This window comes from Nannobrachium achirus, assembly GCF_963921795.1.
Source record: "Nannobrachium achirus genome assembly, chromosome: 11".
Classification (NCBI taxonomy): domain Eukaryota; kingdom Metazoa; phylum Chordata; class Actinopteri; order Myctophiformes; family Myctophidae; genus Nannobrachium; species Nannobrachium achirus.
The window spans coordinates 44953085-45014032 of record NC_137820.1 but is presented as its reverse complement, the minus strand read 5'-3'; the positions used below and the strand labels follow the sequence as shown (position 1 = coordinate 45014032).

At 42.3% G+C, this 60948-nt stretch overlaps 4 protein-coding genes across 5 annotated transcripts; 2 read left to right on the top strand and 2 right to left on the bottom strand.

The window, feature by feature from the left end:
- Window positions 1-708: 708 nt before the first annotated feature.
- Window positions 709-7744, bottom strand: rxylt1 (ribitol xylosyltransferase 1). The gene is made up of 6 exons (XM_080737335.1): window positions 7579-7744; window positions 6951-7142; window positions 4663-4765; window positions 3371-3685; window positions 2995-3165; window positions 709-2598 (listed from the first exon to the last, which is right to left on the bottom strand). Exons 1-6 carry the CDS (start codon window positions 7730-7732, stop codon window positions 2196-2198), a joined length of 1338 nt encoding a protein of 445 aa, XP_080593461.1. The 5' UTR covers window positions 7733-7744; the 3' UTR covers window positions 709-2195.
- A 1631-nt stretch (window positions 7745-9375) lies between these two features.
- LOC308294366 (cytochrome b-c1 complex subunit Rieske, mitochondrial-like) lies at window positions 9376-11016 on the top strand (the record flags this gene model as incomplete). The annotated part of the gene is made up of 2 exons (XM_080737098.1): window positions 9376-9484; window positions 10406-11016. The coding sequence occupies 2 exons, from the start codon at window positions 9376-9378 to the stop codon at window positions 11014-11016; spliced, it is 720 nt and encodes a 239-aa protein (XP_080593224.1).
- Window positions 11017-11853: 837 nt separating this feature from the next.
- On the bottom strand, window positions 11854-17424 carry LOC308293864 (protein C19orf12 homolog). Its single transcript, XM_080736507.1, has 3 exons — window positions 17369-17424; window positions 16000-16160; window positions 11854-14226 (listed from the first exon to the last, which is right to left on the bottom strand). Exons 2-3 carry the CDS (start codon window positions 16157-16159, stop codon window positions 13961-13963), a joined length of 426 nt encoding a protein of 141 aa, XP_080592633.1. The 5' UTR covers window position 16160; window positions 17369-17424; the 3' UTR covers window positions 11854-13960.
- Window positions 17425-18322: 898 nt separating this feature from the next.
- uri1 (URI1 prefoldin like chaperone) lies at window positions 18323-32189 on the top strand. Of its 2 annotated transcripts, XM_080737711.1 has the most exons (11): window positions 18323-18846; window positions 19934-19968; window positions 20175-20253; window positions 22835-22970; window positions 25179-25270; window positions 26828-26879; window positions 27367-27598; window positions 27897-28146; window positions 28560-28702; window positions 29579-29813; window positions 30427-32189. In XM_080737711.1, the coding sequence occupies exons 1-11, from the start codon at window positions 18739-18741 to the stop codon at window positions 30613-30615; spliced, it is 1551 nt and encodes a 516-aa protein (XP_080593837.1). In that variant the 5' UTR covers window positions 18323-18738; the 3' UTR covers window positions 30616-32189. The 2 variants fall into 2 exon arrangements, with proteins under 2 accessions (XP_080593837.1, XP_080593838.1); XM_080737712.1 differs by lacking the exon at window positions 19934-19968.
- Window positions 32190-60948: the final 28759 nt, after the last annotated feature.

Sequence of the window (60948 nt, the reverse complement as noted above, 5' to 3'; positions counted from 1 at the left end):
ACAACTTGGACACAGAATATCACCAAGGGCACTACACCAATATAGCATTGTCCACAGATCACTTCTCCACACATGTAAGCATCCTTTCTGGGAAGGTCAAAATATTTTTTTTTTTACTTTTTATATTTATTTTAGAGCACCCAAATATAATTACCCCTTTGTCTCCCCAATGTAGTCATTATGTCAATGAATTCCTCCCCACACACATTTCCGTGTTGTCGCTGTATCCTTCTGGCTCACCTGCCAGTGAGGAGCCCCCATCGGGAGGATGCAGTGCATCTGACCCACTCCTCTCGCCTCAACACTCCTTCTTGACTTGTCCCACCCCAGCACGTAGGAGTATGTGCTGTGATAAATATGAATACAAGAACGCTTGCCCCAAAACACTCTTGCCCTGGGTCAAATCCGGTGACGTCTAAATGGTCACCACCAGGTATTCCTAAACCTAACCTTATTCCTTAACGTAACCTCAGTAAAACGTTGCCGAAACCTAACCTTATTCTCAATTGTAACCTCAGTAAAACTTTGCATAAACCTAATCTTATTAATATAACATTAACCTCAGTGTAATCAGTGTGATTGGTAATGGATGCATGAAACAGCACCTCCCCTTCAGCTCACCATATTAGGGACTTGGGCAGGCATAGAGTGAACATGAGTGAACACGTGTCTTTGCGTTTGTGCAGTTAGCATTAAGGAGCTCCGAACCAGAGTACAGAGCCGTGCTAGTTGTGTGCGTGTGTTTGCACACAGGCTTCAGTGAAACAAACAGAGACGATGTCCATGAATGCTTCCGAGTGCTAAACTAGAAGCCAGCAGTGTGTGTGACACACACTTCTCGAACACAGCTGCGTGTGGGGAGTAGTGCACTGACTCAGTGAAACCACGCGTTTCAAAGCAACCAGAGCCTGTTGTTAACTTATGATGAAAGGACCAACATCACAGGGTCCCCACGGAGACCAACCCCCCTCTTTTCCGCCCTCGGCCAAGGGTCCCAGCCCCATGGTCGAGCAGGACCTCACTGCCCGGATGGAAAATCTGGAGGCCAGTCTGGGCGGGGCAACTATAACCCGATGGCTGAAGAGTCGGACACCGTGGCAGTAATACACGAGAAGGACGACGGAGAGGAAGACAGCGCAGAGCCTGCAGAGGTTGTAACCATATCTGACAAAGAAGAGGAGGTCGACGCAGAGGAGGACGGCGCAGCCTGCAGAGGTTGTAACCATATCTGATGAAGAGGAACTGTCTGCTCCTTAATGCTAACAGCACAAACACAAAGACGCGACCTGCCGCCACACAACCGAGATGCCACTGAGACGCAACCGAGCGAGTAAGCACCCTGGGCAAACACCTGTTCACTCTATGCCTGCCCAAGTCCCCAATATGGTGAGCTGAAGGGGAGGTGCTGTTTCATGCACCCATTACCAATCACACTGATTACATCAGTAAAACAAATAAAATAATCCAAGAACCGATGAAGGAGAGCAGTCGGTGAAAAAGAAAATGGGGGGTGAGTGTGCATTGGGGCGAGCCTTCCGGTTACCATAAACATCACCCATCATCCGTAAGACAAATTACATCTTTTTGGGTGATTTGAGATCACATAACTTAAAGCAGCACCATGTAACTTTGTTTATGAATAAAATATAATTTTATCCAATCTGTATGGTAGAGTATGTTAATACAATATACTTTATACAATTGTTGTGGTTTTGTCTCCTTGCTCTTCTATTGAGACATTTAGATCGTCGCAAAGGTCATGTCTCACCTTGACACAGGACCTGACACAAATTTTGACCTGATAGTCATAGTCAAGATTCAATTTATTCCTTGAGCAAGCAGGGGACAAATCAATGGTAAAAATGTCATCACTTGCGCAGGAAACCAGTTAAAATCTGCAGTAGAATACAAAAGTTACATAATGCAGCTTTAATTCAACAACATAAGCCCTATTCAAAGATTTTCAAAATTAGCTGATCTCCAAGCTCACAACACTTGGACGCAACTCATAGATCAGCTTTTTGGAGAATCTTGGAAAACATTTAACCCCATAATGACATACCCACAATAAGGACACCAGGTTAAAAATCAGGATACATTGGCAGCATAATTGCCAATACCGATGTCATAATAAAAGTCAAATAATGGTCGATAAATCGGCCAAACCGATATTGGTTGGGCTCTGGATACATCTATCAGCCACTATTAAAGAATGTCTCCTCTATGACTTCCGTGAACCTCTCCTTCATCTGCTGACGGAAGCTGGCGTACCACTCCAGCAGCCGCCGCCTCCTGTCAATCTTCTGCTCTTGGCTAAGCCCTCTCTCCTTCTCCAAGATGGCGGGCAACTCCTTCCAATCTTTGACAAAGATGAAGGGCGCTCCGGCGGCCTTGAGCAGACGCAGTGGGGAGCTGGCGCCGGTCGTGCACGCACCGGGCGTCTGCACGTCCTCCACCACGGGGACGGAGCCGAGAGCACAGGCCTCGTAGATGCGGTAGCACTCTGCGTTGACCCCTACCGGGCAGAGCGTCAGCTCGCTCTGGGCCAGAGCCGTCTGGTAGTGCTTCAGGCTCTCTGGCGTCTCCTGGGGAAGCCACCTGAGACAAGTACACAGTGTTGTGTTTACATGCAAGACATGTCAAAATATTATTCCAAATAATAGTAATGCTCTCCGAGGGTAGGGCTGATTCTAGTTCTGGATTCTAACTACCACAGACTGATGCTTTTTGCACAGAACAACACGGGGGGGGGGGGGGGGGGGGGTTGCATTGGCTTGGCAATGGCATTCTGGCATAATTCATAGATCCTGGAATTGTTAATTATGAGGGCAAAGTTCAAGGTGCTAGAAAAGTCCTTTGTGGCTTTTTATGGGTGAAAATGTGCGTGAATATTTTTGGGCATGGGCATTATTGATCAAACATTTATATTTCTGTTCTGACCAAGTTTGGAGGAGTGCACTGGAACTTTAAACCAGCAACTGTGTAATAACTTACTTCTCCCTGGCAGTGGTGATGCACTCTTTCTCCAGGTCAGCTCGTTTCAGCACCTGCATGAGCGTTTCTCTGGATGAGTTTTTGTAAACAGTTCCTAGGAAATTGCAGAGGTATGGCCTTATGGAGGAGACCATCAGGGGATTAGGCCTGACCAGGGGGAACTGCCGATACCTGTGCACAGACAAGCATGAAAACACTATTAAGATGTGCTATTCATCAAAACGTCTCAGTATTATATTATTGTATCTTGTATGTTAATACAATATAACTAACACAACAGCCTTCCCACATGATGACACTTTTTGACACAGTTTTAATGGGGTGTACAACATGGCAAAAGATACATTATATAAAATACAATTTGTATACTACATACGTGGCAACCCCAAGAGGCCACTGAAAGATGTCCTTGTCATTGACCCAGGGGCTGTCATACACCAGGAACAGCAGGTCCACAAAGCCTCCGTTCCTCTTCAGGTAGGGTCCGATCCAGTCGTTTGTGCAGTGCTCATTGCCTAGCAGCACCACAGCCACGTGGGACACCGTGCGGGCCTGGACCAACGCTTGGACGTGTTCCAGCCAGCGTGTGGAGTAAGAGATCTTCTGCTGCTCACGGCCGTTCAGAACTACAACCAGGCTGTTCATGTCAGTAGGGACGTGGCCCTGGACCACCGCGGGACCCGTGTAGAAACTAGAGATAGTGTCAAGAAGGGAGAGGAACAGAGAGAGAGAGAGAATAACAATCAGTGTAGTAGTTTGGTCTGACCTAGTCTCACGTAGCCAGTCAAACTCTACCGGTAAGTTTGGTGACATCTAAATTCTATGAATGTGCTAAAACTGTGTGGAAACAAACATAAAAGGTAACCATTCTGTGAAAATAGCAAGTCTACAAGCTCACAACGCATCACAATGCGACACGTTGTGAACTTGTAAATAGGCAAATCATTTGGTTGACAGGGGAAACATTTATGGGACCAACTATAGACCAGTGGGGGGCCCTAGTAAACAAAATAAACTCAGCACAAAAAGAAAGGAAACTTGACTTCGGTCCATTATATCTCCCCTTTAATTATGCCAAATGGTATTGTTTTTGATATCATTGTTATTGTTGAATTGTCACCTTTACAACAAGGTACAGACTGTAAGGATCTGGCATTCATGGAATGAGCATCACAGCCAAAACTTGTGGGTAGCGCCCCTCCAAAAATTGTCAAAATGGCCTGGCAGGCCTGCAATACTGTTCTTTTGGTGTTCACCTTTGTTGCTTGGTTCATTGAATGATTGCACTCTCCCACAGTAATAAGGAAAAGAAGAAACTTCACATATTGGCCATTTTTACACTTTGTTAATTTTAAGCTCAGTGTCAGGGAAGCCCAAAACGAGAGTAAATGCCAGCAGAACAGAACAGTATATTGCAAGCCATTTTGGCAAGATTTTGGTCAGTGCTACCCACACATTTGGCTGTGCAGCTCATGCCTCGAATGCCCGATGCTTACAAGCTGTACCTCGTTGTAAAGGTGACGAATCACCTATGAAAATGATATAAAACACAATACAATTTGGTATTATTAAAGGGTATATATAATGGACCAAATTCAAGTTTCCTTTCTTTTTGTGCTGAGTATATATAGTGTTTAGGTGGTTAAAAGTAACTCTTTGGCATCCTACCTGAAATCAATCTTCCCTGATTGAAGCTCCCCCTCTCTCCATTGCGCCACTTTGTCTGTAGGGTTGAGGGGTCCTTCTAGAACATGTTCCCACAGGTAAAGCCCTAAAGAGAATAGGCCAAATTATAATGAAAGGTTTGGTGTTAACATAATGTGTAGAGCTGAGTCGTATAGTCAAAACAAAGTATTATTATTACACAACAGCTTCAGACGACGTACAACGAATGCATCTGTTCCTGTATGAATGCATCCACAGCAATAGAAAAAGCTCTGTACAAGTAATAAGCCCTAACGGTGAGAAGCAACCATCAGGTCGCAAACAACAGAGCTTATAAATACGGACACACACACACACACACACACACACACACACACACACACACACACACACACACACACACACACACACACACACACACACACACACACACACACACACACACACACACACACACACACACACACACAGCCGCAAATTGCAACACTAGATGTTTTATTTTTATGTTTTATCTGACGAATCTAGGGTTGCAATACCTCCCAATATTGCGGCTCTATAGAAAGCATTATCCTCTTTCTATCTGCAAAGTGTTTGTTTCAGAGAAATCCACCGTAGACATGTTATGAGCTACTTACTGTCAAGAAATATTCAGTTCAGGTGATTATTCTTTCTAAGTATTATAGTTTGGAAACTCTCGTGGGAAATCACTCAACGGTCCTGTACAGGCTACCACCTGGTTCTAAATGTCACATATTAGGCCTGGGGCCAATTCTGATATCTTCACAAATTGGTACCACCCAAGGTGACCGTACATTTTTTACATTTTTGACTTCCTACATGTCTCTAGTTTACATTTTGGTATGATAACCCTTTCTGCGACCCAGCTTAATTGATGTTATCACCCGCTAGAGTCGGTCTCCCATCGACTTTCTATACAGGAGGAAAATACCCAGAAAAATATTTTTTTTCTGGGTATCTGAGGGGTCTAACTAGGGGTTTGTCATGATGCTGAATCCATTGCAGGCATTTGTTTTGCACAAAAAACATTCCGTGGGCTAGAAATGGCCTCAGAAAACAATACACGTATGGGTGAGTATTCATGTTAGTCGGAGGCCTTAGGGTTTTTTTTCTCGTGCTAATCAGTCTAAAAGTGCAAAATTTTGCACAGATGTAGCTCAGGGCATGCACTAATGATTTAGCTAGGGCGCCCGAGTCGGCGACCTTCGGGGTCACCACAGCACCCACAAAACTCTGAAAAGTGATGACTCATCACTTTTCATCACTAAAGTCGATGGGAGCCCAACTTGATTTGGCCGCTGTGGCGACCCTGAATGTCGCAGACTCGGGCGCCCTAGCTAAATCATTAGAGCATGCCCTGAGCTACATCTGTGCAAAATTTTGCACTTTTAGACTGATTAGCACGAGAAAAAAAACCCTAAGGCCTCCGACTAACATGAATACTCACCCATACGTGTATTGTTTTCTGAGGCCATTTCTAGCCCACGGAATGTTTTTTGTGCAAAACAAATGCCTGCAATGGATTCAGCATCATGACAAACCCCTAGTTAGACCCCTCAGATCCTCCTTAAATACCCAGAAAAAAAAATCTTTTCTGGGTATTTTCCTCCTGTATAGAAAGTCGATGGGAGACCGACTCTAGCGGGTGATAACATCAATTAAGCTGGGTCGCAGAAAGGGTTATCATACCAAAATGTAAACTAGAGACATGTAGGAAGTCAAAAATGTAAAAAATGTACGGTCACCTTGGGTGGTACCAATTTGTGAAGATATCAGAATTGGCCCCAGGCCTATAATGCAGGAGGCAGCAGGACGTTGCGGTATAGACCATATTCACACCGTGGCCATCTTGGAACACATGACTTCCTGGGATAGCAGCCTGCATTACAAACCATTGTGAACAATGGAGCGATGGTCCCAAAATATGAGTTCTATTCAACCAATTTATTTTTACCAAATTGACAAATGGGCAGATGAACATCCCCAAAAGGATTAAATAGAAGGGTATATCCACAATATTCAAGGTAAGTTAGGTTGCACCCTTATTGTGTACAAAGACTTCTATCTGTGCTGGTTACATTCTCTGTGAATGAAACAAGTGTTGAGATTGGTCAAAAAAGATTGTTTCCGGGGGAAATACATACGGCTCTTCTTAGCCCAATCTGTGACCACACAACATCACTGTAGTTCCATCCCACAGCGATGGGTGAGGTCGCCCACAGGTGGGGCTAGTGACATGACATATTATGTATGTATCCATGTATTTGTCTTACCTATGGCAGCTTTACCCCAGATTTGGACTTTGTGTCTTTTGGGTTTATTCTTGTCCATTTGGGCCAGATACTGTCTGTACGCCTCTCTCTTCTTGTGCAGCGCTGAGTTGTATTCCACCTCCTCATCTTCCCATGGGTTCCACACTTCATCTTCTACGAAAGGTGCAATAGCACCTCCATCTTTGACACCACCTGCAAACACACAGGAGAAGAAGATATGGAAGTTATGTGAAGATATTCAGCCATATATGACTCTTATGGTTGTTATATCTGCTACTTTTAATTGCACAATTTTATTGATTCGTCCTTAAACCAAGCACCTTATGTAGAGCTCTGTAATTACAACTGCTATGTTTACTGCTTCATCAGTCATCACACTGCTATTAACCACACACCTTATGTATAGATACAGTATGTCACACTGCCATGTTGATATCTGACCTGCTTTTCAATTTCTTTCTCAATCTCATTTCCAGAAAATACAATGATGGATGGAGCTTCGTGCAACAATGTCACCCACTTTTGTTCTACATCTGTCGTATGACATAAAGATGGGTTAAGCTATAATAGTAATCATAGTAGTAGTGGTGGTACTGTAGTATAGTAGCAACAGTAGTAATTGAATTACCTGCGGGTGCACCGCCACCGTTCTCTTTCTTCACTACTCTGTGCACACGGGAAACCACTTTGGCACTAAAGAAAACATTATAAGCCGCATACAGTGAAAATGCCACGTATGCAAAAACTATCAAAAGGAATAGTTTTCTTTTAGGTATTTTCATTTTGTATTAATATTCATGTACTCTTTCACTCTGAAATGTATGTAATGCTGCTAGTTAAGAACACACACACTGAATGTTTGTATTGTTTATTATTTACAGTTTTTCACCGTCATGTCATTGAAGAAGTGCCAAAGTAAATGGTCATATCTTACACGGACTCTGTCTTCATTGGCTGTGGTTTAACTTGGTGTTAAGTGACAGTTCCCTACACTGCATGAGAACACTACAGTGTTTGTTCAGTAACAAGGGTCTCTCTGGTTCTTTAATAAACTGAAAATACATTTTCTGGTGGGTTGCCAGTTTTGGGCAATCAGAAGAGAATACCCATTTATCAGCTTCAATTTTATAGTGTTCACTCCCACATAATAGAGTATTTAAATTAGCAATGTTCAAAGAATTATTTTACAGTTTCATGTATCCAAACAAAATGTATAGGCTATCTAGTGGACTAAACAATTTGAATATTGACACACATTCTGATAGGGATTGATTGATTAAAATAAGGTACAGTTTCTTAACGGACTTATTTGGGGTGTTGCTTTGTGTCTAATAAAATATTCAATCATTCAAAAAAGTACAGTTCACTAGTCAACTAAAAAAGATACGCTCAGGAAAGCCAAGGCTTATTTACATTCAGATCCTTTTTTTTTTTTTAAATATAGCATTGAATGACATACAGATAGAACACAGTACTATGCAGAAAAAAAGAAGAAGAAAAAATGATGCAAAAATAAAGGTATTTACAATATAAGGGTCAGGGCAGGGGAAGGGAGGTAGGCCTAAGGTAAGTTTACAACAATTTGGCAGCATAGAGTATATATAAAAGTTTGGCAGGGGTGAATTTGAGGAGCGTTCCGGTATTCACCGGGGGAACACTGCACATGTATGTAGACATACATAACTCCTGTAGAGTACATTTATTTTGAAGACGTTCTATCTACAAGAGTTATAACGGCGAGCGGGGACGATGGCAGAGACTTTCCGTCCATTTTCTGCTCCAAACATGTACAAATGCAATATATAAGGTGCTCACCGCATTATTGAAACTGTTTTCTACCGACCCGCTAACTCTTCGCCATGTGTTCGTCCATATGTTTCCAATAAATTAATGTTTACTCAAACTTGCCTCGGAATCTCATTGGCTTTCCTTGTTGCCGCACATATCACGTGACGTTGATCCCCCTCGTTTTGTAGGCGGACGAGGAAACGCAAGACTCCCAGACAAGTTTGAGAAAACATTAATTTATTGGAAACATATGGACGAACACATGGCGAAGAGTTGGCGCGTCGGTAGAAAACAGTTTCAACAATGCGGTGAGCACCTTATATATTGCATTTGTACATGTTTGGAGCAGAAAATGGACGGAAGGGCTCTGCCAGCAAGGGCGACCCCGCTCGCCGTTATAACTCTTGTAGAGAGAAAACATCTTCAAAATAAAAGTACTCTACATGAGTTATAATGTATGGCTACACATGTGATGTATGTACAGTACACACGACTACGCGGAACGTTGGAGGCTGCGCAGGTTTCCAGTACGGCAGAGAGAGCACATAGGCGGGTTTATCCTCTATAAGAAAGGTCGGTGTGTCCCGAACTCCAGCAGATTGAAGCCGCAGAACAGAACCACACATCTGGGTTCAACATGATGTCTATAGCCGTCCGTCGTGGCGGGGCTCTGGCCACTAACACGCCGAAGAGTCTGATGTCAGGGGTGATCGTAAAGGGAACGGTGCCTCTGCCAGCTGCTTTGGGTAAGGTGGTTCTATGGTATGGCCGTCGCCATATGCATTCTATAGGACAACATGTCCGACTACTACGTAACAGACAGTACAGTAGGACATGTTGTCCTATGTCTTTTCTCTGTTGTCATTTGATTATGTAGCATGTATATGTCATTAATGTTCTGTTATTTGTCAGGTTACAGGCATGGTGGAAGAAGTAGTTGTATTATATAAGTAAAACATAACAATATTAAATAACAATACCACAGTGAAGTAAAAGTATTTCACAATCATATTATTGCGTTGTAAATGCATTAATGTGCTCATCACTTTTAATTAACTCAATTAAGTAGAGTACATATAGGCCTACATACAAATTAGTTACTTTGGTTACAGGTGTCAATTTGGACAGAATTTCTGTCCAAATTGACATTTCTGTCACAGAAATGTTGACATGCAGGGTTTGTGTCTGTCGAATTGCACCATGTTCTTGATTGTAGATAAAGGTCCTTTGTAAAACGTGTGTTTGGAGGATTTTAGACAAAACGTGTTAGGATGTTGTGGGTATTATGTAATGTGATGAATTGCAAATTATGATGATAAGTTAGACATTACAGATGCATTTGCAGACATTCCCTGAAGTTTGAGATACAGACAGTATGGGCAAGTTCTATACAGCTGCAACTTTCAATTAGTTGCTTACTTTTTCAATTAGCCTAATCAAATAATCGAGAAGCACAATTATATTTTAGTTTTTTATATATTTCTTTACTTATATTATATTACTTTATATTTTCACCAGATAACTACCAAAATCTAGTTGGAAGCTGTTAACTGAAAAACATTTAAAATGATAACATTGTAAGTTCGATTCACTGTTGTAACCCTAGTTATATATATTTTAGCATCTTATAATTCCCATTGACTGACAGCGCCCTGTCTCATTTGCAGCTCCAAGTGGAACCCGCCTCGCCCACACCGACATCAAGATTCCTGACTTCTCAGACTACCGTCGTCCGGAGGTCCTTGACCCGAAAAAGTCCTCTCAGGACAGCGCGGAGGAGAGAAAGGCCTTCTCCTACCTCATTACCGGGGCCACCACTGTGGTGGGCGTCTATGCGGCCAAGACGGTGGTCACACAGTTTATCACTTCCATGAGTGCTTCCGCGGACGTCCTGGCCTTGTCCAAGATCGAGATCAAGCTTGGGGACATCCCCGAAGGCAAGAACATGACCTTCAAGTGGCGAGGCAAGCCTCTGTTTGTCCGCCACCGCACGGAGAAGGAAATCGCCGCGGAGGCTGCGGTGGACGTTGGCGAATTGCGTGACCCCCAGCATGACAAGGACCGTGTGCTCAACCCCGAATGGGTCATTGTCCTTGGCGTATGCACACATCTGGGCTGTGTGCCCATCGCCAACGCTGGAGAATATGGCGGCTACTACTGCCCATGCCACGGCTCCCACTACGACGCTTCAGGGAGAATTAGAAAGGGACCCGCTCCTCTCAACCTGGAGGTTCCCTTTTACGAATTCCCAGATGACGACTCAGTCATAGTGGGATAGACACTAGAAGCTCTACCTCTGTGTGAGAAGCTCGAAGCTCTACCTCTGTGTGAAGAAGCTCGATTCATACTTTTTCCCCAAGACGGTGTCACACGTCAAAAATAGCTCACCTACAAGCTCACAATGCGTTACACACGCGACACATTGTCACATTGTGAGCTTGTAGGTCAGATATTTTTGGCGGGCGAGGAAATCTTGCAATGGAGCATATATTATGTTATAGGTTAGATCAGTCATTTTAACGAATTAATTATTTCTGTGTGGTGAGATGCAAACATCTCTTAATAAATACATATTTTAAGTTACTTTTGTCCCTGTCTTTTCATTTTTCAAGGGTAGAGTGTAGGGTTGGGTCATGAGACTTGTATTCAATATCAAGATTATTTCACACTTTTGCCTCCATTACGATTAATACATTATTGTTTAAAAATATTCAAAATAACCGATGTAAGATTGACTATTCACTGTTTGAGTGTGTATAATACAGGGTTAAGTGGTTAATCTTACTAATCGCTTTTGTCGATTATAAACAATATATATATTATTTAATAAAGATTTGATATATAAAAGATATAAATTAATTCACCTAGATAAGTCGGTTATTGCTTCTAAATATCAGTACTGTATATTGTTGGTTAATTACCCAGCCATAGTAGATTGTTAAATAAGTAAACAGTGTCCAGTTCTGGATTACATCATGAATTAACATTCAATATTGTACACTGTCACCATTTACAGCTGGGTGAGATACTATTTTTAATTTATAAACAAAGTGTACTCTATACAACAGTAACATTTGTTGTTTATTACCGATCATCCACAACCACAGTGAGAAAAAGGATTCTCCAAAGGCCAAAGAGTATAATATATCATTGCTGACTGTTGGGCAAAAACCTTGCATCGCATTATTTCAACTTTTTGTTTCTTCTTAAAATAATGCCCTACAATGGTAAGTATTAACAAGAGCTTGTGAAGAAAGTACATCGGATCACTTTTTTTTTCATTTCCTGAAAAGTAACAGTTTTGGACATAAGATTTCCAACCAACAACAACAATAACAAAAAGGAAAGGTGGGAAAGCCACTTGAATGCACAATCAATTAAAGATAGTTTAATCTTAAAGTTTTATGTCTGTCTGTTTCTGCCTGACAAAGACGTAATTGCAATGATGTTCAAACTACAATGTTCAATGAAGATGCCGGTGTATCTAGTGTCCAACCTAATGCAACATCTGTTTATAATAAGGTTATTGATAACCAGTAGGTGTCCAACCTTACACCAGGGTATACTGTAAATGTCTCAATGGCAGAGTAGGGTGACCACCTCCAACCACTGCTACTGTCGTTATTAACATACTCTACCATGCAGATTGGTTCAAATGTTTAATTCACAAAAATACAATTAAAATGGGTTGCAGCCTTAAGAGACAACTCTAGTGCTAACAGTAGGAACAATATAGTAGTATTACTGGATTCCTGGATTGTAGCACTAATTGTTCATTAAAATGACTGCCCCACTTTACCAAGAAGTAAGAATTTCAGGTAAAAGGTTTATGGATGTCAAATAATGTCAACTTATATACAGATGGTGGCAAACATTTCTGCCAGTCTGATCAACAGTGTGGAGTCACATTTAGACAAACCAATAGAACAGATTCCTTCAGTTTAATACTTGGCACCATAAATAAATGCCCGGCAAAACATTATGGTATGCTGTACAGTGTACACAATGCTACTACACTGTAGGGTCTGTAGCCTTGCTAACAAATATGCAATTTTGGCATTTAGTTCCTTACGCAAAGTGACTTGATGTGTGGTCTGAGTAAGCGTCAAACCATCACAACCTTTATAGCTTTACATGTGATTATCAGCAATTGATATAAATAAATAAATAGATAATGCACTGCTGGTCACATGGTGACTTTAGGCTAATCCAGTTAAACAAGCGCAGCAGGTCTAACATTTAAGACTGTACACCACTAAGACACGTATCTTAGATACCCATGTACTTGAAAAAGTACTTCCAAAATGTCAAGGATGTACACAATTCCAACACCAGAGGCAGCTCCACAAATAACGTCCAAACCAGATTTGGCTCAAGTTAAATTAGTTCTCTTGCTATGCCGCAAAAATGTTGAATGCCCTACCGTTGGCCTTTAAGGAGTATAAATCCCTACCCTCCTTTAAAACCGCTCTGAAAAGTCACTTACAGGTGGCTGCAACTCGAAACTGGTAAAAAGAGAAGAAGACTATCCTATTCAAACTTTTAACAAAGTATTCAATCAATCAATCCATAGATACGGCTCTTCAAATAGTAAAATCAACATGTTTGTATGAAATTAGAAGAAGAATAGTGGGACACTCAGGTGGCACACTGCTAAGGTGCATGCACCGCGGAGGTTGTGGATTCGAATCCACCGTGGTGCATCCAGCTTTGTCGAGTGTCTAAATACTAACACAATTGGGCGGGCAGGGTGATAATTGCCACTGCACGTAATCCTACAGGCTGCGGCGGCACCTGTCAGCAGGCAGTGTTGGGTGGGAGGGGTAGCATGAAGGCTCTACAGTACGTCCTGCCAGTGGGGGCTCCTCACTGGCAGGTGAGTCAGTAAGATACAACAGCAGTGACAACACAGCAAGTGTGTGGGGACTGGGGAAGAATCATTTAGCACATCAGACTTCTGTTTTTTACCCTCCTGAGAAAAAGGGTTAGGGTTAGGGTGTACAAAAAAGGGGTACAAAAAAAAAATGAGGAGACTATTTTGGAATACCGTATCAATTTCTAATCAACTGAGCAGCCAGTGAAGATGTTTCACCAATATTTGGAATTACATGATGATACAAACCAAACCTTTAAAAAAAAATTGCATCAGCAAAAACAACCATGATGTTCAGTCAGTTAAGACACCTCACTTTAAGGGACCAGTTCTACATCCAGACATAAGTTTAGTCCACATAATGCACCTCTGCCTGCAGTTCTCTTGTTATATATCCAAGGAGGGCACCAGTGACCTGCTGTTTCATGGTGCTGTTGCCCATTACCAAGGCAGTCAGCTGGGCTACATCTGTCCATTGGATGTCCCCCAGAATGGCCATGACGTCCCCATAAAGCTTCTGTTGCTGCAGGGGAGAGAGCTCCATGATGATCTGAGGTAGAGGTTTGAACTGTCCACTGGTTAGCCAGCACCCCAGAAGACCACCAACAGCGCCCCCTGTTGGAGGGAAAGGGAGGTTACTTTTAGAGCATATGGTAGTAGTGATATGGCACCTAACAGTAGAAGTAGAATCCTGTGTTTGAGTATTATAACTATAGACCATATTCACACCGCGGCCATCTTGGATCACATGACTTCCTGGGGTAGCAGCCTGCACAAGCCTGCATTACAAACCATTGTGAACAATGGAGCGATGGTCCCAAAATATGAGTTCTGTTCAACCAATTTATTTTTACAAAATTGATAAATGGGCAGATGACAAGATCATCATCCCCAAAATGATTAAATAGAAGGGTATTATCCACAATATTCATGGTAGTTAGGCTGCAACCTTACTGTGTACAAAGACTTGCTATCTGTGCAGTGCTTGCTCCACTATCATATTAAAGGAGGTATAGTCAACTTTTTCTTGAAAAAAGGATGCTAGTCTAAAAGACTAGAATGTAAACAAAGTGTCGGTCCGATAACGGCCAAAATAATTATTTTATAATTATTTTACGCTTTTTGTGGTCATTTTTGAATAGAAACACATGTATGAAGCTTATTTTTTTATAAAATATTTTCGAAACATTATTTTTATTTTAGCATCCGTTTTTCAAGAAAAAGTTGTAATATTAACAATATGAAGGCAGAGCAAGCACTAGTCTGCATACTGTAGCAAGTCTTTGTACAGAGTAACACTGCAGCCTAACTACCATGAATATTGTGGATAATACCCTTCTATTTAATCATTTTGGGGATGTTGATGTTATCATCTGCCCATTTGTCAATTTGGTAAAAATAAATTGGTTGAATAGAAGTCATATTTTGGGACCACCGCTCCATTGTTCACAATGGTTTGTAATGCAGGCTTGTGCAGGCTGCTACCCCAGGAAGTCATGTGATCCAAGATGGCCACGGTGTGAATATGGTCTACAGTTACAGCCCTAAGCCCAACCCCTAAACAAAAATGTAATGTGTGATGATGAACGTTATCGCTATTTAATAATTCACGAGGTCAGAATGACTGACAGGTGCCTGTGTCAATCAACGTCATCTACTTCAACTTCAGCTACTCCCCGTTGGTTCGTGTGGTACCCCCCTTCCCCCGCCTCCCTGTTCGCCCTCCCCGCACGGCCGAGCCAGTGTGTTGCGCTGGCCTGCCTCCGGTTCAGCCAATCACAAGCTGCAGCTGACATCACACCGATATGTCCTATGAACACAAATGTGTTTCCGTAGCCGCTGCCTTGTCAGTCTATAGCGCTCGTCAGCCCGCCCCGTCTTTACATATTAATGTCTTCAATGAGTTGTGGTCTGCCAACTTTTTGACCGTCAAATCATATTCCCTCCAGCGCAATGTTCCTACTTTCTGGACCGTTTCACTAGGAACTGCGTCACTATAAGGAAGTGGAGCAAGTAGATAACTTCTGTTGCAGTCCATTAACAACTTCTTAAACCCTATATACTTTGATTGAGGTCCCCCAGGGACCTATACTTGGCCGGCACCCTCCTTTTTTACCTCTACACCAAATATCTTTGCTGGAAATATCTGCAAGCTCACGAGCCCCAACCAACGTGACGCGTTGTATGCTTGTAAATCCGCTGTATTTGTGGAATGTGTACCTATGACATGCCCAGAGTATAGGGACCATAGGATTAACGTGGTAAAGGATGTGTGTGTCAAAGATATTGAAAAACAAGAGGATGAGAATCAGTGCCATGACAACAGTGTGTTCATTATGACCTGAAGCTAATCAAGATAAGATGACTGGGCTGTGATAAGTTACTTACCCAATGCAATACCCAGAGGTCCTCCCATCAACCCTCCTGCAAAGGCCAGAGTCCCAGCTGCTGCTGCACCCTTCCCTGAGCCCTGTACCGCTGTCTTTATCTGCTGATTGGCTGACAACTCACAACAGAGGTGCATGATATCATTAAGTCGATGCGACATTCTGTGAAACCAAGCAAGAGGAATTTAGATGTTATAGTTGAACAACTATCATCATAATAATAATATGATACCCAAAGATGCTTTAAATGGGGGGTATGAGAGAACAACAAAGAAAAACAACTTTATTAGGGGGAAAAACACTAAGAAAAGGCTAAGACTAAGGAATAAAATAAAAACTGTGGAATGAAGAGAGGGGGTTTTGGAGGGTGCATGGGGGCGTCTCTGAGAGTATTAGTTCAAGTACTGGGGAGTGCATTCCACAGGGTTGGATTTAATTAGAGCCATGGCAAGTTTATTTGTACAGCCCATGTCACACTCATAATGTGTACAAGGGCCATTAACAAAACAAATACAAATTAAGCCATAAAAGAATAAAGGTTAAGTTATCAGTGTGCAATCAACTATTCATATTATATTGTGTAAGAGCATGTATCCGTCTGTTTTGCCACCAACATGTGGAACTTGTTCTATGGAATCATTCGTCCAGGGGCCCCTCACCCTGGGACAATTTGAGGGGTCCACATGGCCTAATATGTATCAGTTTGAGTGTCCCTGATATGAACATTTTTAGAACCACACACTGTAGTGTAGTACATTACTATTACTAATATGTGTCCCAGAGCATGGGGATTTTTTCCACAATATTTATCTTTGGAACCAAGTCAAACTATATGCCTACAATTATTTTACAAAAGTCAAACTTCATCTGTTACAGCATTGTGCAGCATTGTTCAGCAGGCCTTGTTCAACAGTCAATACAACAATGGTTGTGTGGAGTCATGTGATGTGATGTGATGTGATGCATTATTGTGTGGTATGTTGTCTTGTTGCATTTTATCTGACTGCCATGAATCAAAGTTTCCAAAGTTTCCTAAGTAAATAATCTGACATCAATTTTGCTTCAGTGATTAAAAATATATATATTTAAACCAAGCTTAAGTCAAAATAACAATAACATGAGAAGTGAATAACACAAAATAAATGAAGGTAATAACAGCCTAATAATAACAACAACAGTCAGTGCCTTTGGGGAATGTTAGATCATATTTCAGCCAGGGACTTGCTTTTTCCAAAATAGCGGTAGGAAGCTGGGTCTGACTGAATGACTAGACTAGACAATCGTGTTACTATTATTAGCTACCCAAATGTGCCTTTATTAGCCTTGCTTAAAATAAAATGTAGGCCTAAATGTAAAACGAATTGACTCACCTGTTTTAGTTGTTGTGTGTATGGGTGATTTCCAGATCTGTGTGGCATGGCATGGGACAACATTACAGTAAGATCATGATCGCATCGCAATGCCTGATGGGGGACTAACAATGCCAGTACGGCGGTTTCGCGCACCAATAGTCGATCTACAAGCTCACAACGCATCGTGGACGCGACACGTAGTGAGCTTGTAGATCGGCTACTGTCGGTGCCCGACTTTGATTCGCCACTACGTGAGCCAATGAGCTGCAGAAGAATAAATAAAATAAAAATAATAAATAATAGAAACGCTAAACATCTGCTATAGCATTATATGGCTGATTAAAACAAACGAATCAAAACGTCATTGTGCGGTGCATGGTGTGGAAATAAATAATTGAACCAGTGATGATCAAAGGCCATTGACCTACTTGTCCTATCATAAACAAATAATTACGTAACAATGTCACGTGAGGGTGGGGGAAAACACACCTACTTATTTAAACTTTTTGATAAAGACGGCATCATCGTCAGCCACCACAGATAATTATGTTTAATATTTGTTTGCCACGTTGACGCCACACTGGTCGCATCTTGAGTGGTTGTTCATGTTGATTCAATCAGTATGGTCGATTGTTTACATTTCGCATTGATTACTGATCCACATTTAGTCACAGCTAGTGCTTTATTTACCATTCAGAGCTCAGATCCGGTCTAGAGCCCGCCTACCGTGTTGGGTAACGTCCACACACACATAGATTGATACACAAACCAGTTTCCGTATCCGCTTTGGACAGGATATGCAACTTGCAACGTGAATCGACCTTAGTCACGACCAGGGGGGCAGGGCAGACGGCATTCTCGCGAGAGCGTCGCTAGCCAAAAAAAGAATGGATCTACAAGCTATCGACTCTAAGCACTTTGACGCGTCGATGGCTTGTAGATCTCTTCTATTTTGGCAAGGGAAACCTTCGCACTAATAAATGAGGTTTAACATGGCGCAGGGTCGGTGACGGAGGAAGACAAACAGCCCCAGCTGAAGGAATATACTCATTTTTATCAATTGTTGGCCTTCATTCCATTCCGTGGACGTGTTTTTATGAGGAACATGCAGAGGTCGTGAAATGAGCGTGTGAAATGGTACCGCTGTGGATAATAACTGCTACTACTACTGCCCTATTGATGAATACGGAAAGAACGGCTTCTCTGTGGAATAACAGCTCCTATTGCATTCATAAACACTTCTTTAGGACTCACAGCCCCTGCTGAGCACTGTTGCCTTGCTCTTCTTGTTGTTCTCCTTGTTGTTGCTGACATTGTAACATCCGACCGTATTTGAATTTATTGCCAGACAACACAACACACACGTGCTGGACAAACAACACGCAACGATGACCGAGGAAAGTCAAGGGAATAATCACAATAATCCGAATAATAATCATGTGCAAGCAGAGCCTCCTCTACCGGGGGTTCAAACACTTAGAAAGCAACATGAACAGGTAATAGCTGTTCACATCGACCTTATGGAGCAGCCTATCTTTTTTTTTTTATTATTATTATTTTGGAAGTATTCTATTTTTTCCCCCTTTTTTTTACACCCTTTAGATTTTTAATGCATTTTCCCCCCCACCAAAAAAAATATATGTATGTTTTGTTTTATTAATATTATTGATTATTTGTTCACAATATCGCCACTAGCCACGCGGTGCGCAGGTCTGCAGGAGCGATGTGGGGGGGGGTAAATCCAACAAGACTTAATAGGGGGGTTTAAATAGACCACGTGTTTAGGTCTTTTCACAATGCAACGCCTCGGCGTATTAACAGTAACATTGTGCAGTTTGTTGCATCGTTCTTAGGTAATTCATCTGCTCATCATGGTGTCCATTTTGGAGAAACCATCAGTCACATGTTTCTGGTCGTGTTTTATTTGGTTTCCTCAATGGCTACCCAGTAGTACCCACATGAGAACTCCAAACTTTTATGTGGAAGCTTAAGCTTGCAGTGTTGTAATTTAGAATTAAATGGACCTAAAATGATAATATGAATATGTTCAGAAGATATACATACTTCTTGACTGGTCACTGGTCACTGCATAGGCTACTGTACTGTATGTGGTTTGTTTGTAGCCCCCAACAGCTGTGGGTGTGGGTGGGGGCTTCTTCCACTGATCAATGTATCTGACAACAACCCCTTTGGTTACAGGTGTAGGTTACTGTAGGTTACTGTAATAACTCAGACAACATACATAAGTACAAAGGTTACAAATGGACCCGGCCATTTGGTACCCTAAACTTTAGGGCCTAAAGTGCCATTCCCACCATGGCACAATGCCTATAAAGATAACTATATCCTTCACCCTTGTATCTTTTTATTGTCTGTGTGAACGCTGCCAATGCCATACACTTGATTTTGAAAACTATACTTTTATAGTTAAGTGCTCACGGCTCAGTGGGAATGGCCGTTTACACTCTTGAGTTACACAAACTGTGTGTGTGTGTGTGTGTGTGTGTGTGTGTGTGTTTATGAACAAAGAACTGCACTGTACTCAAACTGTATCCTATTTGAAAATGTTTGTCTTAACTCCAGGTTGTGAAAGACTGTGAAGGTCGGATTCAACACTGGTGAGTCGTAATATAAACACAGTCTGGTGCCACCATAGCTATGGTTTGCGGAACCTTAAAGTGCTGCATTATTACTTAAACCTGCTTAAATGTTCCCCTGCAAGGTGGGAAAACTAGCTTTGGAAGAGAGCCGTGCCGTCAGTTGAAAGTGAGTTGTCTGGATAATGGTTTGCCTCTAACGGAAATGCTTATCTGTGGCATTGCAGGAAGAAACTGGCTGGTGACTATCAAGCACTGGACGAACGTCTTAAAACGCTCCCAGATCAGCTGTCTTATGATGTCATGGTGAGTCCAATGAATCTGTCTCTGCACACACACACACACACACACACACACACACACACACACGTTAACACGCTGAGACAGACGATTTCTGAGATGAGGTCTGGGAATTAGCTAAAAAAAAATATAAAGCCATGTTCTGTACGTGTCTTTAGGTTTGACATTTGTCTGTTGTAATAAACTCACCTGTTAGAAGAACTGGTGGTGACACATACAAATGAGAAACTTACTTTGACCTGAGGCAGATTCTAAAAATGCCTTCTAAATCCATTTATTTTCTGAAAAACTATTATTGCTAAACATATAGCAACAGCTAATATTACAAGTTAAAACAAATACATTTTTAAAGAGCTGCTATCGTAAAACGTGCAGTTAAAAGTGAAATGCCAACTCAATAACCATCTCAGTTCATTGTGAAATGACAAAACTCACACCATAACATAATTTCACTATCTCCCACCTTTTTCTCTCACACTTTCGTAAGATGACAGCTGCCGCTAGATCTGACACATTTACAGCGATCACTAGGGTACCTGTGTGTGAGAGAGGGACATGTTGATGATGTGTAATGTTGCAAGGGGGGCGGGTAGTGTGTGTTTGTGTGATCAGAAATACATTTGGAGGTGAAATAATGAAGAGTAGCATGGAGCCGTTCATTGCAGAAAGCTGTGTGGAAACGTAGACTTGATACTCCCAGTTCTGTCATGGCTGTACATGCTGTACACAGACTAACACAAACAGACGGTAGATGCCGAATTCAGCAATCTGACTGACTACCTATATTGCTGGCTCAAAGGTGGTAAGAAAATGACTGGTGATAGTCGATTAACTGATATCAAGACGATATTTGCATCTTGTACCATATCGGTAATCTGTTGCCAAGGATGCTGATGTAGCAGACGCATTTATAATTTGGGTGGTTGAGCTGTTGTGGTGGCAGAATTCATATAACAATCATTGTGGTATTGATTTATTACATGTATTAGTAGACCTTCTGCAGGGTTGTTATCATCACCTGTTCCTCCCTGACAAACCCCTTACAAACAGCCGACTCACACAATCCTGTGTGTGTGTGTGTGTGTGTGTGTGTGTGTGTGTGTGTGTGTGTGTGTGTGTGTGTGTGTGTGTGTGTGTGTGTGTGTGTGTGTGTGTGTGTGTGTGTGTGTGTGTGTGTGTGTGTGTGTGTGTGTGTGTGTGTGTGTGTGTGTGTGTGTGTGTGTGACTATAGAATAGAGACCATGTAAGGTGTGACCATCTGTTGTTACTTGTTACCCTTTTGTACGTCTGCCTATGTATAAATGTGTGTGGGACATGGGTGTTGGGGGCGGCTGCCGGCTGCTGTGATGAGGGATACAATAAAGTATGAAGTCTGATTCCTGACAATGCAGTCTGCATCTTCCTGATCTGTTTAACTTACTTATGATTACACTGTGGGAGTGATTCACAGCAGCAGTGCCGTGGTAATAGATCATCAGGTGTTTACAATTGTCTAATGTTCTCTCCTCTTTATGGTAGATTGCAGTACCTGGGCTCAGGGAGAGTGTCAGCAGAGAGAGAGCTGACTCAACTCTGCAAAGTTAAAAGACTGATTTAAACACATAGCAAGCAGCAGTCACAAGGCTTGAGCTACACTTAGCCTGACTCGAATACACAAGTGTGTGTGTGGTTAGTAAAGTGCAGACGCTTTAATTACAAAACATTCATCAATTGTGTCCGCAAGAATCCACAGTAGTACATATTGTCCTATAGTGATGTGATGACCAATGTGCACTTGTGCAGACAGGGACTTTCTTATGCATTTTTCAGCTCAGTGGGTTGATATATCGGTCTGAAATTGATTGAAGCTGATTTCCCAAATGTAAGTTATTCGCATTTTTTGCCACAGGCTAATGAGATCTGTAGTGGCAGTTGTAGTCTACAGTAAGGGGTGCGCACATCCCGACTAGTTAATTATGGGTATTGGAATCTTTGACCGAAAGTGGAAAAAATGGTTAACATATTGGCCTTCCGGTTCTCCAAAATATCAGAATAGCTTTGACCTTGAAAAATCTAAATCGATGAACTTATGGTGTTGCATGGGTAAAGTTCCTGCCCACCACCGAAGAATAGAGTTTGAATCCTCCACGATGTACAGTATCTGCCCTGATTTAGAACTAACCTAAATGTTCACAGAAGGTGGCAACATTCCAGGATATGTACAATGGCTTACATTACACTTTGTCTCCCTGTCTGTCTGTCGCTCTCTATCGCTAACACTCTCTCTCACGTGCTGTCTATCTTTTCTCTCACCTGCTCTGGAGAATAGGTTTGTTTTGATGGGTGTGTGCGTCTGTGTGTTTGGCTAGAATTAAATCCCTTAGCATATGGCAAAGTTCTGCCAAGTCTCCTGAGCTTTTCAGATGCGTGCCACTTTGTCGTAAACACATTTATTCTCAAGTGTTGTCGGTTAAAGTCACGAGATTGCTTTTGTAAGTTTTGTTTCATCTTCACCCGTTCCGTTTTAACATTTTACAGTCCTCCCAATGGCTTTATTTCAATCCCCTCCCTTTGTTTTTCTTTCTTTTTTCTATTATACTGGCTACAGGTGCCATTTGGTCCGTTGGCGTTTATGCCAGGAAAGATGGTCCACACCAACGAGGTCACAGTGTTACTGGGTGACAACTGGTTTGCTAAATGCTCTGCCAAGCAAGCTCAGAAGATCGTTGACCACAGGATGAAATGTATGTTTGGAAACTGTTTTACTTCCTTATAACTTCTGCATAACTCAGTGTTTAAGAGAAATCTCTAAATTTTCATGGAATTTATGTTCTGGCTTTAAGAAATTACAATTCATGCAATTATGTTGCAATAGAACCCAAATAATTCAATGAATTATAATGAATGAATTACAAGAACATCATACCATACATAATCATGATTTTGCTCAGTAGTGCTCTTTTTCATCCAGCAGATGGTACTGTCGTCTACATTCTAGACATGTATTGTAGTACACTAGAAACTCTAGTACATACCCCAATGACAAATAATTGCTCAGAAAAATATTTAAACAAAATGTATTTGGTCACTTGTCATAACTCAAATTAAGATATTTATTTATTTTCTTTTCAATCATTATATCTGCACTTGTGGTAATGTAGCACTAATAGCCCTAAGGTCTCTTGGCTTAACCACATAAACCGTACCATCCCTATTTTGGGCAACGTTTCAGAAACTTTAAATCTTAAAGATAAAATAAAATACCCCCCGAACTAAAATACAGTAAAATTCAACAATTTTCCAAAAATTGTGGAAACGGTTTACCTACAACATTTAATGTAGAGTAAAATGGGAGGCATCCTTGCATAGAGCCCTGGGGAACGAACACACACACACACACACACACACACACACACACACACACACACACACATATTGGCACATCCACACTGAACGTGAATATTATGTGTTGAAGTGACGTTATTCTTTTCCAAAATAAAGTAGATTTTTGTAAGAACGAGGCACCACCAAATGAATTGTTTTATGTTAAATATATGTTAAATATTCGCATTTGCGGATTGTTTATTCGTCACACTCCCCTCTGTGTAGGGACATTAACACTGTAAATACAGAGAAAATGTGCAAATACTGGTCCCATTTGGTTCCATTTGTACACTCTTCAGAGTTAAATAAACACCAAGTATCGGGTGTATCAGGTGGTCCGCGGTCTAATGCATATCAAACGGGGGCTCCTGGTAATGGTAAAAAGGTTGAGAATCCCTGCTCTTGCAGAGGCTACTGTGTGTCTAGTCAATATACCTCCCCCCTCCCATTCCACTCCTGAAAACCTCATATCAAGTCAAATGAGCCTAAGTAAGGATCTGTGATGTGAACATTATTAGGGTGCTCATTGAAGCAGAAAGGCGCTCCATCCTCTAAGCTCATCCTAAGTGCTGTAATACAAACAGAACTGGCCTGTGTGATGTGACAGACAGCGGCTGAGTTGTCACGGCCTTCTGTGTTTGACCTTTCCCCACTTCCACTAGATGCACGGGCTGGAGGGGCTCGCCGTCGCCATGGCAACAGGGGCCCTCCGCTCGCCATTAGTAAAAGGGCTTAATTGTTGTGAAGATTTAACCCATTCAGAACGGGTACACTATATTGTGTATCATTATTTTATGCTTTAACTATTGAAAAATAGCAGATATACAAGCTCACTGCGAGCTTGTAGATCTGCTATTTTTGAAAAATCGTGAAAATCTGAATTTTGACCCGATTCTATAAGTGTCTTTTCAACCCTTCTAAGATTTATTTGTGTTTTTATGTTTCTATGTCAGCAATCTGGCTAGCCATCGTCAAAGAAAAGGTCCTTTTCACTTAACTGGAGCTCAGTTAGTCTGTTCTTGAGAGACTATGTCAGTGGTTCTCAAACCTTTTCATGTGAAGGACCCCCAAAATTATATTTATTTGGCCATCTCAAAGTATTTAGTTCCAGGGACCACCCAGAAGCAAAATTTTAGTTACAAACGTTCGCTTTAAAAATGTCATATATTCAAAGATTTGCACACATTTTCACAACTTTTCATAAACAGCAGATCTACAAGCTCGCAGCGCGGCACTCGGTGCCGCGCTGTGAGCTTGTATATCTGCTATTTTTCACTGGTTAAAGCATCCAATAATTTTAGGCCTAAATGGGTTAATGATCCGGAGTAGCGCGGAGGGCAGGGGATGTTATGAACTGTTTGTGTCATCATTTTGCTTCATTTCTATTTTTTCCTCCCTCCTTTGCTGTCAACGTGTCCCGAATTTTAACTGTTGAGCTGTCCGATTGGCTCGCTTCTCTGTTTATGTTTTATTCACACACCCCCGTTCCTAAACTTAAGCCAATAAATTGCCTCCCACACGCTCATGTAAATACATTATTCTGATGAGTGAGTGCTTGTTGTTCGCAGATGTTGAGGGTGAACTCGATGCCCTGCACAAGACAATGAAAAACTTTGAATCCCGATTTGAGTTCACCAAAGATCTGGAGGACGTATCTGGCGTAAGTGTTTTATATACTTAAGTAAATCTTGTATTACATATTAAAATATAGCTGCAAGCAGCGATAAAGTGGCCAAGGCAGAAAAAGCAGGAAAGCAAAAAGGCATCAAGGGAACGCAAAGAAGACATCAAAGAAAACCTAGAAGCAGTGTTCTTCCGAACAGGACTCCGGCAGGTCAGGTAGGTTTTTTTTGGCCTAGTGGTGACTCTATAATAGGCCAAAGTGAATGTTAACATCAACTCAACCCGATGTGGGGTTTGAACCGACAACCATCCGTATACCAGGCACAGGCACTGACCACTACACTACGGCAGTCACACATAATGGACCTGTCATTTAAAAAAGAAAAAGAAAAGAAAAAAGAAAAATTTTCAAGTAATGTACTTGACGCCTTCTTTCAAAATGATATAGCGCCCCCCTTTGGCCAATTGGGGTAAGATTGGTTTCAGTGATATTTGGACTTACCCTCTACAGTAGTTCATCATGAAAATGTTACTTTGCATGTATGTTTTAGAGGCAGAAGAATAATTTGCATAAAACTTGCAATATTCATTGAATTATTAAAAAAGCATGTTTAAATTTAAAAAAAATCCGATCTGACAGATCTTTAGATATTGGTCCAAAGTTCATGTAAAAAAAGTTCCGTGCACGTGACGCAAAAGTTCCGGAATAAAAGCGAGTTTAAGTGTTTTACAAACTGCTCAAAATGGCAGAAAATCTAAGGACGGAGCGTACTTAACAAAGACACGGATGGCTTCCGCTTGAGTCAAGGCACGCGTGTAACCAAGTTGCATGTCTTTAAACAAAATGAGGCATGACTTATGCCCCTTTAAAGTTTGAGTTTTCAAACGCTTCGTATAGCGCCCCCCTTTGGCCAATTCGAGTAAGATTGCTTTCAGTGATATTTGGACTAACCCTCGACATATTTGCCAAATGCCATGAACGTGTCACTTTGCATGTATGATTTAGAGGCAGAAGAATAATTTGCATAAAACTGCAACATTGAGTGAATTATTAAAAAATAATGTTTCGCTTTAAAAGAAATCCGGCCGCTGTGCGATGACCGCATTGGTCCAAAGTTCATGTAAAAAAAGGTTTTGCGCACGTTACGCGAAAATCCCAGGAGGAGATAGATTTTGACTGTTTTTCATATAATTCAAAATTGTGGGAGAAGTAAAGGTCAGAGGTCAAAAGTCAGAGCATAAAAGTTGTTTGGCATGAGGAGACGCATAAGTGTATACAGGTTTCATTGCTGTACCTGAAACAGGGCATGAGCTACACCAGTTCAAAGTTGGCATTGTTCAAAGGCTTCCTACAGCGCCACCCTTTGGCCGATTGTTGCGAGCTTCGCGTTTTAGCCATTTGGCATAGTCCTCTGCCATACTGCCGAGTTTCGTAAAAAGCGACTGCACGATCTAGCCGCTAGAGAAAAAGTGGCGGAAGAAGGAGATGAAGTCCAATAACAATGAGTGGCCAAGGCATTGCCACTTCGTGGCCTTGGCCACTAATTATTTGGGGACATGCTACTGACTTCCACTGATTGTGCTTTTCCTTTAGAATAAACATGACATCAGAGAAGAGGTTGGAAGCCAGGAACCTGTCACCAAAGGTATTTGGGAGTTGGCCTTTTCTAGAGCCCAACCGATATACCAGTATTTAAATGTTTATGTCGGCAATTTATTCTGCAGCCTATATGTGTAACAAAGTTTAACCACTTTCAACCACTTTTGTTTTATTATAAGCTAAATGTACTCTTAACAGAAACTTTAATCAAAACTACCTTTTCAAATTAACCAAGATTACATTTTTACGTTTTACATTTACACAATGTCAAGCAAAACATTGGTAATCGGTCGGCTAGTACAGTGGTTCTCAACCTTTGCTGGATCAGGGCCAACTTCAAAAAGAGAATCAATGGTCTAGGACTCTCCAAAATCAGGATCAGCGTCACACCCAAAAATCATTTATCGGTCGCCGGGCTCTAGTCTTTTCATTGCCTTCCTATTTCATCTGTATTAAACATTATAGTTGCTGAGTGTTATTATTCTGAGCATAATATGCATTTCTGTCTTCTCTGCTGGTTTTCCTGTGAACAGGAACGCGGCGTGTGGCCCACAAGCCCAACTCTAAGCCCAAGGTGGACACCATTCTGAATCTACCAGACGAGAAAGAGGAGAGCGGAGGCGGCAAATACAGAGTCCTGTCCGAAGAGGAGCTGTGGACCCGGCTGGATGAGCTGGAGAAACTGGAGGAAGAGGAGGAACAGGAAGAAAGGGAGGAATTGGAGAAAGAGCTGGAGCAACCAGAAGAACGTGATGGACAGGACAGGTAGGTTCACTCAGCATTTCTAGACACTGATGATTTCACTCATTATGTTGTGACATCGTCCTTGTTGGTTGTGTTTATGGCAAAATGGTGATCTTGAATTCAGAAGATGTGAATCTGGCTGAAACAGACGTATGGCAATAAGGCTTGTATTTTAAATATGATTGTTTCTAATACACCAGTGGTTCTCAACCTTTACCACTTTTGCAGGCCTACCTCATGTTAAGTGTGCCTTTTTAAGTAAACAGAATACATTCTTCCGTGTCCTGGCTCTGTACTGATGCACCTCAAACGCTTCCAGGATGTCGGACACCGTGGACATAAACGGCGAGGACGCCATGTCCTCTTCCTCTTCCGAGGAAGAGAAGGAGGCAGATAGTGCTCCGCCACAGACGCCAGGCTGGACCCGCGATCCCCAAAACCAGCAGGTCAACGGTAAAGCTCTTCCGCTGAGCAGATACATGATAGAGGAGGAGGAAGAAGAAGACGACGGAGACGGAGACAGCTGCCTGCCCACCATCTACTTCACTCACACAGTCGAACCCAAGAAGGTCTGTGCGGTTAAAGTCCTGACAGCTTAATCCTATCCTATACTCCTATGCTTTTAAAATCACTTTGGTGAGGTTTGGGTTGTGTATTTGAGGGTGTATGATGTAACTCCAAATATTGATGTGACATCTTCAATAGTTGCTCCATTGATTATAAATGGATATTCCAAAATTTTAATAAATTAGTAAAATCAATAGGAAGGTTGGCATTTAAGATATCTGGTCAATGTTGGGAGTTACAGTTGACATGATTTTACCACTTAAGCCATATACATGTATATACACTATTAATATAATATAATATTTTTGTGAAGGAGAATATGTATTTGTTGCCTATATTGACATGCCCAAAATAGGGAAGCCAGGGTTTGTGTTGTTTATGATTGTCCCCTCTGTCACTTGTCCTCTTGGCTCAGGTGAGGATAAACACAGGGAAGAACACAACTTTGAAGTTCAGCGAACGGAAAGAGCAGAAGGGGAAGAAGAAGAAGAACGGCCACACCAACGGCCACTCGCACCACGAAGTCCATAAAATCACAACACCGGCAGACATCTACAGGTTAATAGTTTTGGCTGTAACAAAAAGTTAATTGCTAAAAAGTTGACACTTTATATTCTGATGGTAATCATTGCTAAAGATCAGGGTTTAGGCAACCTTAGGCACGGGTGCCAACATTGGCACAGGGGAGGGGGATCACTGGCACATGGGCAGAAGTGTGAGAGACGGTGTCTTTTTTTTTAACTATTAAATGAAGTCACCTAATCTACAGCAAATTGCATCCTGTGCATAATTCCACATTCATTCAAATTCTGAACTGTGACTGGTGAAGGAGTTGGGGAGATTATTGCTCTGAGTCTAATGATCGTTATAACAATGTCCTGCCAATAAAAATATGCCAGAATGTTTGATGGCGTGTCATTAAAACTATGTTTACATGGTATACTGACATGGCATATGGCATCTAGAAAACAAATATGGCGCTTAATTTCAAAAAGGTTGCTGACCCCTGCTATAGTGTGTTTGTAAGGTATCCCCATTTCTCCAGCTCTTTAGTAAAAGGAAAATAAATCGGGATACCAATTTCACCCAGTCAAGAGAGAACCCATTTATGAGCTCATTACTCTACTCATTTATTACTTCCAATTTCACTTATTTATCCTGTATGAGTTCTCTCTCCTGATGGGATGAAATTGGTATCCTGACCTGAAAAAGTTTTTATGAAGAGCTGCATTTTACTAAAGAGCTCTAAACACTCTAGAAGACAATATTAATGGTTATTATGGGAATATCGAGCTATATAACAAAGAATATCATGTACGTACATTACACCTTATTTAAATACCAACGTATACACACAAAAATCATACCAATGTTGTTCTCTGAATACATTTTCAGTCGTGAACTTTTGTGGGTGTTTTGGCGTTTTCTTCTCAGGTTGTTTGTGGACGTGAGGAACGGCGAGCCTGTGCCCAGGAAGTCCATCCTGAAGTCTCGCAGCCGTGAGAACAGCGTGTGCAGCGACACCAGCGAGAGCAGCGCCGCCGACTTCGAGGAGCGCAGGGTGGTGGGACGCAGCTTCAGCCACGATGAGCACAGCGATACCAGCGACGGCATCACAGAGGAGGACAGTCCCACCGCGGTCGCGTTGCACCCACCCAATCGATTTGAGGTACCATCGCCATTAGGGATGCGCACCCATTAATCCAGTGATTCTCCACCTGTGGGCCGTGAGGATATCGCAAGTGGGCCCCCAAATAATTGGCAAAATAAATATAAAAAGATTTTATTGATAATGTAACATTTATGTAAAATAATTATGTACATGTACAAGTTAAAGCATACTACATTGGTTCTATTGATCTAAGCCAAAACAAAATCAATTGATTGATCATTAAAATAAACATAAAATGCACACAGCCCTGCCCTTGTTTAGCGGTCAAATGAGTGGGTCACGAACACTTTCGAGATGTTCAAGTGGGCCCTGATACATCAGGGATTTTAAGCATAGTTCATACCAAAGTATGACTGTGTTGCCTGCCGTAAATAGCAGACCTACAAGCTCACAACGTGTCATGGATGTGCTTGTATATGTTGCCTATTTTTGGCATGCAACACTGTTGAATAAATTAAGCATTTTGGGATGTTGTAGAGAAGAATCTGAATTGCCCCTCAGACTCGTTAGTCTTGTCCGTAAGCTGCTAGATGACCCTGCTAGCACAGGGTGATCAAAAACAGAAAACGTATCGATTTTCCTTCACTGATTGTGTGTGGTGGTTTGTTAGGCGTTTTCAGGCACCGTGGTGGAGAAGGACCCCATGCCTTCAGTCGTTCCCCATCAGACCATCGTCCCACCTGCTCTCCCCACAATACCAGAGAGGAAACAGGAGGAAGTCACTCCAGACGCGCCACCACCCCAGGAGGCCCCGAAACGTGTGTCCAAGTTCAAAGCTGCCAGGCTGCAGCAGAAGTGAGCATCCATGAGCAACATGTCTGGCTGGTTCTGCTCCGGCTCCTTTTTATACTGTCAGTGGTCTTCCTTTTTCCCCCCTACAATCTGATTCTGAGCTGGACAGATCACCACCTATAGCAACTGTTATGTTCGTAAACATCCACTAGCTTGGTATTAGTGCATATTGTCGTTGTCGGGTAGAAACCTTGTATGTTCAAAACCAGGGCTTTTCAGGAAAATAAAAAAATGGAACATGTGTTGTAGTTACGGTATTTGGTCTCAAGCTCTTAACCCATTAAACCCATTAAAGTGTCTTGTGTTAGTTTAGATATTTCCGTTAAAAATAGCACATAATACACTTTGTGCCACGATGCGAGCTTGTGCATCTGCTTTTTTTTTAGCATTTTTGAAAAGTCTTGAAAGTTTGAGAACTTCTGATTTAGAAGGCATTTGTAGAATCGGCCTCAGTTCTGGGTCAATACTGTTCATTGGATTCATATTTATTAAACTCACAAATAGACTTAACCACTTCCAACTTGTCTTCGATATATTGGGCATGTAATTATAGGTGAACATAAAATATATTCAAGCTTGTAGATCTCCTATTTTTGCATGACACTGTCATGATATGACAGTGTAATTTATGAAATTGATGTAAATTGGGTTTATGCTATAACTTATAGCAAAATAATGACTGTATATAATATAGGGCATACATTTATGAAAAGAACACAAAAGGTGAGATATGGACATACCGTACAAGGTTTCTACCTGATGGCGATGATACAACCGTTCTGTTTATTGTAATATTAGGAAAGCAAATCAATTAATCTGTTTCATCATTCTTTATTATGCAGCATCCTGCTATTTAGCAAGCAGCACTTAAGTTCAGAAACATTAAATATAATAAATCTGTAGTTTATTTAGCTTATCCTTTCCTGCAATACTATGACACTTAAACACTAGTCCACCTTGGCGTTGTGCTCGTTCTGTGGTGGTTGTACTTGCTGGTGTCTTTCTTATACTGTGAAGGCCAGTGTCTTATCCAGGCTTTGATTTGATTTGCAGAGGAGGCGGGGGGTTGATTTGCAGAGGGGTAGGGGTGGCCCCGGTCATACATTTTTATGGACAGTAGGGATATGTTTGATCCTTGCTTATGGACCGACTGAATTAAAATACCTGCACTTCCTTTGGGAAATGTAGACTGACTGATATGTTAATATATGTCTTGATATCTATAATCAAATTAAGTTAAAATGGCTGGTCATTCGGCTACTTCTGCTATTTGTTATATGAAGTATATGGTTTAAGTGGTTAACAAAATGACCCCACCCCCTACAAATCGATCCCTGGTCTTATTGATCTACTGCTATTCTGTTCATCCAAGATATTGCCTGCTGTAGTGCAACATGCTTTGTCTACCGTTGTTTTATTTTCTCCCTTTTTTTCTATGATTGGATTAGGTGCTAACAGCCTGTAATTTAACCTTCTCTTTATTCTGTTGAATGTAGGTTCACTTTTGTGACCAGCTTTATGTAAGAACAAAAAGAGAAAAGAAATCTTGTAAATTGAAAGGTTAATAAATGACTTTGGCTATTTTTGTTGCTTTAATGATCGTTTATGGCATTGCTCCTAGAAGGGGCGAGCCGTCAAGAATAAGATCTGTATGACTGTACAGAGGCTAATCTCGCAAACCACTGGAACAACCGGTGCCATTGCCAAATGTCTTGTGCAAACTGTCAGAAGGCCAAGGATGCCGATCCTTGCATATTTTCTGCATTTTGTGCAACTATTTTTTCAACTTTTGTAAAAGGGTGTCATGTCTGATCCGCTGTCCCTCCATATTTGGGCAGGACTGACTTCAGTGTGACATCAATGATCCATAGGGAAGCCAGACTGTTTATAGACCTCTTGTTTTGTGCATCCTGCCAGAGATGTATAATGTATTTCTTCACTGTACCTCCTGTTTACGTCTCAATCATTTCAATCATTCACATCTCAAATAATGGGGAGCGTGTCACTGTTACTACATCTCATCTTTTTGACACCCGACTCTAACCCTCACCCTAACCTTAACCTCTGTGGAGTGAGTCGCTAAAGCCGACATCATAGTCGCCTGGGCGGTGGAAGGCTTTACACCGCGGTGTAGTCTTTTCGAGTCTTTTTGAGTCATGAAACTACAACGTTACGTCATTCCTCGCGGTGGAGAGCTTTACACCGCAAGTCCCAACACATCTCTCTGTTTTTACTATCAGACAGACAGGCTCTACACCCCGTTCACTGATTGGTGGACCTGAACCGGTCTAGACGGTAAAGGACTTCACCGTGGGCCCCGTGACTATGATGTCCTACACTTATTTTCTGACTTGAGGTGGAAAGCTCTCCACCGGTGGATAGCTCTCCACCGTACACTCTGATACGGGCTTAACCCTCCGGTCGAAATGATGGGCGTTCACAAAAGCGAGATTTCCCCAAATAATGTTCCAGTACCTGGAGAATGAGAGAAAATGTGTGTCAGATGGTCATCATGTAGGAAAGAAATGTCTTTAACGGATGGAAATTGTACTTTTTAGATGCATTGGCTTTTTACAGGACACTTGACAGGTATTATATTTGTTATGATGAATACAATTCTGCGTAGGATGTAAATGACAGTTTGAACGCTTTGCTTTAGTGAAACAATGTGTAGTGCTTCTACACTTGACATAACAAGACAAGACAAATGGATTTCACTTAATTTCACTAATTTGTCCAACATGTGTTTTTCTGGTATTCATATATTTTTATTTTCAAGTCAAGGACCCCCTAACTGAGAGGGATAAAACAGGGACCCACACTAATTGTATAAAATGTTGTCGCTTTTTCATAGATTTAAAATATAAATGGTGCATTTATATAGCGCCTTTATCCAAGCCGCTTTACAATGATTGTGCATTACATTCACACACACACACACACACACACACACACACCATGCAAGGCACCAACCAACTTGCTCATCTGGAGCAATTAGGGGTTCAGGGTCTTGCTCAAGGACACTTTGATATTGACTCTGGGGGAGCTCGGGATCGAACTGAGAACCTACCTGTTCCCAAGCGGCCTCTCTACCTCCTGAGCCAATGCCCCCTGAGATGGTCAGAATTTGGGAGGATGGCCCCTTGAGATCTCATTTTAGAGGGGGTCCTAGACACATAAGTGAACATTACAGTACAAATACACATAAGTAAAACATTACATATAATACAAACAATACACAACACATAAAAGCAGTTGGGTTGCTCACCATCTCCCATCCACACCCCCAGACCTAAACTAATTTTAAAATAAAAAGAATGGAGAATACAGTACTTTGACTTGAATCAAAGTTACAAATAAAGTAAATACAAGCAGTTTAAGCATGAACAGGTTGTTTCGAGATGTGCGTCCAAGGAAGTCCTGAAACGGCCAAGAGGGGTTGAGAGAGATTGTTTCAGTCAGATGGAGCTTTGTAGTGGAATGCTCTGCGTCCAGCTTGCAAAGTTATTGGGGGACAATAAAATAGGGATGTTGTGAATGTCTAAGTGGATATGGTGATGTGTATGGTTCCAGGGTCTGTTTCAAATATGAGAGACAGTTGAAGTGAACATATTTAAAAAAGAATAGGTACCTGAAGTTGCCTATGGCTTCATAGGCTTGTTTGACATGCAGCACTATTATCAGTGTTGTGTCAGCAGTGTAGAACAGTGGGAACATAGCATTATAATGAGACCAAAACATCATTTTACATATTGTGCTAATTGTTTGGGAAACAATGAAACTTTCCTTTAATACTGTTGCACAAATCTCAGAACAACAGTCTGAGATTTTGCTTTAATTCATGCAAGACATTCATCCAAGTAAGGATGAAGAATGTTTCTCACTTCAGAGTAGGTCTATCATTAATTAACAACATAATCCCTACTTTGTCATAATAGCTAAAATAGCAGATCTACAAGCTCAGTGAACTTGTAGATATTTTTGCCAAAAGCTACAGCTTAAGTTGAAAGGCTATCTCCCCCTTTGCAAGTTGGTGCTATAGTGCAGGATTCTGATAAGAAGCTTTCAGAGGGGTCCTGAGTTGACCCTCCCATCCCCAACCTGATTCCCACTCATAAGGATTATATGAAATATGAAAATCCAGGTAGCTTGAGACAGATTAGCCGATGCTTAACATGGTAGCGTTGCACTGGCGAGTCACAGATCAATGGGTTTACGTGAGTTAAGCTGAAGAGGTATATGCTGGAGTATAGGCACCACTTAGCATTTCAAAGAGACGTCTAGAATGTGAACTACGTAATAGCCCGAAACACAACAGAGATCTGCATTTCAGGGATTAAGAGGGATTTTAAGAGTTGTGTGATGGGGGTTTCAAGCAGGCATTGTTGTCCAGACAGGTACTCATGTCTGAGAGGGAGAAGGGGAAAAAAGAAAGAAGTTACTCATATGTCCAAGTGTCAAAAGTACTGGATTAAACTGCAAGCTATAAACCTGCTACATTATCATGTGTTTGTAGATCATCAAAATGCGTTGCACAAAGTGTCATATACTATGTGCTACATACATGTGGGCTTTGTGAGGAAATGTATTGTTAGTTTACTGGCTGTTTACTTAGCTTTTTTGTTTATTGCGACCGTCAGGTCGTAAGTTACTTGGAAAACCTCCACTGGCTCTCTGTCAGTCAGTCAGTCCGTCACGTCATGACACATTTTGGCCCTACGCTTATCTCCGGCACCATTGCCCCTATCCATGCCAAAGTTTGCACACACACTCCTTGGCTGGCAAACCACAACCTCCGCCCCTGATTTCTCACATGTTCCTGATTAGGGAGTCTTACTGGTTATTTACCAGTAAGACTCCCTAATCTAGAGATAATCGACCGTCAGGTCGCATACACAAACTTTAGAAGGCAATCGTAGCCAATCAGGAGGGAATATGGGAAATGGGATACATCCATGTTGATGACATGACTTTGGTGATACTGTGTACCGCTTTGTGTGATTTTAGGGCAAAATAGGACCAAAAATGTCCCAAAATGTGTTTTGCAAAAATCGGCCTCATGGTGGCGCTAGAAGAGGGCCATGTGCACCAAATATATAGACTGAACATGTAGATCTGCTATTTTCACTGAATATTCGCCCCAGAATAGGGACGCAAGGGTTCAAATGCTTAAAGTGAATCATGGCTTTATATCAAAGCTCTGCAACAAGTCTTTATACACAAGGCCTTTGTTTCTTTGTTGTCATATCTTGTTCGTCATATGGCTTAATGCGTGATGCAGTCTCGACCCAGTGTTTGAGAAACAGCATCAGAGTCCGGAGTTCTGCAGTGTTGTTAGCCTGACACTCAGCCTGAATTGACATTTCGTTTCACTCCATTATTCAGGGGCGGGCTAGCAATTCAGGGTCTGGAACCAGGCTACAGTGTTGTTGCTCCGCTGACACACCTCAGTGAGTCTATGTACTGTAGGAGGTGCGCCCCGTTCCCCTATAGCGGTGCCTTGGGTTGGCTCACATGGTGTCAGTTCACCTGCCACACCGTTCCTGGTGTCACAGTGGTCCGGTTCTCATGAAGATAAAGACTGTCATGCTACTTGAGAAAAAAAGAGAAAGATGTAAATGAAGCTGATGAATTTTGAGTAGTTTAGTCAGTCATTGCACATGGACATGTTTTTGACAAAACCAAAATTCCACTTTGGAATAAAATTGTCGAAATGCTTCCTATATGGGAAACATTTCGGGAAACTCGTAAAGGTCAAGGTCATACACATCATACAGTAGGTAGATGTGGCACAGAGCAATAGAATGAAAATATGTTTAGTTCTTGAAATGATTTGCCAACTCTGCATCAGACTAACTGAAGTAATGCAGCACCTGTCTATGACTTGTTGATATTTCAGGTTTCAGCCTAATTCGGATCATATCCTTGTTATATTTTTAGGCTCTGCATGTAATTGTCCCTTTGATCTACAGCATGTGTGCTTGAAGCACATGCAATTTTGGAGTTGAGAGAGCACTCCCTCCTTTTCATGGAAGATAATCCACCACAATGGGGATCAGTGTGATGACAGTAGTAGTTATCAGTGATCTTAATTAAGCTAAAGAAGCCGCTTATTACCTAATAGCTGAATCAGAAAGGTATGTAGACCAGGGCTTCTCAAACATTCCCATGTCAAGGACCCCCAAATTGATATGAAGTCCTGGCATAGCGGTTGTGGCTCATACCACATACATGCTCTAATGCTCTAAAGTTTAGACTAGAGCATTAGAGCATGTATGTGGTATGAGTATCACAACCTTTGCTGCGTGTCATTCCCCTATGCAATCTCTCCCTGTTTCATGTCTCTCACAACTATGTAAGGTAGAAAAGTTCCAAAAAGAAAATACATTATTTATATTAAAATATATATATATTCTACACTAGTTTAAGGTGGGGATAGTCATTCTTATACAGTAAATTCTCTCATTGAATTACCTTGGTGAAATTATAGTGAAATTAACCACTTTCAACCTGACATCTCTATTTTGTGCATGTCATAAAATATTTTCAAAAAATAGATGCAGCACGTTGTGAGCATGTAGATTGGCTATTTTTGAAACGCAATTTCGTTTTTAGTTTTTGCAAGGGAACCCCCCTCAAGGACCCCTGGGTGTCCCCGGACCCCACTTTGAGAACCATGCTGTTGTAGCTCTTCTCTGTATTATGGCCTGGGACAGCTGCTGAGATTACAAGTGGTTCCTATACTGTATAGGGACCACTTGTGATGCATTGTGCATTGTGAATAAAATTCAATGCATTGGGTCAGCATGAACAAAAATCCTAAATCATAAACTTACTTTTGATCATGATGTGTAGGGGACATATAGATGTTCTTCTGTCACTGAAAGAAAGAAGGATGAGCCATCCATTCCAGTAACAAACAAGCACACTTGCGTCTGTCAATATAGCTACTTCGTAATATAAATTATTTTGTAATTAACGGTTTATCATTAGATCATTAAAAGACTATACATAACACACTTCTCCCTGCACACAGAGAAGGTTGTGGCACTTACGGGCATATTGCCACCATGTGTTGCTGTTTAACATAAATGTGCTGCCTGGCACCATGCATTATAACATGTAACTGCATAATGCACGCGCGCTGCATAAGAACAAGGACTGATGAAGACAGACCACACAATATGATCTTGGAGACGCGGATGCGCATTTTACGCACGCGGGCGTCTAATATTCCACTTCACGCCGGTTGCCAGATGAGGGAGACATACCGCTTCGGGACATGTCGAAGTATCCCCGAGTAATTCTTCTGAGAAGATTTCATTAGCGCTTACTTACTGAACTGGGATTATTAGTGAAAACACACTGCGGCATGCATGCCATGCCTCTCTGACGAATGCGCTCTAGCGTTAGGTGGAAGCGACAGGAGTCCAAGTCGACGTTAATGAGAAAGCAAGAGCGTTACAGTTTTATTATAGTCTGACTGTCAGCCGGCTCGTCACGGAACTCCAGCTGTCACTTCGTGTCCGATCGCCCAGGTAAGAACATGGGTGTCACTTGATGTACTTTAGGTGTCTGTGGAAGTGAGTATAACTTTCAGACTGAGTCTAATTCTACTTTAACGATTATAAAGGGAGTTCAAGATCAACATGGCACACGCAGTTCCAAAGCTGCCCGCTGCTGTTTTCTGGTGAAAAGTAGCCTAATTAACATGGCGAGCGGCATTAGCGACATATGTAATTATAGAATCTATTCATTGACATATTTTGTCAAATTGTCATAGCAAATTATAATCGTTTTTCGACCAGGCTATAGTTGCTCAATCAATGGAACATGGGCTACCACCTGATAGCACTCATGTTTGATGAGAGGCTTTTATTCGAAGTGGTTCGAAATCAACGAGCATTCAATTAATGTCTCCTCCTTACATCAAATGATGTTATGTTTAATGCTCTTCTTAATTGTGATGGTTCCTTTTGTTTGGGAAGGGGGGAACTAACAAACACATATAGTTCCAAAGATTGAGAGTAGGACTGTGTAAGTCATAGAGGATGTCACTCGCTGTGAAATAAAATGTCATAGCGTTATTTTATTTGATTGATTGCAGCCTATATTATTTCCCGAGCCACGAGATATCAATTGTCAAACACTCCACAATAGTGTTTTGCAAGTTGCTACACTTTTAAGGTGACAACCGTTTTGTGCCCATCATCCTTTGCACAGTGTGTCACTGTCCCGTTTATCAGTATCACCTGTGTGTGTGTGTGTGTGTGTGTGTGTGTGTGTGTGTGTGTGTGTGTGTGTGTGTTGTGTGTGGAGTGGCATAATAGTTGTAGCAAAAACCAACCCTCACCCTCTGTGCCCACAGCCCCCTCCCCTACACCCCCTACTCCTTCCTCCTGTTTCCAAATGCTCTCCTTTGAAGCGATGATGCCCCATCTGTCATATGTGAGCAAGGAGAGACCATGCTCTGCTCTTCTCAATTACTGAGTTCTCCTCTTGCCAGCTCCTGTGGGACTGCATGGGAAGGAGGAGAGCAGGTGGGTGGCAGTGGCTGCGATCAATCAACATGAAATATTCAGCTTTGAATGTACACATCATTTACTTCTTCTGCTGCTGCTGCTGCTGCTTCTGCTGTTGCTGAGCTGCTTGCTTCCTTGTTAGGAAAAAAAACCCAAAGAAATAAAAGAGAGGCACAAGTCTAATTGTGGGCTCGCCTATAAGGCGAGCACACTTTAGATATTGTCATTATTTATTTGTTTATTTATCTATCAGTAGACGGGATCTTCGGTTCCTTTCTACTCCTACATACTTAGTGAGAAAATGAAAATAAAAACATCAATGTGTTCAGCTTACAGTGGCGAAGTGTGCTATTATTTATTATAGCAATCGGCCAAATGGTGGCGCTGTAGGAAGCCTTCGAAAGTGCGATCTTTGAACAGGTATAGCTCATGCTCTGTTATACGTACAGCCATGAAACCTGTATACACTTATGCGTCTCCTCATGCCGAACAACTTTTACCCTCTAACTTTTGACCTCTGACCTTTAGGTCTCCCACAATTCGGAATTATATGAAAAACAGTAAAAATCTATCTCCTCCTGGGATTTTCGCGATACGCGCATGAAACCTTTTTCACATGAACTTTGGACCAATACGGTCAAACTGTCTGGTCGGATTTCTTTTAAAGTGAAATATAATTTTTTAATAATTCAATAGATATTGCGGTTTTATGCAAATTATTCTTCTGCCTCTAAATCATACATGCAAAGTTACACGTTCATGGCATTTGGCAAAGATGTAGAGGGTTAGTCAAAGTATCACTGAAACCAATTTTATTCAAATCGGCCAAATGGTGGCGCTGTAGGAAGCCTTCGAAAGTGCGAACTTTGAACAGGTATAGATCATGCTCTGTTTTAAGTACAGCCATGAAACCTGTATACATGTATGCGTCTCCTCATGCCGAACAACTGTTACGCCCTGACTTTTAACCTCTGACCTATAGATCCCCCAGAATTTTGAATTATATGAAAAACAGTAAAAATCTATCTCCTCCTGGGATTTTCGCGTTACGCGCACAAAACTTTTTTCACATGAACTTTGGACCAATACGGTCAAACTGTCTGGTCGGATTTCTTTTAAAGTGAAATATAATTTTTTAATAATTCAATAGATATTGCGGTTTTATGCAAATTATTCTTCTGCCTCTAAATCATACATGCAAAGTTACACGTTCATGGCATTTGGCAAAGATGTAGAGGGTTAGTCAAAGTATCACTGAAACCAATTTTATTCCAATCGGCCAAAGGGGGGCGCTATACGAAGCGTTTGAAAATTCAAACTTTAAACGGGCATAAGTCATGCCTCGTTTCGTTTGAAGACATGCAACTTGCTTACACGCGTGCTTTGACTCGAGCGGAAGACATCTGTGTCTTTGTTGAGTAAGCTCCGCCCTTAGATTTTCCGCCATTTTGAGCAGTTTGTAAAACGCTTAAACCCGCTTTTATTCTGGAATTTTCGCGTCACGTCCACAAAACTTTTTTTACATGAACTTTGGACCAATATCTAAAGATCTGTCAGATCTGATTTTTTTTTTAAATTGAAACATGCTTTTTTAATAATTCAATGAATATTGCAGTTTTATGCAAATTATTCTTCTACCTCTAAATCATACATGCAAAGTAACATGTTCATGGCATTTGGCAAAGATGTAGAGTGTTAGTCCAAATATCACTAAAACCAATCTTACCCCAATTGGCCAAAGGGGGGCGCTATATCATTTTGAGCAGTTTGTGAAACGCTTAAACCGTTAGGATTTTTTTAGCAATTTGCATGATACATTCTACACACAATCTAAGGACCTTTATCTAATATGCCTATGAAGTGCGCACACACAAAATAATAATAATAATAATAAATATAGCTGCAAGCAGCGATAAAGTGGCCAAAGCCAAAAACACCTCAAATCATGAACACAGCCTGCAATGTGCATGAAATCTTGCAAGCACATTCCCAATAGGTCAAGGAACAGATACCACCCTTCTCACATTGGCCTGTTATAGCGCCACCAGCGGGTCAACTTTTGTACAACACATTTTTGGAACAATATGGACCGATCTTTGACGTCAGTAACGTCAAAGAGAGCACTGCCTGCGATCTTGACATTTTGTACTTTTATAGCCATTGTTTTCTGGCTTGAAGCGAGCCCACAATTGTTTCGAAGGAACAATATTTTTCTAGTGTCGGATGTGTTCGGTGATAGGTGTGACGGACGGACGGACACTGTTTCTGGTGTGGACATCTTGGAAAAGTGACTGGGCAGGTGATACAAAATCCACATAAACCGGACTTAGTTCACTGGCGAGTGGACCTTTTCCCCACAACACCAAATCTCTTCGCCTAGTGAAATAGCCGATTTACAAGCTCACAGGGGGTTTTCAAAGTGTGGTCCGGGGTCATTGAGGCGGGTTCCAGGGGGTCTCCAGAAAAAAATTTGAACAGTTTAGCAGACCACTTCAACACTATTTCAAAAATAGAAAAAACTAGACTGCCCTCTATCGAGGTGCAAACTGTGATCGGTGCTGTTCAGTGCTGTCTGTATGTATGTGGGTGGGAAAGTCGGCACTCTGTCGAGGTGCCAACTTGTGCCTTGTTATTTATTTCAGGTCGCACTTGTTGGTGGTGACGTCACCGAGGGCGCTGCTCCCTCATTATTGTAGAATTATGTGTGGGACACCACCGGGTATTCTGGGACCGTCAATGACGGTCGGGATTACGATTACGTCACACTGAGCCCGGCTCTGCTGCGGCATAGCTGCGACCCGGAACTGCCGCCTACCTTCTGCGCAATGCACGATGGGATGCTGGAAACTTGTGGATAGGGATGCTACCGGTATATGGCACAGGTGGTTGATTTAACTTTCAGAATTCTCAGCCTCACAAATGGGTATATTAAAACCTATAGGAGTTTACTACTGTGTGTATTAAACATAGTTGTGGAGCCCCTCCTCGTTATTTTATGCTGCAGAAAAGTCACTCAGATGGGGGAACAAAAGCTCTCCTTGGCAACTTTTATCCCCCGATGGAAGCTTGTTTGAACATGAAGCACATGATTTGAATATCTGTAATCCATGCTCAAATCAACAGGCCAGATGAACTTTTTGGCACCCTCCCTCACGCCAACCACATTAAGTAGGATTTTCCATCCCAAAAAATGTGTAAGCTATTTGGATAAGGCTTAATATCACTTTGAACAAGAGCTAGGTGGAAGTTATGTGAGTTGGTTTTCCCCTCCGGTACGTTTGGGCCTGTTGAAATCCAGGAATTGTGTTTTAAGCCCTTGAACCCTAGGGTCAATATTGTGGAGTGAACATTTGGCAAAAAAAACACCAATCTACGAGCTCACAACACGTTGCAGCCAGCTTGTAGATCACCTATTTTCGGTCTAGAGATTTGGTGTTGATGGAAATACTATCTAGTATAGAGCCACGGGGCCGGGGAACCCCAGTCAACTATAGGGTGGTTTTAAAAATCATGATCTGTTAAAGCTCAATCATTGCCCACTCTTCAGGAAAGTTTGTCGATCTCATGAGGGTCTGCCTCGTGATAATAATTAATATCTCTATGATGTTGCCTCGTGAAATTTGCCAGACTACCATCATGGCCCTAAGTGTTTGAGCTATGAGGCAACACGGTGAAAAGCGTAGCCCCCCTCGTATGAGAACACAACAGTGAATAATTAATAACCTTGCTCCCAATTCCAGGAAAACAATAGCATATTGTAGGAACGCTGCGCTAATTTAACTAGAGGGGTGGGGGGAAAAAAGAGACGAAAAGAAAAGAAAAACTCGACAGCTTCAACAAATTGAGAGTTGCCATTGTTGTGAAGTACGTCTAGCAGAGATGAGAAAAACATTATTGTGTGTTTTATAAAATTAATGATGCCACTGTTTGTTCTGGCATTTGTTTATGGACATAATAGTGATGTATGAGTGTTAAAGACATGTACTGTGTAACTTTTTAAATTAAACAAAAGTAATTTTTTATATGATCACTGATGTGTAAAGGTGTTTTTTTTTTACTTCTCTGAGCGTTATTTTTAGTTTGAGTATCTGCCCCGACACCCACACCAAAATGGCGCAAGCACCAGAAATATACATATTTATCTATTTTAAAGTTAAGGCAATGCTGTTATTACTTTCCAAAATATCTGTGGCGCTATAGGACCCTGCACCATTTGTTTTGGTGCTTTAGCCTACTTCTATGGTTTTCGGTGTTCTAACAGACTACAGGGGCTGTTAGGGGTGTTACACATCTTACACAGCCTTTACACATCAGTGATAGATCATATAAAAAATACTTTTGTTTAATTGAAAAAGTTACACAGTAGGCCTATGACCTTAACACTCATAAATCACTTTATCCATAAACAAATGCCAGAACATATAGTGGCCTTGCTCAGGGACCTTTCCACATGGCTAGCTTGGGTGAGTCAAGGGTTGAACTGGCAACCTAACGAATCCAAAGTTAAATGAACACTGTTACAGTGTTAGATTAATCAGATTAACACATAATAATATGTAATACTATATTGTCTGTCAGGTGGAAAACCTCATATGTCCAAATTCAAAAGTAGCAAAAAACAAAGCAAGAAAAAAAAGCAGCTCTACAAGCTAAAAACTTGGCCTTTCAAGCTTGTGGATCTGCTACCTTTGATGCTTGTGTGTGACACTGTAGTTGTGTTTCTCAAATGGGGGAACGTGTATCCCTAGGGGTACGCGAAGGTACTGCAGGGGGTACTCGAAAATGACCCCAAAAAAGAAAAATATAAATCATGCTAATATTGTTCATAGTTAAATAATTGACTACAATTGAATTAGTAGGGTAAAAAACATGTACTGTTATGTTTAATGATGACACATGGAGAAACTTATTATCAGCCTGAGTTGCTAACCCAGATTACAAGGTACCAGACAACTGGGATGTGTTTTAAAGTTGTTTGATTGTATTGAAGTTATTGACATGAAAACCATTTGAAACTCTTTCACTCCATTTCTTATTTGTGATTCTTTAAATGGGGGGTAATCATATAGCGTCATATGCCACTATTTAGTTGTACTTTTATTGCAGTTTTATAAGCAAAATGTTGTTGCCGGGTAAAGGGGGTACTTGGATTCAGAAATCAGAGAAAGGGGGTACTCAAGACAAAAAAGATTGAGAATTCAATGCCTTAGTGTATGATCAAGTAGGGCATTAATTTACAACAACAACTAAAAAACTCAAAAAGTTAAAATACTGAGATAAGAGGTTTCTGCCCCTTCAGCAACGACATAGCGTTATAGAGTGTCAGTTTAATCAGAAAGCAGTAAATAACCCGTACATTCACCTGCTGGCAGGACATGGCGTGGAGGCCGGGCGCGGCGTTCAGGAAGCCATTCCACCAGCCAGACCTCGTTCTCCTGGCTGTCAGCTCCCATTAAGAGGGGAAGGTGTCATATCTGTAACACAGCTGAGTGCAGATGGCAGTGAGAGAGAGAGAGGAGAGCAAGAGAGAGAGAGTGGAGGGGACGGCTCACCGATTTAAACAATGATTAATGAACAGAGATGGAAAACAAATTACATTGGACTATCGGAGGCAGGGAATTGTTTTTATGAAAACGTTAATTGTGTCTGCCAGCCTGATACCAGGAGGGGTTGGGAGGGGATGGGAGAGGGGGTGGCGGGGTGGGGTTGGGTTGGGGTGGGTGGATGGAGGTCCTGATAATATGAGGTCTGCTCCTCTAGCTCAGATTATCAGCACACAGTTTAATACCACACCTTGGCTATAAGATCTCAGATGTATCGTAACTTTCGAGGTGGGGAGATTTTTTTTCTTCTTTTTTTTTACGATGAACTCCGTGAAGGATTGCCCCCCCAGCCCCCCTCAACCAACCAGCGCGCCAATTAGCGTTATCTCTAATAATAAGTGGTTGTAAGTGACGAGAGAAGGCGCCCTCGCTCTATTTGTAATTATTGCAGGCGGGTGCAGCTGCACTACTTAGGGAGATGATGATAATTATTTTGAAAAGAAGAAGAAGGAAAAAAAATGCCTTCCATCGCGGGTTGATTATTTAAGAGCATCATACACTCATCAGAGCAATCAGGAGAGAGTGATTAGTGGAAATCCAGGAGGCTAACAACAGCTGCCACATTAAACTCTTGCCTCTGTTGCCAACACACAGACAGAGAGCCTCTTCCCCGAGAACAGGACAGAGAAAGGCTCTTCACCACCACCGTCTCCCACGTGTGTTTGGTCGAAAGTCAAGGCGGAGGGCAAACGCAGGGAAAATGAGCAAACAAGGGTGCTCCGTGAAAAGCCATGTTGTTGTGTTACAAGGTCAGTCTTCAATGCCTTTAATTCACTCCGCAGGAGTGCACCGGAGCGAAGGGGGAGGGAAGACATCTCGATATGACATTTTGGCAGTATTGGAATTTTAGATAAGTGTGGTGAAATGTCCTTCACATCCTCCTGAATAGCGCTCTGTTAGAGTGAAAATAAGGTTGGATTTTTCAAAGTTTTGGAAACACTCCTCAGGGACGACAGGATGATCTGGCTCTTGAGCCAATGCACAATCTAATAGAAGAAGCCAAAAAGTGATCTTGGAGCCGTTCATCATGGTCACGGCCGGTGTGCACGCTGCGATGCCTGCCACTGTGTAAGGCCTGCTACACTAAAGGCTAATTCTCTTATAGCCCAGATGTTGCCGGAGATCCTACTGGGCTGATGAGCTCAATCACTGAAATGATGAAAAGATGATTTTGTCCCTGTAATTACAGTGTGTAAACTACTTAGCCAGGATTGCAAAGGAAGTCATTTTCTAATTATGCCGGTACCCCGTTGCCTAATGGTGGATGTTTTGTTGTTTTAGTGAGGGAGAGAGGGGGGGGGGGGGGGGGGTAGAGAGATGGCAGAGAGAGAGTGAGAGAGAAATGAGCGAGAAAGAGAGAGAGGGGAAAGAAAGAGATTGGGAGGAGAGAAAGACAGAGGGGTAGATAGAGAGAGAGATGAGGGGGAGACAGAGCAAGAGAGACAGGGGTGGGAGAGAGGGAGAGCAAGTCAAAGCGACCTTATAAGTAGCGACTGTAAAAAGACCATCACAAGGGCAACATGGCTGCCAAATGAGAGTTCATTGAATTATCAGCCAAGTTAATGTGCCTTGGATTATGCTCTTTGTTTGTTGTTGTTTTTTTCCCTTTCCTGTAGATGCCATAGCTTAATGAGATACTGTAAGTGGCATTACCAGACCCCTGCTGTGATTTTGTGATGACTCGTTTAATGACTTTTGTTTTAGTGCCTCAGAGTGCTTTAGCAACTCAAAGTAGACAGATTTGTGTTTTTTTTGGCAGCTCGGTATGTTTAGAAACACAAAATAAGTGCTAAAGAAAAAATACAAAATACATCAAATAAAATATATAAAAATCACTGCAGCTCATTCGTAGCATGCAAATGAGGAGTTAAAATGACGTGCTGGAAACATTATTTCCCATTTAAGCATGCTTTCCTTGAAATGCTTCTTTTGGAGAAAGAGACATATGTCATGGTGATGTGGAGTTGTTTGAGTTGTGAGTGAGCGCTATTGGAGATGCCTGCTACCCTGCAGGGCCCAGCCATCTGATGGAGCCTTCTACCCAGCAGCCCACACTGTTAGAACATCCCATCACATGCCAGCGCCTTGTTTGTGTCCAGAAAGAACAGGTGGTCAGTGCAAACAAGAGCAACTGTTTACACATTGGCTATTCAAAATAAGTTATGCACGGGCGTGCGTACGTGCGCGCGCGCATGTGTGTGTGTGTGTGTGTGTAATGTGTAATTCATATTTTTTATTAGGTCTTTGCTACTCAATTTATGCTGAATGATCTTTTATTTTGATGAATACACTAATTTAAGAGAAGTTTTTAATAAGTCATATTTTTATGGTCCTTTGTCATAGACACTTACTTATAATTTCAAATGATAGCAGACATCCTGAAATATGTCTAGATGCTAGCCTAGATAAGCACGAAGTGGTTCATCTTACCCCGTTCTCCCCCTACCGGTATTCACACTTTGACCACTGTTAGAGACCTCAGGAGACTTAATTTCCGAGGTTATCTTTCTCATTTCCTGAAAACTAACAGTTTTGTACTGCAACAATATGTACATACCTACCGGTATGTTTAATTGATTGAATATACTTTATTAGCAGTTTGCATTTGAAAAGCAGATGACAGTACAGTTCAGATACAAGGTCTGCTAATAGGATTTAAACCCAAGAAAGCACTATGGCTTGTTACAATGGGGTCCTTTTGTACTCATTTCATTGACATAACATACGTTCATATATGTACGTAGATAGGTATGTATGGTACATGCATACACAAATATGATGATCAACACAGATTTTCTTTTTAAATATGAGCCAGAAAATGACAACATTCTCTTTCATAGAAAGAAAAAAATATATATTATATATATATTTTTGCAAAGAGTCACAGGTGCCCACACAGCCTGGCATCTCTATAGGCACAGGCATTCCGCTGTATCTGACTGCTCCTCTGTTGCTTGTGTGTGGTATTGTCCCCCAGCAGCCATTGTGCTCATAGCCGCTTAATGTGCATTATTATACAGAACAACATGAATGCAAAGAATTGTTTTTACCCCCCAAATGTAAAATAGCTGACACCCCCGACGAAGAAGGCTGTGTACACGCACGCACGCGCGCGCACACGCACACACACGCACACAAATGCACGCGCACACAGATTTATTTTTACAGGGAACACGGCGGATTTTGATAGTTCTAAAAAGAGTGGCATAGATTTACGGCGACCACAACGTGTGTGTATGTGTTCCTTTATGAGTTCTTTGGCTATTACTCATGAGGAGCTAGTTTGTCAGCGCTGTGTGTGCTGTTTCTGCGCGGTGTGCTCCTCCAGTAATGAATGGCGCTGGTGAGACTATTCTGTCTCCGTCAGTATTTTTTCTTTTTTTGGGGGGTGGGTGGGTGAGTGGGTGTGGGTGTGGGTGGGGAGGGAGTGGGGGGTCCACAGTGAAGCTCCTATAGGGTTTCATTAATCCGGCTGTCAGAAAGTATATGGGTGTGTTATCTTCTGTCTGGGTCATGGTGGCCAGCTGTGTTACCACTGCCCTCTGCCTTCTACCAGCGCTTCAACTCTTGACAGGACAGCCAACAGGCTGAGTGTGTGTGGGTGGGTGGGTGTGTGTGCGGGTGGTGGGTGGCTGGCTGGCTGGAGGTACCAGTATGTGCATGACTATGGGTTTTTCACTGACTTAGTTTATGATGAGGTGAACAATATGTAACAGATTATTTTGAAACTCCCTGGTCTGCTAGGGAGATTTCAAACTACCTTGTGGTTCCCAAATTCACTGTGATATACGTACATTACACTCTTCCTCCTGTAGGTTACGGTTAAGCTCTATAAAAAAAAGCTGGTCTACAAACTCATGTGGGCCTGTGCTGTAGAACAGTTATTCTAGCTATTTTTAAAATCTTTTGGAAATGGTTTGCCTAAAACAACATGCTCCAAATAGGGACGCTAGGGCTCAAGTGATTAAGGTATACTTTATTAGTAAGTAAAGTAAGCATTGACAAGTCATGTGGCCCATAGGGAGCCTATCTCCTGTCTCTGTACATGACAGTATGTTGCAGGGACTCAACCCCAATCTAACCCTTGAGGCTGAATGGAAGCAGGGACGCATTGGGTCCCATTGTTATAGTCTTTGGTATGACCCGGCTGGGTCTCAATCTCAGGGTGGACTCTAGCTGGTATATTGCTGGTATATATACTTTATTAGACCCCTTGTAAAATGCTGTCCTCTGTAATTGACCCATCCAAAGTACAGCATCCCCAGTGCAGTGCTCAGAGACCAACTCCAGTAGTAATGCAGTACCGTGGTCAGAGGCAGTGGCAGGAGTATGTACTTACCCACCCAGCATGTACGTGTTTAGAAGTGGAAGGAAACCGGAGTGAAGGGAGAAAACCCAAACTTGAGGACAACATGGAAACTCAGCACAGAAAGGCCACCTGCCAAGGTTATACTAATCTGAGTTATAGCAAAAATAAAATAAAATCAAGTGGTCTAATAATCCACTGCTTCTCATTGTCAGGTCTGGGGACCTGCAGGGGACCCCAAATGGACCCGTACAGGTCTTTAAAGGAGTAGTTCACCCCCAAAATGACTTTTTTTCTATTGATTAGTCACGCCATGGAGACTAGAGTTCAATAATATTTTTTAAGACAAAAATGTGATAACAATAAATTTACCCCCATTCGTTCCGGATGGGGACCCGTTTTGAATCGGGTCCCCATCCAGAATCAATGGGCGTAAATTTACTCGAATCAAATTTTTGTCTTAGGAATGTGACAAAAAACCAAAAATATTATTGAACTCTACTCTCCATGGCATGAGTAATCAATAGAAAAAAAGTCATTTTGGGGGTGAACTACTCCTTTAACTCTGAGAATGTGCAAATTGGCCCTTACGGGTCAGTTAGTGGGGAGTATTGTAATCAGATGAGACCCTAAACCAAACACTGTACTCTAATCTCAACCTTATTCGGGACCATGCCTAACCTTACATTTCTTTTTTAATTTTCTTTGCATTTTGATTTGGCCCTAATCTGACATGTGGAGGGACATGCCTAGATTTGGTCTTCCATTTGCACACCTCAGAGTTAAATAATGATCATTGATGATTTTACAGTGTAGAGATTGTGTGTGTGTGTGTGTGTGTGTGTGTGTGTGTGTGTGTGTGTGTGTGTGTGTGAGAGAGAGAGAGAGAGAGAGAGAGAGAGATTGCTTGATTGATTGATTATTTCTATTAGACAAAAATGGAGAACAGTACAAGTATAGTCAATACAATTGAAATGTAGTACAGTACAAGTACAGTTAAACACCCTGCCTAAAAGGAACATCCCAATTAAGACTTTTTACGGTCTTTTTTACGTTGGAAGCCCTCTGTATTTAATTCATGAACATAATAAATAGCAAGCAAAGAAAACATACAATAATATCGCAGTTATAAAAAACACTATGTACAGGATAGGGGAAACAAAAGGGGGTGGGGATGCTCACTTCTCGCCTGTCTATAGGAGAAGTGATAACTACCTCCTTCTCTAGCCTCCTGAAAGGTGAGTTTTCGGGGCTGCTTTGAAGGATGCCAGCGAGCTACATGTTTTAAGGGAGAGAGAGAGAGAGAGAGAGAGAGAGAGAGAGAGAGAGAGAGAGAGAGAGAGAACATCATATCAAATGGGTGTCTGTGGCCTAATGCATGTCAAACTGGGGGTACTTGAAATGAAAAAGAATCACTGGGGTAAACACCGTTGCTGTCACATTTCAAATGGTTTTGAGCTTGTACAAAGTGTCTGAGACATTATATTGGTCTTCATTGCAGCACATCCTGTGCTCAACCACATTGGCCCTTGTTCATGGAGGCCTATGCTGTGTTCTACCTGATGATGACTCATGCATAAGAGCAGCCACTCTGCCTCTCTCAGCATGCAGCTCGCTCCCATTCTCCCATTGAGTCTTGTAGCTTTACACGAGGTAACACACCTAACAGCCTCGGCCTCACCTCAACCGCTTGAACACACTCACACTCACACATGCACACACGCACACACACACACACACACACACACATGCAAAGGGACATACACACTCATTACAAAGAGAGAGAGAGAGCACGAGAGAGGGAGGGAGAGAGACACACACACAAACCCACATACATTCTTATGTGCCACGGTTTCATGTTTTAGTATAATACCCATCGCCGCAAACATTCCGACATAATTCCCTGCTCCTCTCCTGTCACAGATGATTAGATGGAGACCTGGCATCGACAGGCAGATAACAGCGAACACGCTGCCTGAGCAGGATCACGCTGACCGTTTTCTATCTGTGTGGTTTTTGTGTACATCATTTTCATGACTGACCGAGGTTGCAGTCCAGGATGATGTAAGCCTGTGTTCATTCTGCGTTTGGACACTGCAGCCTTTGTTCTGTGCCCTTTGGTGCTGCATAGAGCTGAGCAGGGCTTGTTATGTGACCTCTACCATTGTAGCGCCCATGTGAATTTGAAGCTTTGTTTTGCAGCTACAGAGGAATTGAAAAGAGAGTCCAGGGAAAGGGGAGACGTGTCGGAATATTTCATGTTTCCATTTCAAACTTCCATTGACGCAAAAGTGTCAATGAAAGTTGTTGTTCCCCCCTGTCCCTCCCCTTCTTGTGGCATTTTTATCCCTGGTAAAAAGTTTAACCACTTTGAACCTGGTGCCCCTATTTTGGGCATGTCATTATAGTTGTCAAATTGTTTTTAATCGTTAAAGCTCAAAGCTCAAAACGCGTCACCTTGTGGGCTTATAGATCGGCTATTTCCGCTAGCCATCAAATGCCGAAGTATATACAGTACATTAGGGCTTAAGTGGTTTAAGTCAAACAGGCAATAGATCCGCCAGCAGTCCATACGTGCTACAGTTTAAACTCACTTTCTTAAATGTTTCATGCATCTGAGAGAGGCAGGAAGACCTGCAATGTGAAAGCAGACAGCCTTTGATGTGAATGTTGCCTTAGTGTTGTGTGTCTGAACGGAATGAGATCAAAATGAGACGCATTCATTTTTTTTCTCCTTTTCTTTTCTTTCTTTTTTTTCTTTTACTTGTATAGCCTTAACTGAGAATGAGATTTATTTGTAGAGGAAGCCTTTGAGGTTAGACTTAATCAGCGTTTTCACTGTCTCCAACAATAATGTAAAACCACAGGTGTGCTGCTTACCACAGGATGCTTCGCTCTGTTTCCTGACCTATTTGAGTTGCATCACCGGCATCGTACCGTACAGCCGCTGGTGGAAGTTATTCGAGTGCAGATTTAAAGATTTATATCGCTGCTGTCGGGCAGAAACCTCGTATCTCCGTAATGCCCTATTTCATCATACTACACACAAGTGTCACGCAACATTTTTGAAAACATTTGTAGGTAAAAGTGAAAGTGGTTATGTCTGTCTGTGGGTTTCATACATATTCAATTGATGAAAAGTATTAACAAGAGCTCGTGACTAAAGTATAACTACATTGCACCCATTGGAACACAGGCTCTTTTTGTTTCTTTTGTTTCTGAGAAGTAATGTTTTTGGACATACAAGGTTTCCACCCGACAGTGATAATATGAGACCGTAATACCCTAAAAAGTTACCACTCTTATTTATCAATCCAGTTTTTTTAAGCAAATGTGTTATGATGCTTTTTCTTGTACAAATGTGTTTGGACCGAACTACTTGTGTTCTAACAGTCGTTCCCTCTATCCTCTTTTCAGGACTGGGCTACAGCTTGGATGTTCACAGAAGCCGAGCAGAACCACATGAATCCAACGCCTATTTCATCTGCATAGTTTTTTTTTACCAACCGACATACAGTTCACTGCTAACCCCCCTGCCAGGACCAGATTGCCATCGCTGACCAACATACTGTAACATCAACCAATCCCTGAAAGGAGAGCCTCATTACCCCGGCCAGCCACCCAATTAGGAACCAGATGGCGCTTCTGGCCAATCAACTCATGGACGCTAGGATCCTGAGCAGTATGAATGGGAGAGTTGAGCTCCCCCAGTTTCTGAGGGTCCCCAACCAGGGGATCGTCCCCCAGATGAACCCCGACCAGGAAGACAACCGCAAGAACAGGAAGTACCCCTGTCCCCTGTGCGGGAAGCGCTTCCGCTTCAACAGCATCTTGTCTCTTCACATGCGCACGCACACAGGCGAGAAGCCGTTCAAGTGCCCTTACTGTGACCACAGGGCCGCACAGAAGGGCAATCTCAAAATCCACCTCCGCACCCATAAACAAGGCATTCTGGGGAAAGGCCGCGGGCGGATCAGAGAGGAAAACCGCCTGCTTCATGAGCTGGAGGAGAGAGCGATCCTACGGGATCGGCGGCAGATGAGAGGCGGGCAGGGTGGCCAACTGCGGACGCCCCACGTGGCCCAGCTTCAGCATTTGCCACCGACCGTCCCGGCACATCCCCAGACGTTCCTCACATCTCCCGGCTCTGCGGAGAGCCCGTCGCATGCATCCACGCCCCCTAAGGTCACCGCCCGCGAGGAACCCATCCAGCACTTGCTCGCTGGCTTCCGCTGCTCGTTCTGCAAGGGCAAATTTAGGAAGCAACAGGAGCTGGAGCGCCACATCCGGATCCTGCACAAACCATACAAATGCACACTGTGCGAGTTCGCCGCCTCGCAGGAGGAGGAGCTCATCGGCCACGTGGAGACCGCCCACATCACCGTGGATGCCGCTGTGGGGCAGAAGGCCTCCGCTGCCGCGGGGGGCGCGGACAAAGGGAAGCCCGTGGGCGAGTTCCCTTGTGAGGTGTGCGGCCAGACCTTCAGCCAGGCCTGGTTCCTGAAGGGTCACATGAGGAAGCACAAGGACTCCTTCGAGCACTGCTGCCAGATCTGCGGCCGTCGCTTCAAGGAGCCCTGGTTCCTCAAGAACCACATGAAAGTGCACCTCAACAAACTGGCCACCAAGAGCAAACCCCCTGATGAGCGTGACGCACCTGTCAGCATGAGCAGCATCCCGCAGGGCCCCCAGACCAGCCTTTACTCCCAGTACATCTCCAGCATAAATAGCAGGTTCCTCTCAGCCGAGCGAGCCGGCCAGCAGGAATACAACCAGCTCCTGGCCACAGCAGGCGTCGAGGTGAAGGTTCGGGAGATGTTAGGGAGGATGATGGTGTCAGGACAAGGCGTGTTGGCCGAAGGAGACAGTCCCTCCCTGCTGGCTCTGAATCACCTTTTCCCCGCAATGAGCTCCAACAGGCTGGAATACCTGCAGAGCGCCATGGCTGAAAGAGATGCACTCAATGGCAGTGGCTTCCCCGGCTGGCCGATCATGGCACCGGGGCTGGCTGTGGAGCCACAACTGTTTGGCCATAAAGAGATCCAACAGCCGTGTTCATACTTGTCCGAGAGACGTCGTTCCGTAGATGAAAGGAAAGCGTGCCTCGGCGATGCGGACGCTGAGGCCATCAGCAGGGCCACGACCCCGGGGAGCCTGACGCACCACGAGCAGTCAGAGATCGTCTCCGACACAGGCCACACCCATTCCGGCATCACCCAGGACAACCACCCACAAACCGTGTCTCCTCCTACAGGTAACTGAGTCATCAACGTCAAATGAAAGAAAACTTTGATGCACTAGAAAGAGAGTGACCACGCCAGTCTTGCGGATAAATAAAAATGTTTTACTTGTACGGCAAATGCAAAGCAGCGATTATTAACACACCTACGTGTTGCAACACACCGGCCTCAGGGTGACACAAAATAATCCCCCTGATGAAGGTGTACGTGTGTTTTCCTCGTTTTGCCAAACAAATACAAACTTTTTTACTTTTCTACAAGACTACATTGTGTGCTATAATTCCTGTGCATCAACTTTATCACCTTTATACCAAAGGGCACCGTATTGGATTTTACTCATCTGCCAAAAAAGATGTGCTCCTCACTCTGAAAGAAAACGTAATTTTGATTCTCACCGCTTGATCGTCTTTGCTGAGAATTTAGACAGACAGTCTATGCAATTTCAGCCTAAACCACGAGACAGTTATTTATACTAATGTGAAGCACTGTGCTGCCAACAAACAAGCCAAAACTCTCAAGAATCTATTATTAATGTACTCGCCTCACTGTCCCTGAGCTGCCTATTGTAGTGTACAGCTAGAGACAACGTTGGCGTGGCGTCAGAGACCCACTTAGCATAGGTGGTCCGCAAAGCACAGGGTCAGCAGCACTATGCCATGAAACCACCGCGAATATCGCTGTCACCTCCAAGGACTTCTGCCTTTCCTTTTTTAAGTGTAATACGGCGTCGTGTTGAACGGTAGGATAATTAGTACCCTCTATTTTATATCCTCCACCTCCCCACCCCTCGCCTACGGGGGCACAAGATGTTAATGCACGCCATCTGGTGTTTTTAATGATTTGATCTATACCACCCAGTGATTTTTATGATTTGATCTACCACCTGGTACTTTTATTGATAGTCTTCTGTTCCACCTGGTGATTCAGATGATCTGGCTCGGTGGGCAAATGCCTTTCTTGTCATGGCGTCCTGCTAACATGCTCTCACCACTCTAAATTGCTGCCATAATAGTGTTTTATGTGTGTGTGTAAGTGTGTGTGTGTGTGTGTGTATTATACACAACACAATAATAGTATATATATATATATATATATATATATATATATATATATATATATATATATTATGTGTGTGTTTATGTCTTTGCTTGGGGAGCTGATGTCACATATCTGCATGTCACGTGCTCGCGTGGGATTCGATCCAGCATCCTCTTAAATGATGGCCGTATCGCATAGATAAATGGGTCGTGTCTAATCTCGTTACATCTTTTGTGTCCATATTGTGCACACATACTGATATATACGTATTTACATGTAAATGCTGGCATTTTATGGACAAATCCCTGTCTGGCTTGCTCTCTTTATGAAACAAGCTTTGTTTTCATCTGGGTTTTTTTACTTTATTTTTTTAACTATTTTTCCAAACTGGTTCAGCATACTGTATCGTTCTCGCCAAGCGTTTATGAAAGCTGTGCGAGCTTAGTGAGTTTCTGGGATGGCACGTTCGGGATGAGACTCTAATTTCAGTCAATATTAAGCATGGAAACTAATTCATTGTAAAGGTCAGGCGTCATTGCTTTAGTCAATGATGGATCCGGCAGGCTCTCTCCCTCTCCTCGCTGTTCTTAGTCCTGTGTAATGGTAGACTCACTCTGGGGGCTTAGCACCGCATTGTTTAGCTCTGACAATATATCCCAGAGACCTCTGCAGCTGCTCCCTGCGCTCACAATGACAGATTAATTAACACAATCACACGCGGCTGGCCTCGACTCAACACACAGGTCTGCCGCGAGACAGATAGGTAAATCCTACACATATGGAGAACACGCACCACTTGATGAGGGTTTAATAACAGGGATAGGGTTTTTCCCCCCCCCTTCCCTTCTTCGTTCTTTTGTCGGGGTGGAAGGAGGGTTTTTGTACAGTAACTGATCAAGTCTGTCTGTGTGGATGGCTGGCCTCAGAGAGACAGAGTATTTTCTAATTCAGGGGAGCAGAGAGGCTGAGCTGCCAGATGTTCAGCTTGAGGAACATTGATTAGTCCAGAATTAGCGGTTGCATTATTCATATTCCAGACCGGGGTGGTCGTGAAATTATTGACGTCTCCAATATGGATACAAATATAGCAGGCCTACTTTACTTGTGGCTGTCAAAATTAAGAGACAAGACCGCACTTGATACATCCAGATATAGCACTGGATTTAGATTTAAATACTAACATCAAGCCAAGCTGCATCACAAATCATCTTTTGGTTTTCGATGGATACTCTGTAGATGTAGTGTACAAACAAAAAAAAAAAGAAAGAAAGAAAAAAGAAAATGCTGCTTGCAAAATCTAATCCAAACAGATTTGGAGATGCACTTTGACTGTAATTATAATCTTATGCATAATCTTGTGACTAATGATTCTTTTAAAAATGATAAACTAACGAGGGGACCATGCCTGAAGGCTTCTGACCTATATTAGACCAGTTGGAAGAAGGCAAACGCGCCTAACGCCACATAAAATGCTCTGACAGTTATTAATTAGAACCATTCAACACTCTTAACCCCGGGGTCAATGAGCAGACACCATGTAATGATGTTGTCCCCACTTGTCTTTTGTCCCTCATGCCCTTCTTTCACGCTAGTTCCACTGTACACGCACCAACCATTTAAGATAGCCCAGAATGATAAGCAACTGCATAATGGTGAATGGGAATGTTGAGCAGTGGTTAAGAAGCACGGATTAAGTAGCTAACGGAAGTCCGTGTGTCAGGAGACTGTTGGGTGGCTTTACTGACAACCACACAATTTACCCATTTGTAACTCTGGGATTGTACGAAATCTACAAATGCAACCAAACGGATCCTAACAGTCCATTTGGTTACACACTTCCAGAGAGACATAACATCTTCTAAAGCATACATGGGCAACTGGAGGCCCGGGGGCCACATGCGGCCCCCACCTTCACTTAATGCGGCCCTCAGGTTAATATCAGAATACTATAATAATATATCTTTTATTTCAGCTGTTACAATTCTAAAGAAGCAAACATGACCAGCTTTCATTACTCCAGTCTATAGTATAGTATATAGTAGCTTAATGTCTATAGTCTTTTTTATGTCCAATGTATTTGTATTTAAGTTCATAAAGTTAACATAAGAACATATAAATGCATTTGAAATTAAATAAAAATGGTACTTTTCAGGATTCAAGAATAGCAAAAAATAATGTAGGATTCCAATTCTTACTGTGACGCGTTTTGAGCTTGTAGATCTGCTATTTTTGCTATTTTTGACTCTATGCATTGTGTCCCTCTGAAGTGAGTGTGAAAATATAGTGGCCCTCTCCATCATCAAAGTTGCCCACCACTGTTCTAAAGGCAGATTCAGTGGTCCAAACGTAAACAAATGGACAGCCCCACCACCGAAAATAAAGTACAGCATCAAAGACGAGTTCTTGTATTCCCTAGGTGATTTACTCAGCACTTGACAGAAGGACTAACTCTATACAACAACAGATATATCTTCTTCAAACTGTTATTGTTGTATTATGGGGCTGTAATTGGTTTGCTGACGTTGGTGTTGTTGTAAACAGGTCTACAATATATTTTGATTTATGATGGAGTGAGACATTTCCAAATAGCATATTTCCCCAACTACAATCAAACGCTTTAAGAAGGTATGAGAGTATTAGCCTAATTTATATGTCAGAAACAGATTAGACCTTTAACTCACTGGTCCTCAAAGCACGGTCCGGGGACCATCAGGAATCCTGAAGCATGTTTCAGAGGGTCCCCAGCAAAAGTAGTTCATATAGAAATCACTTTAACCCTATTTTATACTTTGGCTATTTGAAAATAGCCAATGGTGCAACACCTTGACTGGCTTTTTGAAATATTTTGAATGATTATGCACATTTTTAATAACACAAACGTTCTGGGGTCCACAGCTCTGCACTAAGGATGGGACGATATTATCGCGATAATCAAAATATACCCAACATCCATTATAACCACTTAGGCATTGCCACATAGGCATGGATGCCTGGTGGTGTCGCCGGTTCAATTCCCGATCCGGACGTCCTTTGCTGCATGTCACTCCCCGTCTCTCCCCCCATTTCCTGTCAGTCTACTGTCCTACCAATAAAGGCATAAACGCCCAAAAACAAAAAAAAATATGTTATTTCCAGGTCCGTTTTACCATAGAGGGTTTAAGTGGTAAAGGATATGCAACGCTGCAAATAAAAGGTGAATTGATCCCAGTGCACGATGGAGGACAATTTCACGATAAATCAAATCTTCACAATACGATTACTATGAGTGTTTTTTTTTTATCACGATAAACGATAATATCGTCCCATCCCTATGCTCTGCACTACATCTTTTCAGATGGGGTCCGGGTCGGCAGTGCCAAATACATGGGGGTCCTTGACAAGAACATGTTTTAGACCCACTGCTTTATCGCATTCTATCCTGCTTTATCACATTAACTTACAGGGCTTTTATCTGGCTGGGTCTTATATTGGTCTAAAGCAACTGTCTAAACTGATTACCTGTTGGATCCCTCCACTGCCTCTCACTTCTGTCTTTTAATCCTCTTTTTAATTATTATTGCAGATATGAGGCTCAAATTAAGCTCAAAATGCTTGTTTTCCTAGCATGCAGATAAAAAGATTTATCCAGGGAGTTCCGAACACCTGCCTTGAAATATTGTTCCACCGTCTCCTGAATGCCATTTGGCTTAATTGACTTGGAAACGTCCCAAATGCGTCATTGACTATGTGGTCTAATTAATATTAATAATATATGCTATTATAAACATCAAAGAACATCTGGTGCCCCTGTTTTTCTCACCAAGTCTTGTGCACAGTGAAATCCGGAGTGTCGATTTAAGCTTGGAGAGTTTAGAAATGGACCCGTGCGGGTTCATTTTTGCTCTCTCTGAGGTTAAATCAACACTCTGGGTTTTGCTGTGTGTGTATGACTCCCTCTCGCTGAGTCTGTTTCATCTGTGAGCAGACCAGTCACCATATAGCAGAGTTTAGTGTTTCAGGTGCTTGAATGTACGCAGAGAGAGAGATGAGGCTAGGGCTGTGCAATGTCTTGACATTATATCAGGATATGAGACTATCGCTGGGATTTGGGATATCGTAATGTTGTGTAATGACATAAGTGTTCATGCTTTTACACACATGCCTTATTTCATATTTTCAAAAATAGCGTGAATAGCTGTTCTACAAGCTCACACTGTGTTGCATCACGATACATTGTGATGCTACTGGAAGATTATTAAGAACATTCATTCATTATTGTCACCATGCTCACAATATCGATATTAAGTTATTTGATTTGATTTTGTCCTTTACGCCCAGCCCTAGATTGAGGCTTCCACTGTACACAATCTGTCTACAATGTAACTGCCAAAAGGCCTATTTTAGTATACAGTAGCCTATGAGAGGCGTTGAAGCGTGATGCACGGCTGTAAATCATCAAGCCTATTTCCATATGAAATGAACCAGCCGCATGGCTTTTTCTTTTTTTTACCACAGCCACCATGCAGCTCGCTGGAGGTATTATATTTATTTCATTATTTACCATATCCAGTATGCAAAGATGGCTCATATGCATCACTTCATTAGATGCGTGTGTGTTTAGGTGAGAGAGGCTGGGGTTTGTAATGATGCAGTAATTGGAGTTTGGGGTTGATAAATCTAAGCTCTAAAATTACTCTCCTCACATAATGCGAGCCGCGGCACTGTAAGTAAATCTTAAACTGATTAAGTTAGCATGAACCAGGCAATCACAAAGATGGCATCCATCCAAAAGACGAGAAAAGGGGTGGGGGGGGGGGGGGGGGGCTGTCTTCGGTCTTTGTTTTGCGTGTTTTTTTTTTATTTTAATTTTTTTTTCAAGCGCTCATGAAGGGAGGGTAAATGGGTTTAGGGAAGTCTGCCGTTGAAAGATGAGGTCAGATTTGTGTGTTTGGTACGTTGGGAGCTGGCCGGTAATGTCATCGTAATCCAAGCCACAGAATAATTGAGATATAGAGTGTTGTCTGAAAGACTTCCATTAAGCTGTTTGGATGTTTCTGTTTGTTACTGGAGACAGGGGTGTGGCGTTCTGGAAGACTGTTTCCCGCTCTTACACACGCACGCACGTGCGTGCAAATTGTCAACGCACACGCAAACACACATTCAGCCACACAGCCAAAATATCCGCGCACGCGCATAAGCGTGTACACGCACACACTACGTGTACGCTCTCACGACTCACACACGCACGCACACAAACTGATTTGTGGTTCACACAGCTATAAAATGCACACACACACACACACACACACACACACACACACACACACACACACACACACACACACACACGCGTGCACACGCATGCACACACACGCGCACGCACACACACATACACACACACGCGCGCATGCACAGGCAACTGCATTTAGTTTAAGGACATCTATTGAACACGATGGCATTTCAGCTATGCTTTTATTGGTCAAAGCTCTACTTAATTAATCTCTGCGTTCTATTTTGTGGTTTGGTTATTGGAATATCGAAACTAAGGCCTCTCTCTTTACTGCCCTTCAGCCCATTACATAGCGAATAGTTTATGCATTAAAGTTGTAGTGACTTCAAGACAAGGAACTATAGATCACTGGGTTTAGATTT

Excerpts from the sequence above, each read along its gene's own strand:
- rxylt1 (XM_080737335.1), bottom strand. The coding sequence starts at position 7,732 with ATGAAAATACCTAAAAGAAAACTATTCCTTTTGATAGTTTTTGCATAC. Across the intron at positions 4,766-6,950 it reads CTGGGGTAAAGCTGCCATAG|GGCTTTACCTGTGGGAACAT; the intron begins GTAAGACAAATA and ends TATTCTCTTTAG. Across the intron at positions 3,166-3,370 it reads TGGCCTCTTGGGGTTGCCAC|GTATCGGCAGTTCCCCCTGG; the intron begins GTATGTAGTATA and ends GTCTGTGCACAG.
- LOC308293864 (XM_080736507.1), bottom strand. The coding sequence starts at position 16,159 with ATGTCGCATCGACTTAATGATATCATGCACCTCTGTTGTGAGTTGTCA. Across the intron at positions 14,227-15,999 it reads ACCTCTGGGTATTGCATTGG|GGGGCGCTGTTGGTGGTCTT; the intron begins GTAAGTAACTTA and ends TCCCTCCAACAG.
- uri1 (XM_080737711.1), top strand. The coding sequence starts at position 18,739 with ATGACCGAGGAAAGTCAAGGGAATAATCACAATAATCCGAATAATAAT. Across the intron at positions 19,969-20,174 it reads GAAGGTCGGATTCAACACTG|GAAGAAACTGGCTGGTGACT; the intron begins GTGAGTCGTAAT and ends GTGGCATTGCAG. Across the intron at positions 22,971-25,178 it reads CGTTGACCACAGGATGAAAT|ATGTTGAGGGTGAACTCGAT; the intron begins GTATGTTTGGAA and ends TGTTGTTCGCAG.